Genomic DNA, 54,017 nt, shown 5'->3' with positions numbered 1-54,017 from the left:
GTGTTGTTTTCCCAATTAGTCCTTTGTGGGCATTTAAACGCTGAATTTTCCCTCTGATCTTTGTCACATTTTAGGTAGTGTGTTTCCTGGTTCAGAGTTTACCTGTGTATTCCTAGTTTGCTGAATTATTAGCTCAGTTGAGCTTTCCTAGTTTCCTTGTACCCGATGTGTAACCAACAATAAAGCTGTGTATTTCTGAGTTCACACTTTGCCTCCTGAGTCCTGCATTTGGGTACTTCTCCTGCCAGCCACACTGCTGATCCGTGACATGCAGATTGGAGGGGAAGTTGCTCACCTTATCCTACTCATTATCCACTAAATCCTGAGAATCCTGAACAGGAACTAAATCAGATGGGAAGTTCACTGAGAGCCCAGGCCACCATGAGCATGTTCTGATGTCCCTAGTCAAATGCTGGCCCATATCTGCATGGGCCATTGCATCCCAGCCAATTTCCACTGTAAATATTGGAACCGGGCCATTCGAAGGGCTCCTGAGTTTGATGCCAAATCTTATGCTGACACCTGTGGCAGGTTAAAGCAGCTCTGGAACAACAGCAAAGAACTTGGAAGCAAGTGAAAGTCAAGTTGCTGGACAAGGCGAAGAGTGCTCTGCAGTGGAAAATAGCAAAATACAAGCCTGAATTGCGCCTCCATGAGGTGGAAGCCAAGAACCCAAAGTTTCTCAAGCAATTGGCAGTGTTTCACAGATCTGTCTATGTGCTCAAGGAACAGGCTGACAGATACAAGAGACTGCATCAAAGACATGACACTGCCACACTCATTGTTCCCACAATGCATATATCATTACTCCTCTTACAAATCATTCAGTTATTATTTCACATCATTTATATTTCACACATAACACTCTGACTCATTGTTCTGTATCTTTTCTGATGGATGGTACTATGAAGAACCAGACAACCTGGAATATTTCACGTGTCCACTAAAGAAGAACCTGGGGTATTCTGGGTACCTGGCTGACCGGCTGGACTGGGGGGTTGTAGTGGGGCTTTTCCCAAACCTGATGATGTTTGGGTTTTTCACCCCTACTTGCACAGCATCATATTTTATGATAGTATTTGTTTGGCACAGGCAACTTTATAACCTTGTTGTTGCTTTGTTTTCATCTCTTGTGTTTTTGGGTTGGTACTCTTGGGTACAAGAGTGGGGAAATGTTCAGTAATTCATGAGTATAACTACCTTTACCATTGACATTTTTCAGGTTGAAACATTATGTGCGAAGAGTATTATCATTATTTACTTAATAATCATTAATCAACGTGTTTGTTAAACTATGCTTCCACCTCAGTTATACCAAAGCCTGAGCCTGACCATAAACACAATGTAACATAAAACAGTACTGGACAATGAATAATATCAATGTGCAATCATTACCTCACCTGTCTGACATCTTATATCTTCTTTGTCTTGTTGTATCTTTGCTTATTATTTATCTATTTATTCTTTGCTTGTATATTCCTGACTGTATATTCCTGACTGTATATTTCTGACTGTATATTCTTGCACATTCTTGTAGATTTCTGACTGTATATTTCTGATATACAGGATCTGTATATTTCCGACTGACAATATTTCCAACTATATCTCTGCTTGTGTGACTATAATGTAAAAAGCACTACTGGAACTTTAATTTCCCTGACGGAACCCTCCCAAAGGGATTAATAAAGTTTAATCCAATCTAATCTAACCTATATAAGGATCAGTCTATTTACCACGTCGCAGCGGAAACTGAGACTTATTTCACCCTACAGATGGTTGTACAGGAAACAACCCAGCAGATCAGCAATTTCTGAAAAACACATTTGGCACAAACAACTATGCCATGTTCAAAAGCACCTTTCTTCCTCAATCTGATGTATATGTCTATGTCTATGAATAAGATAATACAAAGTTGATATACTGTTATCATCGGCAATGTTAAAGTGAGTCTTCTAAATGAATGAGATAGTTTTACTGATCAAATAATACATCAAATAAAAATCCTAAAAATGTAAACAATTTAAATACAATCAAGAAAAGGTTTTTCATATTAGCTACAGGTAACTCTTGCAGCTCTTGCTGTTACAGTGCATGTGTTTACAGAGATTTCACACATTTTAACCTGCTTATGAGACGTGTCAACATCCTTTCCTGTCCAAAATGAACATTAAGCGTCTATTGTTTCCCTATATAGATGATAGACAAGGAGCAAGCTTTTTAAAACACTGGCTCTGAACAGAATAATCAATGATAGCTCACTCGCCACAGTAACAGTTGACACATTTGGTGCAGACCAAAGACAGCTTTTCTGAATGTTGGTGCAAATTTCCTGGTTTGGGTTGTTTTGCTTTCAGTCGTTAAATAAATAATGAAGTCTGAATCACATGGAAGATTGCTGATGGGAGGTTTTGTCTAAAAGATGAAGCTGAACCAACAGAATAACGATCCTAACAAATCCACCAAGGAATGGCTTATAGAGAAGAAAGGAATGGTCATAGAATGGCAAAGTCAACACCCAGATTTGAGTCCCAGTTCAAAGCAGCAACAGTTGTGGTATTCTGCAAGTATGGAAACCACCTCATAATTTAAGTGACTTAAGCTAAAAAAGTAACCCAGATTTACGGTTACCTGGCTCTCTTGACAAACATGGTAGCATTCTAAAATACTGTTACACATGCTGTTTACATTCTAATATTTTCAACATATATGGGAGTCAAAGTAAACAAATTTTAATATGGACCATTGAACTGGAAGTGCATTTTTACCTTGGTCCACATACTACCTTTTTTGTGAAGTACAAGTGTTTTTTTTTTTTACACACTGTGTTGTTAGCAGAAGACTGAAATGTTAAAAGCTTTTGAAACAAAGTAGACTTTAGAATGGGTATAATCATGACATTAAATAATCAAAGTTTGTAATGTTTGTTAAACTTTATGTTAATCAATTTATGTCAGGCTTAGATCACTTCTTTTTCTCTGCTGAGTCACTACAAAAACACACAACATCCACTTCAGTACCAGGGAAACAGTGAGGCCAAATGGTAAGCCATCATCTTTATTATGAAACAATATTGGGACCAGGTCAAATAGCTGTTACATGGTGTTTTTTGGCCACTGCAGTCCCTTTCCTTGTCCTGACACATCCCCGGAGAGCAAGCCCTCTCCCAGCTGCCTTCAAGGTGCTTGTTTCTTGGACGATCTCCACAAGGTGATTCAAGCTTCATTCAAGCTTAGTGCATCCTTCTCCAGTGTCTCCTTCCCCCTCCTGATAAGTTAGGTCCCTTTGAGCTGGGTAGCTGACTATCTGCAGTTGGAATATGTCTCAGTGTACTGAAGGGTCTTGTTTCTAATATGATACATGAGTATACTGGGAACCCAGGAATAGGAGAGGGGACATGCATGGAAACTCTAATTTATCAAACACATTCTTGCAAATTTTATGTATCAAGTTCCAATCAAACAATTTAGGAGCAAATAGCTATTAAGGAGGAGGGAGAGAAAAAAAATCACAATAATCATTTGTGATGCAGAAATCTATTATTACAGCATGTGCTTAGACTGCCAGTGACCTGTGCTGCAAAAACATCACAAAATGAGGGGATAGTACATTAATTTGTTGGCTGCGTGTTATGAGTGCTTGAAAAGATAGGGTTTTTCACTTTCACAAAAATCATCTCTAGCATTTTCCACAGTAATTCAATTCATGTCTGGCCTGACATTTTGTTTCTGCTCAATTGGTTACAACTCTGAGGAAGGAGATGTGAGATGTTCCAAAGAGTACAGTGCAATTCTAGAAGCAGTAGTCAGCACACATCCTTAGGTCTTATCTACAGCTTCTCTTTGTTCACTACTGTGTTTGTTTCAGCTTAAAACATTACATAAGATGGGGCAAATGAAAAATAAAAACAAAAAAGCAACTTCTATTCTGCTCTTTAAAATAAAATAATAAAATACTTCTGACAAATCATATCTAAGTGAGATCTATTTAAAACAGGAGTTGTTTATACTGAGGAAAAGCCAAAAGAAAATTAACATATCACCCAACTTCATTAAACATCATGTTCCCTTAACAATTCTTTTTTCATTTTTCACTTTAAGAAAGATTAGAAAGTTAGAAATGGACTGGAGATTTATGGCTGAGGAGGAGGAGGAAAAAGAGGAAGCTGTCTGATCCACAGAGAGTCCTGGCTAGGAGTGAGGCTGAGGTTGAGGCTGCCACTGCCTGGTCTCAGCTGGGTAGCTCCAGGGCTGCAGAAAGGAGCGGTGTGAGGAAACAAGAGAAACAGAGTGAACGAGGAAGGTGATGAGCTGCTGGCGGGGTGAAGATGGAGGAGCAGGGAAGGGAGAAGAAGATCAGTATTTGGTCGGGCACGTGAAACAGAAGGGGGTTGGGGAGGGAGGCAGAGAGAGGGCTACGCGCTTGAGAGGTGATCAGTCCATTGGCCGCTTTTCACCATGTTTCTTTGTAAACTCTTCTGCATTCTTCAAGAATTTTTTACGGTCTTTGAGTATTCTTCTGCTAGGTCAGCCCGCAGGGGATGCTCTGGTTGGGGGTCGTTCACCAGTGCGATAAGTGACTGAATTACTGAAAGACATACAGCCAAAAAAATTTAGTTAGATACAAAAATGGTTTTCCTAACAAAACTATAGCCTCCACTTTCACAATAGTATGTGCTGGTCAGTGTCAGAAGTGACAGAACACACACACACACCTGACAACACATCTGGTAATTGCTGTGTGCCACTGTTATTCAGGGTGTGTTCGTACCAAGCATCCTTTTTACTTATTAATCCAACAGAGTATAACACATTTTATAAAATATTTAAATAAAAATAAAAAGCACACATACTGTTTCTGGTTGTCTGTGGGTTATGGTTAGGGTTACTAGTTAGGACTTAGTAGTGAGACCTGATGTTTTCCAAAATGGCAACCAGAAATGGAGAAGATAATGAAGAAGGCTGATTATAGTGGTTCCTGAGTGAAGGGAACTGTATGACATATTTTGTAACATTCATCATAAAGAGGCTGTTTGGAGTCTAGTGCTACTTTTCCACTAGTACATAGTCAGCTCAACTCAACTTGGCTCGGTTTTTCAGATTTTCCAGTAGGTGCTAGTAACTGGTACTTTTTTTAGTACTTACTCAGCCAGGGTTCCAAGAGCGCCGAGCCAATCCAAAAATGTGACACCAACAGAATGCATGCCACTGATTGGCCAGGCAGTGATGTCACAGGATGAGTCACGAGAGCGACTCACAAGAATCAAACCCACCCTTTTGAAACCCAGCAACAAGGTAAATGGTTACACACTAACCAACACAGACATTTTAGTGCTTGGTGGCTAACGACAGCATCCAGAGGAAGCTAGACAGAGCGGCCATTTGTGTTGCATACAAATGAAAGCATGAGACTTTCCGGCCACATTGCTGAGGCAGCACTTATGCAATTCTTATGTAGCGCTTGTCTACTCTACATGAGCACTCAAAGCACTTTATACAGTATGTCTCATTCACCCATTCACACAAGCAGTTTCTAATTTCAGGGTTATTATTTTGTCCAAGGATACTTTGGCAGCAGACTGGAGTGGTGAGGGATCAAACCAATAACCTTCCAATTAGTAGATGGCCTGCTCTACCTCCTGAGCTACAGCCACCCATGGAGAACAGTCACGCATCAAAATCCTTCAAATAATTTCTCAGATATGAAGATATTGTATTTCATTACTATCAGGTTGTCCTACAAAACTCCCTGAACAGACTTCAGCTGATGCAAAATGCTAGACTAGAAAGAGAGAACATATTTCTCCTGCACTGGCTTTCTTCTCTGCAGCAGGTGACTGCCCCTCCCTGAGCCTGGTTAAAAGGGAGTTTTGCCTCCCCACTGTCGCCAAGCAGTTGCTCATAGGGGGGTGGTTTAATTGTTGGGGTTTTCTCTTTATTATTGTAGAGTCTTAACCTTACAATATAAAGCACCTGGAGGCCGCTGTTTGTTGTAATTTGGCGCTATATAAATAAAACTGAATCAACCTGAATTGAAATGAATTAAGTGGACATGAAAAAACTTAACAAAAAAAGACCTAAACCATATAACCCTGTGATCCCATATACAATCATATACAATCCCCAACCATGCTTTGGTCACAAGCTATCAACCCATAAATTTTGAATGTTACTTTTATAAACTGTGTCCAAATTCAGGGGCTGCATATTCAAAGGACCCGGTCTACGTAGGCTGGGTCCTACGAAGCCCACGAAGACAGCAAAGGCCAGAAGTGACAGCTGTGAAATTGAATGGTCTTGCCTTCATATCTGCATTGCCCCGCCCTCATTTCAGCGTCCCTCATGTTGCCTAAAAAACGTGACAATGCAAAGCACAGCTGTGGAAAAGAAGCTGTTAAAATGGAGCCCGAACTTTTGCTCCTTTTTTTGTGGTTTATTTAATGCTGGCTTTAATTCAAAATAAGCTGTTAAAATAAGTATAACACATTTCAACATCAAGGAATACAGATGAGTGAATGATTAATTTCCAAATATATTGAGAGCTTTCTAATAAAATATTAAAGTTAAATAAAAACTAGTTTTGAAGCTTAACTTTAATCTCAGCCAAACCAATTTGCTCAGGAACAAATGAACACTGAAATAAAACAAACATCAGCCGTTAGAGATCATCTGAGTGAATTATATCTGTGTTTAACTTCCACTCAGCGAAAGCCAGCAAGGCTTTGAAAAGGATGTGCCGGGAGTCAGGCGTTCTCTCCAGTATAGCGAGCTTCGATCGGCCAGTCAGCTGACAGATGGCAAGGCAAGCTGCTGGTAGAGCAGCGGCAACGGACATCTTCGAAAAGGTCAGAGCACTTTTTGCAATTAAACGATATCTTAATAAAACAAGCAGATATTTAAAGTTTACACATCTACATTCTGAAAACATCTTAAAAGTTTATTTTGTGTCACAGAAACAGTCGTATTTAAAACTTTTTGGCTGCTCTCCTCCACCATTGCCACATTTGAGTTTTGAATCGTGGGATATGGTAAGCCACAAAGGATACACCGGACCCATCCTTCAAATTCGAGAAAAGAAGAAAGCATTCAGCAACCGCATTTGGAGGAGTCGTAGAATTTGGACAGCCTCCGTCGCCTCGCTGTGACGTAATCAGTGTACAAATGTGGCCTTTGAAGGATGCAGCCACTGAATTTGGACACAGCTATTGAGTGGACACCATTTTTCTATTTTTAGCAACAATAACCTTTGACCTTGACCCCACTGACCCCATATATAATCCCAACCTTGCTTAGGTCATAAGCCATCTTACCCATGAAGTTTGGGAAGTGAAGGACATATGATTCTCTAGTTATTGAGCAGATACTTCAATGAACGTCGCCCAGACGCCCACCTGCCCACCTGCCCACCCTGCCATGGGTGATCACATAATACACCTTGTCTTTTGACAGATGTATAAGAACTAGGGTTGTTCCTGGCAACTAATTTCTTAGTTGACTGAACAAGGAAAAAACATTAGATTAACTGACTAGTCTAAAACTAAGAAACACTCAGATATCAAATTTTATGCCTGTTTAATGGACAATGTCAAAGCTGTCTAAACAAAGGCATTTGACACCATTAATCGCAATCTTCTATGAATCTTCTATGGATTTGAGTTCAGTTTGTTTTTATCAAACATTCACTGCATTCTGATGTTGTACACCACATGTAGGTGTTGTTAATCTACTGAACTGATGCTGAAGTTTAATGGAAGTTTATTGTAGAGTTTATTGGGTTTTGTATTTTGTTTTTCTTTATGTTTCTCCCTGTTGATGTTCATATGTGTCCTTAATATTACACACATTTTGCACATAATACTGCTCTTTTGTGAACAGTTGGTGAACAGTACAAAGAAGCAAAAAAAAAAAAAAACTAGAGGGACAAATGTGTTTGCACCTTAAAAAAAATAAACTGAACATAGCAAAGAGTAGGACCCAGGAGGGAAAAAAGTCCCAGCATTTTATGTTTCTGTCGGCCGCCTCTGCATGTAAAACAGACATGACTGAAAAGTAATTAACACACACAATGCACCTGCACAGGTAACAACATCGGCCACTTATGTAGGTTATTTTGTAGCTCTACAAAGACCCAGCGCTGAAGTCTGAATCGAGGGTAAGCTGGAGGAGGAGGCTGGGGGAAAGGGAGATCTGGGCTCCACTGCTCAGGATGCCACCCCCGCAATCCGACCCCAGATAAGCATGAGAAAATGGATGGAGGTTTGTATTGTATTGTTTTGATGCGTGTCATGAATTGTAGAGCAACAAGCATCGTTCATAATGCGCGGCACAATGCGCCACACTTTTAAGTAGCAGTTTGTTTTTCGAATGTTATTTTCTCATATTCAATGATGCGTGAACATTGTTTGCAGTAACGTGTTTTCATATATTTAGCATCAATTGATTTTAAGTTTTTTGCCTTCATTGTTTGGAGTCTAACATGCAGTGTTCATAATGCACAATGCACTTTTTCGCACAGTTAAGCAGCATTTAAAGTGCGATTCATTATAGAAGAACATGATTGATGTTTTCAAATGCCTTTGCTTAGACAGTTTTTCACATTGTCTATAATAAGGCATAAAGTTGAATTTGATATCTGAGTTTTTCTAAGTTTTACACTAGTCGATTAGTTTTAATTTTTTCCTTGTTTAGTCGACTATGAAATTAGTCGCCAGGAACATCCCTAAGCACAGCCATGTCTAATGATCTGACACTTTGCTGAATAATACAAAATATAGGCTAACTTGTGGCTTTCCCCAGACTCAACTTAAAAAACACAACTTCAAGTACTGTATTTTTTTTGTGAATTGTAATTACAGATCAATGCAGAAGCATGCTGGATGCATGTTGTTGCAATTCTTTTTCAGTTGGAGTTGCATAAGTTGCATAAGAAACTCTGTCTAGTACTCAGTTACATTTTATTTATATAGCGCCAAATCAACAAACTGTCACCTCAAGTCAAGTGACTGTATATTATAGGTAAAGACAACACAATGATACCACACAAGGTTTAGTAACATGGAGCACTATGTGAAACTCGTCTGAGATTGACACTCAGTCCTCTAATGTGGCATAGTTTTGGAAAAATATAAAAGTTGCCAAAAAAAAAGGACAGTATTTTATTTTGGAGATAAAGTTTTCTAGCACATAAACTTTAAAAAAGAAGAAAAGCTGGGGGAAAATTGGGATCAGCATGTCAAACAAAATAGAAAGAAAACTGCAATGTGTGCAATTCTACACATTACTAGGAACATCAGCTTACTTCGAGCAGCCCTGTATAACACTTAATACCAACCTTGGTCAGTTTTGGTGGCAGGCTTCCAGTTCTCTGCACTGATCACAGGCAAGCACACCTGGCCCTTCTCATCAATGTTGGGTGATAGATCTTTGTCTTGAATGTGATCTTGGGAGGTTTGAAAGGGTACTCGGTGGGGAATATTATTTCAATCCTGAATGCACCTTTGTCATAAGGAGGGTTGTCCTGAAAGTGAACAAATAAGGTCAGTAAAGGTAAAACACAGGCCTACATATCTCAGAGTGGCCAAACAAGGAATCACAGCTTACAGGAACAATGAGCCCTTGCCATGCCAAAGGTTTGATTCCTCAACTTGAATGTTTCTGAAGTTTTTCATTCCAGACTTGCGAATCTCATCAAGTTCCTGAGAGAACAAGCACACAATGGACATTAGAAAGGTTAATAGAATCAAAAGAGTAAATACAAATTATCTGAAGTTTTAATGAATTCACGGTTCTAGCCAGAAAACATTTCAGCCCGGTGTGTGCACATTGTGAATGAAATAGGTCATGCCTGGTGGTAGACTGCCAATTGTGTGAAACACTACTATACAGTGCAGCGATCTAGCCAGAAAAAATCAGAGTCTGGTATTGGCAACAGGGTGGAGTGTGTGCCCGCTTGCTAATTGCAGTGATAGCGAAGAGTACTGATAGCAAACTGATGAAATTCTCAGCCCGGCACAAGACGACCTCAGCATGGCCAAGCACCAGGTAATCAATTGCTGGCTAGAACCCTGAAATTAAAACACCAATTACTTGAAAACTGTACTTTAGTACATATGCTGTAATCTTACTTGGTTGTTTTTATTTTGTATTAAATGTATAACCGGAATCTAAAAAATATATACATATAAATCACTACTTTTCACTTTTGCTCCATAACTGAAGGATATGTACAGTCAACAATATGTAGTGTTTATGGTATAGTACATTAGCATTGGCGCTCAGCTACAGTTAAAAACAGAGCTGATGCTGGAGATGGTTTGGTTCCTGTTAACCACCTCAGAGATCCTCAGTTCAAGTACTAAACAGTACCACCTCCAATATTTTCAGGTCGAGAAAATTAAGGCAGCTGTACAATTAAATATGCCACTTAAACCAAATGACTAACTGAAATAAACAAAGACATTTTTTATTAAAGACTACATCCACTGTATCAGAGTTGTGTTGTATGCAACAGGATTTAGAAATCCTAAAGGTGTGATCTTACCAACAGTGTCAAAATCTCCATGAGTGACAGATTAAATATGCGGTTTTATGACTGTAAATAAAAGGGTGAATTCTAGATCTTTGTTTAAAAAAAAAAAAAAAATTTTAAAAATCATTCTGACTTGAACAAAATAACTAAAAAGTTATACTATCTTGTCATAAAGTGACTGTTACTGTTTAGCATCATTCCAGCCTGACAGCTGAGTTAAATAACTTAGAGTGCTGATGAAAAGCCTAATTAATACCAATAATTAGTACTTCCTAATTTTTTTGTACTAACAAGACACCTCTGTTGCATGAGACTGCTTGAGACTCTTCCCAAGATGTTGAAGCATGGTGGGAGGTGTAAGGGAGGAGGAATTGCACACTAAATGTCTCACATTCTGACATACAACTCTGATCAATTTCCATAAAGCACAGTTATAATGTGTAAACTTGATATTCAGACGCTGCTAGCTAATAAAGGATGTACTTGACTTGGGCCACTTTTTTCATGCTAAAATTGCTGCGTGATGTCAAGTTCAAGATAGCGCCTGTATAACCTCACTGACATCAGCACATCTAGTATTACAATCGCAACTGCAAAAAAAAGGTATATGAAATTTCAGCGAGGCAGTTTGCAAGTTTTATGCTGTGTTTGTGGGCAAAGTCTCAAAGTGTAGAAGCAATACTCTTTTTAATGGGTCTTTAAAATAGTAAGTTTTGACTTGATATTGACTTGGCTTTTACACTGACACATCCGAGCTTACTTGTTCTACAAACGGATGATAAATTTGAAAGCTTATATCATTGTTGATAAGTCAGCTTTTGCACCACATTTAAACGTCAGAGACCAGCTCTGCTTTTCGTCTCTGCGGTTTCGGTTTTGTTAATTCAAGTAAAACCCAGTCTGTTATAACTTGTTAATTTAACAGTATGGTAATTCGGCTGGAGTGGCAGACAGAGTACTGTAAGAGAGATAAACAGTTTAACACTAATCACATGGAAACAAAATGAACAGACACAGACCTTGCGCAATGTGTTACTACCACTTCACAAAACGAAACTACCGTTTACAGTCTGTCCCTTCGAACTATCATTAATGGCAAGTTATAGCTGTGGACACTATAGTTGACCCACACCCATTGCTTAATGGCGAACTTCAAAGTCTGGTGAATTTTATGTTTAACGGACTCACTGGGTAGCTAGCTGAGATCTGGGGATAGCCATTTAGCTGATTAGCAAACGCCTTATGCCGTGGAAATTCACACGGTCTTGGCCGAGCCACTACCAGATTTACTCTCTCGGTCACAGAACTCATGTTTTCGTAACGTACAAATGTCAACTAAGAAACGGAACAGCAGGTTTGTAGCAGTCTTCAGAAAGCTCACTCTGGATTCTCAGGCCTAATTTGCTACTGTTGGCTGCCTAACGTTAATATTGGTCGGCTAGGTGGTCAACAGTGACCTCTTGTTGAAGTCTACAGCTTCAGATGGACACCATTTGTCACTTAATGGAAATATACTTTCTAATATGAAAATGTACCAAGAAACTCACGCGTTCACTAATGGCTAATGCGTTTTTAAACATTACAAATTACCTACAAAATAACGGCATCGAGAGATTTACCTTGGCCAGCCTCCTGCTCGCCGCCATCTTGAAACTACTGTATGTTCCCAGAATACACAGCGCGGCGAATATGGGTCTGGTCCTGCGGCTGAGGCTGATCAGGTCGGACGTCCGCCTGTTTGTTAAATCGAAAGGAAAGAAAATCCAGGAATTATTAAGACACGAAGACCCCAACATAAATCTGTTACAAAAAGGGTTAACTGGCACAAGACCTTCGGGCTTCTTTAAGTTTAGTGCAACCGAAACTAAAACATGGACTGCCTTTAATATTTTAATTAGATTTGAAATTCTACTAATAGGTCTTACTAACTTTCAAGTCTGTATCTGTTTAGAGACACACTTAATAAAAGATGGTAATGCATTTTAGCATAGTTAATAAACTTGTGAGGGACTTGCGAGCTGAAAATAATTCTTTGAGCAAAAAAATAAAAATTCCAAAACTACCCAAACTAATAGCTTTTTCATTTAAAAAATGTCAAAGGTTTAAAATAAATGGTCAACAATTATAGGTTATGATACAATGATACAATACTGGTTTTAAGAAACGTAGAACAAATTCTTGTCTTGAAAACAGTTATTTTCTCAAACTTTTTTATAATGCTGCTAATCTGGACATGTGGACTTGTGAGTATCCACAGCTTCTCTTATTTCTGATCATACCAGAAAAAAAAAAAAAAACTTGCCACCTGGGAATTTAAACAGTAAAATAATAAGTTTGAGTTAAGTCATAAAAGGCAAATTAGAAGGCTGCACAGAAACAAATATGTTCAATCATGGATTTGATGCATGGAGGTAATCTAATTAAACTCAAAGCATTAAACAATTAATATAAGCTGTGGTAAATTATCACAAGTGGTACACACTAAATTTGTTAGGACTTAGTCTTTTCAATCTAAACAACATGCCAAAACCAAAGTTTAAAATTAGTCTGTGGATTTTTTGCACAAAATAAATAAATAAATCTGAGCCATTCTGTCATGAACATATTCTACCCTGGCTTTTCAGGGAGGAAACTGAGCCTTCTTTGCTATAAAACCTAAAAACTGAAATATTAGCCAATACACTATTTAGTTATTAATAACATCATTTCTTAAATTGTCTCATTCCTCTCAACTAAGTGCATTTTAAATCTGTAAATGAAAATTATAATTCAAATGATTTCTTTGGACTTGACATCAGTGCACCATCATTAGTCACAGGAACAGATTTGGACATGTACTAATTTGGCAAAGAGCAGTTTTCCCACAGGATTGTACAATTACTTGGATGTATTTTGGTCAATCACGTCTCTAATGTAAACTGTTTTTTATTCCAGCTTCATATTTTATTTATTTAAAATAATTTTTTGGCCAGTTTTTGAGACAGTTTTTGAATTTTTAATTGCACACAGTGGGATTATTTGCACAAGGAAATCTCTACAATGGGTTACTTCTAGAGCTGACACAGAGTACTAGACAGGACTTCACTGGAAGAGAGGAGAGCGGGATTAGGTAAAACACTTAGGGGAGTGTCCAGAATATTGCTCAGGAGATGAGATAGCTAAATGTGAGAGGTGGCTCACTTTTGTTTGGGGAGAGATAGTTTCTGGGGAGGTACACTGGCTAACTTGCAGCTGCAGCTGGAGGTTGTAGGAGGGAGGGCAGGGAGGTGATGAGGGTTTGAGAGTGTGCTAATGAGAGTATTCCAAAAGGATGAACCAGCTTGGCTTCAGCAGTACACCCATTAATGATATCTTCAGCTTAGCAACATATTTGCCACTTCCCATCCCTTCCCAGTGTGGAATGCACAAAAGAACTGATTTTTTCTATTTAACAGAAGTCTGAAACAAGTGAAAAATGTCAAAAACTCTGTGGACTTGTATCTTAATACAACTGATTTTAGTCTCTTACTTTGTCCCCAAGTACACTATATTTCCAAAAGGTTTCACTCACTGATTCCAAATTATGTATAAAATCAAGCACCTAGGAAAAGCTTAATGGAATGGATTTCAATTCATTTCATTTATACAGTGCCAAATCAGAAACCGTTATGTCAAGGTACTTTATATTGTAAGGTGAAGACCCTACAATAATACAGAGAAAACCCCAACAATCAAAACGACCCCCTATGAGAAAACACTTGGTGACAGTGAGAAGGAAAAACTCCTTTTAAGAAGAAGAAAGCTCTGGTAGAACCAGACTCTGACTCTGCCTTAGTACTTAAACATATTTACAGGGTATTTACAGTCTTAGTCCCAAAATTATGCATGTACAGTATAAGCATGTATTATGTTTTGTGTAAGCGCTTTGAGTGCTCAGTCAGAGTAGAAAAGCGCAATACAAGAACTTACTTACAGGGTATGTTACATCGTGTTTTTTTATTTGTGAAGGAAGACATTTAAATCACTTTAGTTGAAAATTAAAACATTTAATATATTAAAGAATTAGAAGAATTACATGTACACGGGCAATCTTGGTTCAGGAAATCACAGGCCATCCCAGCAGTTGGCTGTGACCCCCCCTCCCAGGAAGAGCAAAGATTCTAGGCTAAACATAACACTTTATGCTACCACTATCTACAAACACTATCAGTTCAGTCACTCGGGGCAGTGACCCCCAAACTCCTCTAACAACAAAACATAGTCCATGTACTTTATTGTGTGCATTAGCATGTACAGATATGGCATTTCTAGCATAATATACAGATACAGAAATTGGTTTTCAATTTCTTTGTGGGTTAGTGCACTTTTTAGCTACCTTATGTAGTTACTATGGATTTCCTTCATACATATTATTATAATTAGGTTTCTGAAGGTTCTATTGATGTATAGTGAGTAGAAATATTCCACACAATGGTACTACAACATGTACAACTGTAAAGATATGGTCTGGCAGACTTGTTCTCTTATATGTCTTAAAGGGCTACGTTTGGCCACAATATCTATCCTCAGATCAGTAGATGCATCATTGCAGGTAGTGTGGTGTATTTTTATTACTTTGACATCAGTATGTACTATCAGTATTTTATATCATGTATTGTTACATATATTAATCACACACACACACACTAGATTAGTGGTCACATTATATATTGTTTGTTACATATATTGTCACTCACACACTGGAACACTGCATGCGTTAGGTGAGTGGAACTGCACTCATTCATATCTAGAGGCTCACCTTTGTACACTGTGCATTTTTGACACTGTATTGCCAGCATGAAGGTCAAGTAGCGGGGAGTGTGTGTCCCGAAGTAGGGGTTGAAGTCCCACCGAAGCTACTGTAATAATGTAAGGGAGTAGATTTGTGTACTGAGATAAGACCGCCCTAAAAGTGTTTCTAGTAATGCGAAAATATGGATAGAAGGGTAGGGGAGTGCTCCTGTGGGAGGTAATTTCACGTGGGAAAGTTGTTTGTTTTGACAGCCCCCAGAGAACTGTGTCAAGAAGCCTCTGCAAAAGGATCAAACTAGTATGGTTCATGGTGGATTGGAAGCATCCTTCTATGCCCAGTGACCCTAATAACAGCAGGGTGAGTTTGGGGAATAAAAGGCAGTGGTAAAGTTGGGAGGGAGCGCACTTTTTTGCTCTTCCTCTATCACCTTTGCAGCGGCTCCAAGGCATTCACTCCCGGGAGGGCTTTTTGCTTTCTTGTACTTTGTTTAACTCTGTGCTTCAATAAATCCTGGCAACGAAACCTGCTCATCTCCAGTGAGTTTTTGTAAAGTGTGGAGTTACTATCAAGGTGCACTTGTTTCCATTGGTCTCACCTCCATCTGGTAAGAGGGGCAGCGAGAGAGAGCCGCACCATGACCCGACAGTAGCTGGGCATCATCCACATGCACTGCTCTCTTCTACCAGGGCTTCCTCATTATTTCCATACTACGCAATACTTTAGCCTTTGAATCTCCAGCTTTGATAGTAGCTGTCTTCTTTTGCTGTTTTGCAGAGTTACTAGGTGCTTCTTTGTTAGTGTGGATTTTGCCTTTCTACTCATGCATTATTCCCACATGCATTGCCTATAACCCCTCTTGTTAAGCCAGGCAACGTCCAAGCTGGTATGGCTTCAGTTATGTATCTCTCGCTCATATTCTGAGGAAGGCTTTGGGTAGCACCAAGTCAACTCAGCATCAGTTAAGTAGCAGAGGGGACTGTTAATCAGTTTCAGCTGCTTTGATGTTTATGAAATTAACAACGGGTGCACTAGAGAGGCAACTATGCTGACCCCCCCAGTTTTGTAGGGTCAATGTGACTACTGGTAGCATGAGGCGATACTTGGACCCTGTAGAGGTTGTACAACTCTTCCAGGATGAGGATCACGATGATCACTGCCAGAGCCCTACAAAATGACCTCCAGCAGGCGACTGGTGTGAATGTTTATGACCAATCAGGAACATACTTCATGAGGGTGGCCTAATGGGCCCTGTGCCCACTGCCCAGCCCTGTGGAGCCTGACTGGCATTTGTTATAGAATACAAAATCAGCATGTCCAACCCTTTGATTTTCAAGGTGTTTTTTAATTCAGCAGTTTTCATTTCCATCAAGCAATGTGGCATATTTTCATTCCTAACACATTACCTAATGCCTATTAGTATTGATTTCCAGCATAATTTGTCACCCTTGAGATCAACGTATCAAAGTATTAATTTGATTTTTTCATTTTTTTGACCAATGTGTGTGTGTGTGTGGTGTGTGTGTGTGTTCTCTCTCTCTCTCTCTCTCTCTCTCTCTCTCTCTCTCTCTCTCTCTCTCTCTCTCTCTCTATATATATATATATATATATATATATATATATATATATATATATATATATATATATATATATATATATATATATATATATATATATTACATTGGTCATTGGTATAATTCTTTTTAACGTCAGTGTGAATAACGTAATAATGTTTCCACTGCTCAGTTGTGGTTTTACCTGGAAGTAGTCACGCTGGGCAGCATGACCGGAACAACAAGATGGCGGAGAATGGGGTGTTTCGGGTAGGAGAAAATAAAAACACTGACTGTCACTTCTGAAAACATTAAAGCATGTAACGATGACTTGCAGCGAATACACTACTTGATGTATGACCTCGTGAGCGATGGGGGAAGAAGACGCTACTAGGCCGTGATTAGCGTTATGAATTTGGATCGAATACGTTTCAATATTTTGCCCTAATGCTAACAGTGACTAGCAAGTCAATGTTGTTAGCTCCCAACAGCTATAGCTTAAAACATACAGTTATTTTTATAACTTAAAGCATCTAAAGTTATTACACCGTTGTCATGACCGTACATGTTTATATGTGGTAGCTAGCCACATATAATGATTAAATACAGTATATAGTACAATAAATATAAATGCTTTCTGTAGGAAATTTATGCTAAACTGCTAATATCAAGAAGATGCACCCAGTTAGCCAAAAGTTAACGCGAGGTTGGGAAATAGAACAAATTCATAAAAAGGTAACCAGTTTTTATTTGCATTTCCTCCGTCAGTTTTAGTAAAGATTACAAAAATTGGTTGGCATTCAGTGTGCTGAATGGTCTCAGTCATCAGCCAATTCACGACTCACCCAGCGTTTCCTTATTTCAAATAAGGGCAGATTGTGATACATTTATCAGCATTCTAGCTAAGCTCATTGTAACACTGTCAAGTCTTTGCTGAAGTCGCCATGTACATGACACTGCATTTAGATGTTCAAATTTGCGTGGTTATTTAGCTCAGAGTAGACAGAAAATCCCCAGAACATGGTTAAGAACATGCAGAAAGAAAATTGCTGCGTGGATGTCACTCACTACATTATAGCAGATACAGAGAACGTTAACTCTCAGCTCAATGCAAGTGGTTGGGACTTTGGATCATGGGAAAAATGTAACGTGTCGCTGTAACTCGTTAACAGCTTGATAATGTAAACTGAAGCTTTCAGTCTTACATTAGCAAAAACATGTTGTGTTGTATTCGTGATGTGTCTGCAGACTCTACTTTCCCACTGCACGTGACAACATGTTAATAGTTTAGTCAGTCAAATTTAATAGTAAAAACCAACTGTTGTTGAATATTTAGGAAAAATATTTAAACCAGAGAAAACTGTAGTCTGTTGGGATCCTATGAATTATATTTATTGTGGACTGTGTTATTGCATATACTCCAAACAAATGAAAAAAAAAACCTGCGTTAAGCAAATGATATTTTACATGTTTTGTATGTCTCAAAAACACTTGCAATTATAAAACTATGATGTACTCATAAAATTGCCCCTTTTCATTTTCTTATGCAGCATTATCACAAGATTATCTATGAACAGAAAAACTTTAACATATGTGAGACAACATTATTTTCACATTCTAAAATAAAAATATATCCGCACACTCAGATCTAAATTGCAAAGTTGTAAAGGTGAGGATGAGTTTTACATTTAATAAGACCACTGAAAATCAGAAGTGAGTGCATCAGAATGTTGGACACATTTTAACATTATTGTAGCAAATTATTTTAAGAATTGTATTCATTGTGGTCTCTATCTATTAAGCGCAAGTTTTACAATATAATCTGTTTGGAAGTTCTGCCCTCACAAACAGATTATATTGTGGTCCAAATTATTAAAGTAGTCCAAATATGAAAATCAGTATGCTGTGCATTGCTGGGGACAAAGAATTCACTACTTGCCTCAGTCAACAAGATCAGCTACCAGTTATAGTTTATCTTCTAAAAAGTATCTTAAAAATATAAATAATTAAGTTCAGTTCAATTTTATTTATATACTGTAAAGACCCTACAGTAATACAGAGAAAACCCCAACAATCAAACGACCCCATATGAGCAAGCACTTGGCTACTGTGGGAAGGAAACTGTTTTTTAATAGGACAGAACCTCTGGCAGAACCAGCTTCAGGGAGAGGCAGCCATCTGCCATGACTGGTTGGGAGTGAAGGGAGGGAGACAGGACAAAAGACACGCTGTGGAAGAAAATGTAGAATAAATGACAATAAATTTCCTTCATTGCTTTGCAAATCAGTGGAGTTCATTTTTGTTTTCAGACAGGTAGTACAGTTCAAAAATGTTTTTTGCAAATGAGAAAACAGATTCTGTAAGTTAAAAGTAGTTTTTCATGTTTATTTAAAGTTTAAATTTAAAGGATGTAGTAGGCTTTTCCTAATTTTCAGTCAAATGCTGTTAAATGTGTTGCTCTATGATGAACATAACAGCATATCTGGAGCTTGAAAAAAGGCGTCTGGACTTATTTAAGATTCTTAGAGGTTTCACCTCTCATCCAAAAGGCTTCTTCATTTCTTTCCCTTTTTTCAAGCTCCAGAGACCAACTTGACTTGGATGACTGAGAACCTACACAGACATATGAGCGTATCACTACTCCAGTATTAAAGAGCTGTATTATCAGTGTTTCTCAGGATCATAGACGTGTCTGAGCAAGGAATTTCAACTATCTCTGCAGATTGATGGGTAACTGGGCTGATGTGATTTATTTTTATACAGGGGTCAGTCCTGTAACACAGACTGGTGAAGCAGCCGTGTGTCCCCACATCAAAACCATGAATCTCCAGCAGCCAGCCCCTCTCATGCCCCCCGTTCACCCTGATGTGCAGATGAAGCCCCTTCCCTTCTATGATGTGTTGGATGTTCTGATCAAACCTTCAAGTCTAGGTCTGTTTTCTTTCTCTTTTGTTTTAAATACTGAAACTGACATTTTTGATGAAGTTCAGGATGAACCTCACTATGCCTCAGGTGGTGGACTTTAGGCAGACTTCAAAGAAGTGTAACAGGAATGATTACTCTACTCGGACACTGGGTCTCCAGGTGTCCATGTTTACAACAGAGTATAATCTAGACCTTATATAGAGGGAGATGTTGCAGCAGTTTGAAAATATGAGACTTTATGGGGGAAAAACTTTTGAAAACAAAATCTGCAATTTCTTTGCTTCCAATTTTGACTTATCTTATACCAGTGCTGATGTGGAGGTTTTGTCTAGAGCATGACCAATGTGACGAGTATAATGGGTCCATAACTGTCACCTGTGCTGACTTCCCAAGACAAACAGCACTCGATAGATAGATAGATAGATAGATAGATAGATAGATGGATACTTCATTCATCCCGAACAGAAATTCACAAATTCCAACAGTATCCACAAACATGGTAGTATAATATATACTAGTAAATAAACAGTATAAAAGTTTAGAAATGAAAAATTGTAAAAGTCAAGCACAGGCCAGCTGTTGATTAAGGTGCAGGATTAACAGTGTACATACCAGTGGAATGGATGATGTCACTCGCAGTCTCTGCATCAGAGTACGGAGGAATGTAAAACAGTGACAACAATGTCATGTGTGTATTATCTGGGCAAGAAGTGGGGATGCAGACTTACAGCCCTTCTGTCCCTGCAGCAGGTGGAGATTTTGATTTTACATGCCCAGGATTACACAAAATGTTCTGGTGGACTGAAAAATGTTATTGTCCTAGTACTGAAAATTTAAATTTGTATTCGTAATTTTTATATAATTTGTGATTGATAAAAGATATCGATATTTAATGTCCCTGTATCAATACAGTATTGAATCTAAACACATGTTCGCATGTGACGTGGATCCCTTTGCCAAGCACGTTACAATCACCAACATTGTTGAAATACAAAAAAAACCCCAAAATGCTTTTATTTTGCTCAGACTTTTGCATGAAGTCACAGAACAACACAGCCCTGGAAGTGGCTCTTAGAAAGTTTAAGAGGTGCTCTGCACTGGCTAGCTAGGTTAGAGAGAGAGATGTCCGGCAAATGTCTTATTCATATGAACACTAGTAATTTTTTTCAGTAAAAATAAAAGAAATGAAAAAATAAAAGGAACAAAAAGTAAAATATGCTTTTTACATTTACTTTGTTCAAAATGAATGACAAAGAAGGTTATGTTAAGGTTTATACTGTGTGTGTGTGTGTGTGTGTGTGTGTGTGTGTGTGTGTGTGTGTGTGTGTGTGTGTGTGTGTGTGTGTGTGTGTGTATAAATTTAAAAAAAAGTTTTATGTATATGGTGACACCCTGTGTGTGTGTGTGTGTGTGTGTGTGTGTGTGTGTGTGTGTGTGTGTGTGTGTGTGTGTGTTTTATGGCACTGTAAAGCAGTATTTTCTAACTAAGATTTCTGCTGACAGGAGCAAGTACTACACAGAGGTACCACCAGGAAAATATTTTATATTTGCATTGACACCGCAACAAGTTAGAGAAGTATGCATATCCCGGTAGGTCTCTTTCTTCATAGGTTGGTTAATCTGCAGTTACTGAGTAAAGTATGGCCAGTAAATGTACTTGAACTTATTTTTATTTTTTCAGGGACTATCTACCAGGTGGCAGAAGAGACTATATGGTTCAAATTCAACTGAGGTGAGAATATTCAGAATTTTTTTGACCTGTAAATGATGAAATTTAGATAAGAACCTGACGATTACACTAAGAAGCATACCTTAACTGCAGAGCCTGACCGCTAATATCAAATGTTTGCTGATATACTGGTATCACTGTTTATAATGGCTGATGAATGAAAATTTAAAAAGTAAAGAAGAGACACCCTTCAACCATGTTATGAGTGTTGACTTTTCATAGTTTATCTACAATTTCCCTGTTGGCAAAATGTGTTTGGAGCCACAAATACAACAACCAGCTGATCTGAACAGACTCAGGCAGAGTGTTATTTTCTACCTTTTTATTGTAAAACAATAGAAAATGTCCATTATTCCTGTCAAACTTTGTTTTTTTGGGTTTTAGATTGTATTTTCTAGAAAGTGCTACAATGTTCTATAATTTTCTTGGAGTATTTGATTGAAAATTGTGCAATATTTGAGAAGATTCTTGAAACTTCAGCAAATTCTTCTGAACTCTTGAAATGTTGTGATCTGAACAGATTTGATCAAATTGAATTTTTGTTATATAATTTTTTTCTTTTAATTGAACATTTGTGCCATTTTCATAGGCAATGTTTGAAGAGAACACAGCTTGAAAAAAGGTTCAAACCTAAATGTAAACCACTTGTAACTTGTGATTTTAAAATATTAATGAACTATTAATATTTGATTGCTTCAGACACACCTTTATGAATGGCTGCAATAGTCAGAGTAATCAAAACTTTTACACAGTGCTCTGTTTCTTTGTGTTATTAGGTTTTGCTTATCAGAGACGAGCTGCCCTCAAGAGGACAATTACCCCAACAGTCTTTGCATAAAGGTCAATGGAAAACTGTTTCCTCTGCCAGTAAGTGCTTGTTTCACTCCAGGATAGTCAAATAAAAAGCCAATTCAACTTAAGCGTTACTATAAATATGCTAAATTTAGGATGTTATTCCTGTAGGGCTATGCACCGCCACCAAAAAACGGTGTGGAACAGAAGAGACCAGGAAGACCGCTAAACATTACCTCCCTCGTCAGACTCTCATCTGCTGTACCCAATCAAATCTCAGTGACATGGGCACCTGAAATTGGAAAGGTAAGGAAAAAAGCCTAACTGGAAGTGTCTTAAACATGCTTTTAGTCTCTTCCTTTTTATCTGCTTAAGGTCTATATCATGTCTGGAAATAATAAAGTAGGCCTCATTCACCAGCATATATGTAGCAATGATCTTAACCTGTGCAAATAATAAGTTCAAAGAGAGAATTACCATCAGAAACATGCGCATCAGCCAATTTTGAGAGTTGTTTTGAGGCTCCCATGTTGCCACTCTTCAGAGAAGATGCAAAGAGGAGAATCACTTGCAATTGGCCACCTTAACCCTTTCTCATAATTGGATTTACCTGTGTATGTAGGTCAAGGGTCAATGAGCTTACAAAAAGAGTTTTGTGTTCCAATAATTATTGCACACTTTCTGTAAATCCTATAAACTTCATCTCACTTCTCTAATATCACTGTGTTCATCTGCTATATGATATATTTAACTGAAATTGCTGATCCAAACAACCAATGATTTATAAAGGAAAATCATGAAAATTGTCAGGGGTGCCCAAACTTTTGCATACCACTGTACTACCTGCAATCCGCATATTGCCACACTCCCATTTCTTTATTTAAAGAAACACAATTACATGGATTATGGAGAAAGCAGGGACGTTGTTCTAGTACAGAAGGGTGCATCTCTAAAGCAAAAAAAGCAGGAGAATTTCCAACTAAAGAAAGAAGAATAGTGTCCAAGGAGGAAGCAGGAAAAGACACCTTTTCCAAGTGTTTCCTCTGGAGGTACGATTGTTTATAAAAAAAAAAGAAGCAAAAACAAGCAAGGCTCAGGCTGCTGTAACTCAGGTGATGAATTTTGTTTCCCCTGAGACTTTTTTTCTTTTTTTCAAACAAACTATGACTCAAGTAAAAAGAAAAAAAGGTTTGACATCAAAGTCAATGTGAAAACAGAATAAACTACCAGAAGAAAAACACAGCTTTAAACACAGCCTAAAGAAACTTACTATAGTTGAGAGATGAGAGTTTAGGTGATGGTATCCAGCAAGGATTTCATAAAACTATACATCTATGATCTACACTGTTGTGTTTGAAATGTCTGGAACTTTGTTTTGTTATTCTTGGTAGAACATTAAAGGGATTAGAGAACGATCAATGAAGAAGCTAAAGTCAAAATCTTTTTCAGTTAGCATTTAGCGCCGTCATTGTTATTCATTCAGTTTTAATTCTGAGCATGAGTTTGGCTTATGTTGATTTACAAAAGTGTAAATAATAATAATGAAAAAGAAATGATAATGCCATCAATATAACTAAATATTATTGTTATTTTTATGGATGGGCAGCACGGTGGCGTGGTGGTTAGCACTGCTGCCTCACAGCAAGAAGGTCCTAGGTTTGATTCCACCTTGGCCTGGACCTCTCTGTATGGAGTTTGAATGTTCTCCCTGTGTCTGTGTGGGTTTTTTCTGGGTAGTAGGGTTTCCTCCCACAGTCCAAACACATGCAGTTACTGGGGTTAGGTTAATTGGTCACTCTAAATTGCCCATAGGTGTGAATGTGAGTGTGAATGATTGTCTGTCTCTCTGTGTTGGCCCTGCAGCAGGCTGGCAACTTGTACAGGGCGTAGCCTGCCCTATGTCAGCTGGGATAGGCTCCAGCCCCCCCGCGACCCTGAACAGGATAAGTGGAAGAGAATGGATGGATGGATGATAGTAGTATTCAGTTTAAAGATAAGCTATGTTCAGCTGCTCTCTTGTCATGAGGGGTCACCACAGTGGGTTGTTCTACATGGCAGTTTTACGCTGGCACAAGATGTATATTTACATTTTGTAATACAGCTGGGCCTTCATCATTTGCTCATACACATGGTCTGAGGAACTGTATTGATGAATCAGGTTAGTGGGTGAAATGTTTGTATGCACGGTTGATGCACAGATTTGTGTGTGCACACTGTTTGTGACTGAGGTGTGTTACCGTCTGTGTTAAAATTGCTTGATCATAATTGTTTTCCATTTTTCAGACCTACTCTATGTCTGTATACCTGGTGAGGCAGCTGACATCACCTCTGCTTCTGCAAAGACTGAGGATGAAGGGGATCAGAAACCCAGACCACTCTAGAGCACTAAGTAACAATTAGTTTTTTACTGTAAGAGTTACACAGCAGCAGTATTTCACTGAGGAAGTCACACTTGATCAGGGGTCGTCACAAATACAACAGTTTTTCCTAATGTTAAGAGAAGCCATCAGTTTGTTTATATCCACAAAAGTAACCAGGTTACTCAGAAAATAAATTTAAGTTACAAGACTAGTCACATTATTAGCTCGGTGATGGTAAATGGACTAGTTCTTATGCAGCGCTTTTCTACTCTAGCACTCAAAGCACTTTATACGACACATTTGCATTTACCCATTCACACAAGCACTTTCATCTGCAGCTAAGTGCTTACTATCTGTCATTCACGTTCCGATGGTTACATTGGAGAGCAATTTGGGGTTCAGTATCTTGCCCAAGTATCCAGCAGTCAGGAATCGAACCACCAACCTTCCAGTTAGTAGATGACCTGCTCTACCTCCTGAGCCACAGCCACCTAGTGATCACCTAGTTTTCACCCAAATTTTGCTTAAAGTCACATTAGTCATTTTATTGGCAATAACCTGTGAATTGTGATAAACTGTGAGCTGGATGAGCTACTACGCCACTGATTTTCAGTTTAACATTCTTACTGCAATCCATATAAACATCCATTTTATTAATCTTTCTCACAGTTATGTTTCTCACACATAGCCAGGCAAATCACATGACAGTGAGATCAGTCAGGGTGGGATGATAGCTATTTTTTTATCTTCGTGACTAATCCTGCACTGCACAGCTTAATCTAAGGCCCTAAACCAGTAGTTAGTTTTCAAGCTGTGATAGACTAATTTCAAGTAATGTATTAAAGCATTGAGTTAACCCCTGCTCATGTGATCTGTCTGTTGGTTTCATAGAAAAATGATGTGTATGTTTATGGTGTAGTTTGTACCTCTGAATTAATCTGTTTCTCTATTTTGCACTTTGCCCCTCGCCTCTGGGTTACAGTTAAAGAGAAGCTGACAGCAGATCCAGACAGTGAGATTGCTACAACAAGCCTCCGTGTGTCACTTATGTGCCCGGTAAATGAAGCATCTGTGTAAAAACTTTGTCATTAAAGCAACTTATGCATTATTTTGAGACATTCAAAGCTCCCTTAAAATTTGAGCACTGTTTTGTCCAAGAGTCAGAATATGGTAGAGTCTCTTTTGAGACTACATTTAGTGTTACCAACACTTTACAAATTCCTACACATACCTGCTTGAATATCGAACTGCACTAACACTGAACTTTTTACATTGGACACGCAAAGCAGTAGTTATTTTTCTCTTTTATAGAATGTTATGTACAATTAGGTGTGAAAATATTTGGACAGGCTGAAAAAAAAAGCCACAACAATAGATATCTAATAAAACAATCAAGATGTAATTGGTGTGCAGGGTCTTGACTTTAATTTAGAGGATGAAAGAAAAATATTACATTAACCAGGGAATTAAAGCTAATTTTTACATAGTTCTCATTTTCTGGGACTCCTATGTAAACAAACAAATTAACATATTTATAAATAGTTAAGTCTGGAACCCATGGACATCACCAAACAGTGGGTTTCCTTGCTCCTACTTAGGCCTTCAGTGCAGCTGTCTTCAGTTGTTTGTTGGCCTCTCTGCTTTTAGTTTTGTCTGCAGTAACTTGATTGGCTTGAGATCAGGTAAATGACATGGTTACTTCTTTATGTTTAAAAAAATCCTACTCAGTAAACAGTTGCAATTGTTAAATTCTTTCTACTTATAGATGTGAATTCCCTTAAATTAAAGTTAAGCGTCCATACTCTAAGTCCCTCTTCATTCATTATAACTACCACTTCAGTATATTTTTGGTATGCAGCTAAAATGACAAAAATTATGTCAGTATGCAAATATGTATGCAGGTAATTCAGCCGCTTCAACTTAAGCTGTGAAGTAGTGTCAGAGGCATAACAGAAACATGAACCTGCTGATGAATTACTCTTAGGTCCATACATTTTTGGACACTGAGGCTTCTTTTGTTATTTTAGCTGCTTACAAAGTTAAAGTTCTATAATGAATGCAGACTGCAAGTTGACATTGACACATTCATCCATATCATATTGTACACACTCATATTTATGATCTAAAACTTCCTTTATTGTTTTGTCCTCCAGCTGGGTAAGATGCGACTGACAGTGCCATGCAGGGCAGTGACGTGCTCTCATCTGCAGTGTTTTGATGCTGCCCTCTATCTGCAGATGAATGAGAAGAAACCTACCTGGATCTGTCCTGTGTGTGACAAGAAGGCTGCATACGAGAGCCTCATCATTGATGGGTTAGTTAAACCAGTTCAGGTCATTGTCCATCATCACAAAAACATGACATAACATGAAATAATCATCATTCATGTGTCTCTTATGTGCCTTATGCATCTTGGGCAATCAGGTGAAACAGAGTGCTGAGCAAATGACTCATCACCATCTGGTGGAGACTTTGATCAGGTGGAGAGACAGGACAAAAGACAGAAAAGAGCCAGAGATAATAATTAATAAGTACAGAGTGAAGTATAAACAAAGTAAATAAGGTGAATGAAAAGAAAGTGCATCATAGGAACCCCCCAGCAGCCTAGGCCTATAGCAGCATAACTAAGGGGTGGTTCAGGGTCACCTGATCCAGCCCTAACTATAAGCTTTATCATAAAGGAAAGTTTTAAGCATAGCCTTAAAAATAGAGAGGGTGTCTGTCTCCCAAATCCAAACTGGGAGCTGGTTCCACAGAAGAGGGGCCTGAAAGCTGAAGGCTCTGCCTCCCTAAGCCTCCCAAAAAGTCCAGCAAAGAGCTGACAGCGTGACAATGATCCCAAATACACTACCAATGCAGTAAAAGTATACCTGGATAGAAAAACACACAATGGAACACTATCAGTCATAGATTGGCTTTCCTAGAGCCCTGGATTACAGTGTGGGATCATCTGGACAGCTGACGACATTTGGAGAACAGAATAAAAGACAGCCAGCATTAAAAGAAGAGCTTTGGAATGTTCCTGTTAGGTTCGGACCACCGTTAAATAAAGAAAGACACAGAAACCCGTAGTTGGTCTTTTTACCTGCAGGGAGAGTCTCAGTCAGCTAACACTCACGTGCCTCTGAAAGAGAGTCTGACTTCCTTCTTTCTGCTGGCGCTTTTATTTTAGCATCACGTGGGTGCGTGGGGGTGTGTGTATGTGTGTGTGACGTCAGGAAACAGGCGTTACCTGCTTTCCTCACCTGGAGGGTCCGGGTGTATGAGAGTATGTTTTGTGCTTACAATCTGATGGTCATGTGCATGTTTATGATGAACACATTGTGATACATAGAAAAACAGTTACATGTTTATCTATTCTAACAGTTCCCCAAGATGATTGGAGATCTGTTCTTGAACACTGCTTAAAGAAATTACAAGAAAGCTGCCAAAGAGAATTCAGGCTGTGCTGAACAGGAAAGGTAGTCATACCAAATATTAACTTTCAAGTATGTTAAAATTGTATAAACTCTGTATATTTACACGTGTCAGTAATTCACTGCACCCATTTTCCAAGCAAAATATAAAGAAATGAGGGGTAGCTTGAGACTTTTGCACAGTACTCTAATTTTGGAATTGATACAGTCAGCTTATCTACTAAAAATCTCAGCTGAGCTTGGTGATCCTGACCTCAAAGTCCAAGGTCAGGTTTATTTAAAATTTTGTGAATGCAATAGCTCGAGAAGGAGGTCACACAGGAGTTTTTAAAACTTTACCATAGGTATTAACTCAGGAAAGATATCATATAGGCTTCTCATACTGATAGTTTAACGCCATCTACTGACAATCTCCAGTACTTTGGAATTTGGCAACCTTGATATAATTCATGGATTTTTTATTTTGCAGGTTTCTCAGTGGTGCAGTATAATATCTATCTATATCAGCACCACTGTTTCAGTCTTTTGACACAATGACATTCAAAGCTTTTTACCAACGACCGTAACACTTCTGCTGTCAGATTGCTGTGATCTCATGTGCTTTCAGGCCAGGGCACATTTTGATAACAGAAGTGTTAAAGATGTTCCATGCTTCCTAACTTTTTTTTTGTCTTTTATGTAAATATGGCCTGGAATGTTCTGTCAGTATTGCTACAGCTTTTAGTCAAAATAACGATGAGGTTCAAAGGACTGACTCAAATGGTGCACAGATTTAAAGTTTTAAATTTTTTGATTATTTGTTACCAGTTACAAGTGAGGAGAGTTGATGTGGTTAAATAGACCTTTGACAAATAACAGGCAATGAAGTATAATCTCTGTTTGGTCATATATTATAATAAATAATGTTTGCTTCTGGTTACATAGGTGTTTCAGAGGTGACCCAACAGGCAGGGAATTATTAGTATTATTATTATTTTACATTCATAAGCATTTGTGGCTGCTGCACCATGTAAAATCTCAGGGCTTTCAAATTATGCCGGCGGCAGGTGCATTTTCGACCTACTCCACCGCTCTGTGCCGTCTACTTTTTAATTTTTCTAAAAATATTTTTTTGCGCTGACCGCTGTCTCCATTTCCAGACGCACGTGGCAATATTTACGTTCTTTCAAGCTGAGCCATTTGATTGTTTCACGACTGCCATGTGACTATTCATATTGTCTGCTGCTGTCATGGCTTCGGTCTCGGTCATAAGGCGCCTGCTACTTCAGCATGCCCCCCTGCTACTCCAAAACAAGTTGAAAGCCCTGAATCTGAGTTTTTCGGTGATTGTGAAGGTTACTTAGTTTTGCCAATAAGACATACCCTGGTGGATATGTCTGATATGTATCCAGCAGGGCCACCGTAAACCGTAAACCAAGCTTACTTTTTAGAAAGCTTTTTCTTTTTAGGCCTAATAAAATAACAGTACTAATTTCCGTATGGGGTTGGAAGGACATATTTTTATGTTCCTGCATATACTAATAAACATGTTAGTTACCAGTCAATAGTGTAGTTAAAATCTGGCAAAATATATTAAAGAAACAGTAACACCACCACTTGGTCATTAAAAGTCCACAAAGCCCTGTGGTGTCAGTTATTGGACATAAACTGATCATATATAGTGGTATGCAAAAGCCTGGGCACCCCTGATAACTTTCATGATTTTCGTTTATAAATCATTGGTTGTTCGCGCCAGCAATTTCAGTTAAATATATCATATAGCAGACAAACACAGTGATATTAGAGAAGTGAGATGAAGTTTATAGGATTTACAGAAAGTGTACAATAATTATTTAAACAAAATTAGGCAGGTGCATAAGGTTGGGCACCCCAACAGAAATTTTACATCAATATTTAGTAGATCCTCCGTTTGCAGAAATAACAGACTCTAAATGCTTCCTATAGCTTCCAATGAGAGCCATTCTGCTTTACAAAACACCTCCTGTTCAGTCAGGTTTGATGGTTTCCAAGCATGGACAGCCCACTTTAAATCACACCACAGATTTCCAATAATATTCAGGTCTGGGGACTGAGATGACCGTTCCAGAACGTTGTACTTGTTCCTCTGCATGAACGCCTTAGTAGATTTTGAGCAGTGTTTAGGGATGTTGTCTTGTTGAAGTATCCAGCCCCTTTGAAACTTCAACTTTGTCACTGATTCTTGAATATTGTTCTCAAGAATCTGCTGATATTGAGTGGAATCCATGCGACCCTCAACTTTAGCAAGATTCCCAGTGCCTGCACTGGCCGCACAGCCAGTGTTTGTCTTGGAATGCTGTGTTCTTTTTCCTCCATGCATACCGCCCCTTGTTATGTCCAAATAACTCAATTTTAGTTTCATCAGTCCACAGCACCTTATTCCAAAATGAAGCTGTCTTGTCCAAATGTGCTTTAGCGTACCTCAAGCGACTCTGTTTGTGGCGTGTGCACAGAAAAGGCTTCTTCTGTATTATTCTCCCATACAGCCTGTCCTTGTGCAAAGTGTGCTGAATAGTTGAACAATGCACAGTGACACCATCTGCAGCAAGATGATGTTGTAGGTCTTTGGAGCTGCTCTGTGGGTTGACTATGATTGTTCTCACCATCCTTTGCCTCTGCCTGTCTGAGATTTTTCTTGGCCTGCCACTTCAGGCCTTAACTAGAACTGTGCCTGTGGTCTTCTCTTTCCTCACTATGCTCCTCACAGTGGAAACTGACAGCTGGAATCTCTGAGACAGCTTTTTGGATCCTTCCCCTAAACCATGAAGTTGAACAATCTTTGTTTTCAGGTCATTTGAGAGTTGTTTTGAGGCTCCCATGTTGCCATTCTTCAGAGAAGATGCAAAGAGGAGAAACACTTGCGATTGGCCACCTTAACCCTTTCTCATAATTGGAGTCACCCGTATATGTAGATCAAAGGGTCAATGAGCTTACAAAACAAATTTTTTGTTCTAATAATTAGTGCTAAAGGTATTCAAATCAATAAAACGATAAGGGTGACCAAACTTGTGCACCTGCCTTATTTTGTTTAAATAATTATTGCACACTTCCTGTAAATCCTATAAACTTCATTACTGTGAATGCTGCGAGCATTCACAGTATTGTTGTTGTATTCTTTATTATTACTGTGAATGCTGCAAGCATTCACAGTATTGTTCTTGTACTCCAAAAACCTTCGGTCACTAAAAACTCAAGCAGCGTTTGGGCTACAGACACCATTTTGGTATCAAAACGTTCAGCCTGTTCTGGAGATTTATGCTATTACTTTTCTTTTTTGTAACCTTAAAACTTTTTAAGATATTGAACTTTTTATAATCTTCATCCTTTTCAAATCAGGTCCTTGTGACGCTCACAGTTCAAAAATGATTTTGATAGGAGCTACGCTGAGGTACGCTGAGGCAAATTTGACAGTGCATGCATCTCAGCAGCTAAGCAGTGCACCTGGCAGGTGTTTTCAGTTAGCGCATTTACAAGCATTCAGCTTGGCAGAGCTCTCAAATATGTATGCTTGCAAACCTCACTGCTTGTGTGAGGCTCCTGTTGGCTCAGTGGTAGAAAAGGGGACCATCAATGCACAAGAAGCAGACAGAGCAGGTTCAAGTCCCACTTTACTCCAAACTTTAAAAATTTTCCATTGAGCATTCATTCACCAGCTTAAACTCTTTCAGCCAGATTTAAGCTCTTTGGAGCATTTCCTGGCATTTCAGCTAAAGACACCATTTAGGCTTTAAAATAAAGCCAAGCCTTTAAGCTGTTCAGCTGTCCAGCAGTCCAGCTGTTCAGCTGTGCTTTGAAATGTGATAACTTCAGCATACCTTCAGCTAGAGACACCATTTAAGCTTTAAAATAAAGCCAAGAGTGCATGCACCTCAGCAGGTAGCCAGTGCACCTGGCAGGTGTTTTCAATTGGTGCATTTACAAGCATTCAGCTTGGGAGAGCTCTCCAATATGTATGCATGAAAACCTCACTGCTTGTGTGAGGCTCCTGTTGGCTCAGTGGTAGAAACAGGAACCATGAATGCACAAGAAGCAGACAGAGCAGGTTCAAGTCCCACTTTATCCTAAACTTAAAAGATTTTCCATTGAGTTTTGAACTTTACTTTTCATATTCAATGATATTCTTTCCACAGTTTTCTGCACCTTCTTTCTCCTTCATGTTTAGGACAAAGTTTCAGTGTGTGTTTATTTCTTCCAGCCATTTTTGACACTTTAAAACTTTTTATATTGACACTTGAGCAAACTCCTGCTGAACAAGAAAAAAAGGCTTGTTGCTTTTTGCTGTGACAACGCTTACTCTAGTGGTTAACCAGAGAAGCAGTAGCATTAATGACACAATGTCATAAGAGCATGCTCAGGAAAAATGGCCAGAGGTCATCAGCTGTCATAGCCACTTCAGTCATGGTGGCCCATTATCAGCCACCCTCAATAACCACACATTGACATCACAAACCAACAATCACAGTAAAACCAACTTCACTGAATAACTGATAAACACCAATAACTAAAACTCGCAAACATCAGCATAAACACTCCCATAAGTCCCTGCTTCTGTGGCTCCTCCCATTGGCTGCCACAACAGCAGATTCATTCTGTCCACAATTTTCTGCACTTTCATTCTCCTTCATGTTTAGGAGAATCATTCATTGTATTTTAACATTTTCAACAACATTCCCAAATATTTCAGGAATGACAGCAATTCAGCTGAAAGCCTTCAGCTGCAAGACATTAAACTACAGTACTAAACTTGGATTTAACTTCTCAATATGTTTTACGGTTTTTCTTCAACTCCAGTTTACATTTCTTCAGGCTGATTCTTGGCATTGAATACTTGTCAAATTCATGAACTACAATTAAAGACCTTGTAGCTTCTGGCAATTCATGTGATCACCTACTGCTTGCACAGAAAAGCTGCATTTAATTTAGACAAAGTGGGAACACCTTAAACATGAAAAATAGACCATGGTCATCTACTGCCATAGCCACTTGAGTCATGGTGGTGCCCTTTCAATATCTTTTCTGGTTTTTCTTCAGCTGCAATTTAAATTTCTTTAGACATTGTTTTTTAATGTTTATACAACCCTTTATATTGAGTGGTAATTAAACAAACCTGAGTCAAAGAAGAAAGAGATCTTTTAACTTTTTTGCAAACCCTGTGCTCACCTACTGGTTGCACATAGGAATTGTACTTAAGCTACACAAACTTGAACAGGAAAAATGGCCCAAGGTCATCAGCTGCCATAGCCATCTCACTCATGGTGGCCCATTTTACCCATTTCAGTGTCTTTTATGGTTTTTCTTCAGCTGCTGTTAAAATTTCTTCAGGCTGTTTTTCTGCCCTTTAAGCAAATCGAGTTTAATTTAGCTACTTTCTTTACAATTTCAGCTGTTTTGCATTTAAAATTCATTTTCAGCATTTTTTTTAGCTGCTTTAACTCTTTCAGCCAATCAAAATTCAGCTCTGAAGCATTTCCTGGCATTTCAGCTCCAATCATTCAGCAAATAAAGTTTCAGCTGTTTGAGGCATTTCTTGGCATTTCAGCTGCATTCTTTCAGCATGCAGCATTCACAGTGCATTTTCTTCAGGAAATGCTTTTTCTGGTTTCATCTGTTATGATACATTTAACTGAAATTGCTGATGCAAACAACCAATGATTTATCATTTTGCAATGAAACATTTCTTCAGTATTCTTTTATGATGAAGATGTTTGAGGTAAAATATCACATAGCTAATATATTAGTAATTTCTCTTCATCTTATGACCATTCAGCATAATTGTATGTTTATTATGATTTTAGCAGTTCTTTATTCCTGGTTCTTACATAGCCATTTGCACTTCATATAGTGAATAAAGTCACTGAGGCTCATATGCACCCCATTAAGATCTATTGAGACCTGGTAATTGGGTTCTAGAACTTGTATTTTCAGGTTATTTGTGCCACCTGAAGATTCTACTGCCAGGAGGCTGAAGGGTAGCACTGCGAGCTGTCAGTATTTCTTTCTTTATTTATTTTTGCTGTGCCAGATGCATATTTAATCAACACTGAATAAAAAAAAAAACAACAACAAAACATTCTTGGACAACCCCAATATTCGAGTAAAAGGATATTGCCAGCCTTTTTTCTGTAGTTGGTGTACAGTTACTGCACATTGGTGTTTGAAGTGTTTGAGTCTTTCTTTTTTTCTTTTTTGTGATAAAAGTTTATTCTTGGAGATCCTGAATGACTGCTCAGATGTGGATGAAATCAAGTTTCAGGAGGATGGAACCTGGTGCCCCATGAGACCAAAAAAAGAAGCTCTGAAGATCCCTTCTCAGTCAGTTCCAAAAATTGAAAGTAAGTACATCATCTTGATGCCTGGGCAGGTGTATTTGTATTAAAGCCTTATATGTTATTCCTATGTGCCACACAGCTCCAAAAACTATAAGGTGGTCAGTAATGGTGCCACAAAAAATGAGAGAGTGTTGTGGTCAGAAATGTTTTAAATCCAAAATCAAGTCTTGTTTTTTCTTCTGTTCTTTTTAAGTCAATAACAATGTATGCTGTTTAATCATTCCACTCTGGAAAACTAACACTTCAAAGAAGTTATTACCCAAATACCCATGCCAATGATGAGTGTATGTAAACCTCCAACCATAACCCTGTTTGTGTTTATTTATATGTGTGTGTGTGTGTGTGTGTGTGTGTGTGTGTGTGTGTGTGTGTGTGTGTGTGTGTGTGTGTGTGTGTGTGTGTGCGCGTATGTTTATAATACCTTGTGGGGACAATTTTCCTGACATATACTACATTGTGGGGACCAATTGCTCCTTGTGGGGACTGGAACCTTGTCCCCACAAGGGGAAACCCTGTTTTTGCGTCAGGGGTCAGAGTTAGGGCTAAGGTATGAATTGAGTTTAGGTTAGGGTTAGGGTTAGGTATGTGATGGTTAGGGTTAGGAAAAGGGTAAAGGTAAGGTTTAGGCTGTAGAAATGAATGGAAGTCAATGGAAATTCCCCGCAAAGATAGCAAAACACACTTGTGTGTGTGTGTGTGTGTGTGTGTGTGTGTGTGTGTGTGTGTGTGTGTGTGTGTGTGTGTGTGTGTATGCGTGTATGCAGCAGGATAGTGTAGTGGCCATGGCATGCATCTAGTAAAGGTCCCCAGGCTAGGCCCCCTATTCTACCTAAGCCTACTTCAGACTATAGAGATGAACAAGAGCTATATGATTGAAGCCATACTGGCTTGGACGTCACCTAGATTAACAAGGGCCATGTCAGGTTTTGAGGAATCAGGACATACTGATGATAAGTTGGAGTGGACACGAGATGAGAATAGGGAACTGTTGGAATGCTGCTACATGAAAAGGATGTGGGACCTATGGATTCTTTGACACCTAACATCTAAACTAACACTGAAACAACTAGTAGCTCAGTCTTCCAACATCCACAAGAAGCAACTGCTATTGCAACTAGAGCTTGATGAGGTACAACACAAATGCTATAAGGGGAGGAAGTCAGGTCAGGAGGGAGATCTTATCAATATGAAGAGTTGGACAGAACCAATTTCAGAATAATGTTCTTCAACATAAAATTGTGAAGACTTTGAACATCTCAGCATCTCATCTACACCACATATCAAGAGAATCAGCAAATCTGGAGAAATCTCTGTTAACAAGAGATAAGAGTGAAACAGGCATGATTCTGTCATGGGCTCAGGAACAATTGCAGAAATCATTGTGGCTCAGGAGGTAGAGCAGGTCACCTACTAATTGGAAGGTTGGTGGTTCAATTCCTGGCTGCACTGGGCTGCATGCCAAAGTATCCTCGGGCAAGATACTGAACCCCAAGTTGCTTTCCGATGCAAGCGTCGGAATATGAATTCATGTGAATGATAGACAGTAAGTGCTTAGCTTGCGGAAGTGCTTGTGTGAATGGGTGAATGTAAAGTGTTGTATAAGCTCTTTGAGTGCTCAGTCAGAGTAGAAAAGCGCTATATAAGAACTAGTCCATTTACCATTGTCTATGAACGTAGTTCACCTTGTCACCCACAAACGTTAAAGCTCCATCATATAAAGAAGAAGCCATATATGAACATGGTCCAGAAAGGCCGCCATTATTTCTGGCCCAAAGCTGATGTGAAATTGATTGTTTTTGGAAAACACGGATGCCGCACTGGGGCAGCAGGGTGGCGCAATGGTTAGGACTGTTCCCTCACAGAAAGAAGGTCCTGGTTTGAATCCACCTTAGCCAGGACCTTTCTGTGTGGAGTTCGCATGTTCTCCCCATGTTTGCGTGGGCTTTCTCCTGCCACAGTTAAAAGACATGCACTTAGTGGGTTGGTTTAATTGGTGATTCTAAATTGTCCATAGGTGTGAATGTGAGTGCAAATGGTTGTCTTCCCCATGAAAAGAAAAATATGCTGCTTCACAGTCGTAAACATGACCCTGTCCCAATTTTTTCTTTCGTCAAGGAGGTTATGTTTTTGGTAGCGTTCTGTCTGTAAACACAGCAACTCAAAAAGTTTTGAATAAATTTTTATGAATCTTTGTAGGGATGTAGCATGGGGTCATGTTAACAATTCATTAAAATTTGGCTTAAATGTACCAAGGTATTTAAGGCCAACTTAATAACTTATTGGTCAAAAATTGACAAAAACTTAGAAACCATGATTCTTACAAGGGCTGTGTTTATTGTCAACATATAGAAAGTACCATACAAACATTTAAAATATGTCACATTTGATCTCTGACCTCTCCTTCAAGGTCAGTAGATTGATCTCGAGGTCAAAGTGATAATGCTACATAGAGCTTTAAAACTGTTTTTTACTGCCATTGTTTGATGACTTATAAGCATATTGGGAATAATATATGGTCGATTTAAATAAAATGTTACTTTGGACCTCAGACTTTTTCTTCAAGGTCAAAACAACGTCAAACTTTCATAAAATGTTAATCTGTACTACATCTATACTACATACTAATCTATACTAAAATTGTACTGCCTTTGTTTGTATTGGTAACATTTAGAAAATGATATTGGTATGTAGGGATTCGAAATCACATTACACACATTAAGCACATTATAGTTTGCATCCAGATATGTTGCATTTGACCTTTGATCTCACTTTTACATTTCACATCTGCCTGTCTTTCAAGTTGACCCCAAAATACATTACAGTGCTGTGTACAGTACAATACAGTGTTTTAGGCTGGAAAAATGCTGCAAACTTCGAATGCTTTCAAAAATATAAATTTTTTTCATTTGACAAAATGCAAATTGAATGAACAAAATAAAAATCTAAAATCTATATTAGGTGTTAGTCCCCTTTGCCTTCAAACCAATGTCAGTTCTTGCACAAAATCAGGGATTTTGATGGATTGTCAACCAGTTATACCAAACAGGAGCTAATTGTCATCAATTTCACATGTACTTGAAACACAGTAATTAACTGAAACCTAAACAGCTGTGTAGGAGGCTTAAAACTGAGTGAGGAACAGCCGAACTGCTACCAAGGTGAGGGTGTATCCAGCAGTGCCTTCAGCTTGGAACTGGCAGAAACCAATAGGACTCAGGTACACCCATCTACTGTCTGGAGAAGCCTGGCCAGAAGTGGTATTCATGGAAGAACTGCAACCATATCTCCAAAATGAAAACAAGGCCAAGCGACGGAACTATGCACAAAAACATAGGAACAGGGTGAAGAAAAATGGCAGCAGGTGCTCTGGACTGATGAGTCAAAATTTGAAATATTTGGCTGTAGCACAAGGCAGTTTGTTTGTGGAAGGGCTGGGGAGCGGGAAAATAATGAGTGTCTGCAGGCAACAGTGAAGCATGGTGGAGGTTCCTTGCAATTTTGGAGCTACGTTTCTGAATATGGAGTTGGAGATTTGGTTAGGATTAATGGTGTCTTCAGTGCTGAGAAATACAGGCAGACGCTTAATACCATCTGGAAGGCATATGATTGGCCCAAAATTTATTCTGCAGCAGGACAGCAACCCAAAAATAAACACACACAATAACACTTCAATTTTTGAAAGCGTTCTTAAATTGCAGCAGTTTTTCCTCACCTGCTTACTGTATATGTTTAAAGAAAGTATTGTCAAAAGAAAGCACAAGCTGCCTAATTAGAAATATACTGTGTTATTATATGTAACAAGCTCATGCTATTCATGTCCACTTATTTGCAAATCAGTACCTATTATGCATTATCTACTTCTACATAATGTTTGTGTAATCAAAGTAAATATCTGTCATGCTGCCCTTATCTGATTTTTACTGGACTACAAACTTCTTAAAGCATGTTTAAAAAGCCCCCCAAAAAACCCCACAATGAATATACAAAATACAATTAAGTTAATAAAATATGGGATTATGAGATTTGTAAATCATTGCATTTTTTTTTACAGTCACTACTAATGGTTGTATTACAGAATTTCCTGATACTTAAGCCATGCCAATTCAAGCACATCTGGCTCAAGAACAGTAAATTTAGTGTTAGCAAAATAACTAATTTGAAACCTATTATTGACTCAAAACTGAATTTTGAGGCAAACTGTGAAGCTGTGAGCATAAAATTATTTCCACATTGACAAAATAATGATGACCCTTTTGGTGAGAAGGGAAGATTGGTTTGGGGGTAGCTTTATGTTGTTTTTTTTGTTGTTTTTTTTTTTTTTAGATTGCACTGAATCAAGAGCACACTTTAATGTAATAATAGTTTTTACCACAAGATGGTGTTGTGGGTCAGTGTAGCATCTAGTCTACTCTTGAGTCCAACAGATGAGGGAGAGGAAATGGCTTTTGAGAGGTGGATGGACAGCTATTCTAGTGAATCAACAAACATTGGCTAAAGCACCTGAAAAGTGACACTTCTCAGAACCAAACAGTCGACTCCCACGTGGAAATTATACTTGGTTTCAATTAAAAGAAACAATACAAACGGAAGCAAAGCAAGAGAAGCCTTCTAGTGCTGGTGACAACTCTTGGAGAGTAAAGGAATAAATTATTATACTCAGTATAATAATGAACTTGCATTGTGTCTTCTAGACTGGGAAGATCAAAGCTTTTAATGTGCTATTTGTCCAATGTTACTGAAAGTGCTAGAAAAGTTGTTAAACCTGACTGTGACAGGGAAAGTGGGGGTGTAAACTGTAAGTCCTGTGCTTCTGGTACCTTGGCACTATATTTTGTTATTGATCAAACACAGTTGATAAGGTAGGCTGCCACTGTTTCTGTATAGTTGCTAGTAGAATTCTCAGAAGGGCTGCAACAATTCAAGTAACTCGATTGATTCGATTATAAGAAATCCAAATTTGTTGCTTTGATGCTTTGTTTAAACTCTGCAGTGCTCAGGTGTCACCGTGCAAGTGGAGCATTTCACCCACATTAGCAGCATCAAAATTCTCTGTCGCCATGACGGATTTCCATTATTTGGAAAAAATGTCCCTTTAACACCGGTTGGATCATCGCTTACATGCTTTTCCATGCCTCCACTGCTCTCTATACCTCACTGTGCTCAGAACTTCAGTTGTTGGCTACCGGAACGGACCGCTATCACCACAGTTTGCTAGTGGGTGCCAGTATTAGCACTAGCGATCATTCAGTAATGATGGGAGCCCCCCATTTTTCTAGTATTCAAAGCAGCAGCAACCACCATTAAAACCTTTACTGGGAAACAGCTGGTAGAGCTTCATCAACTGCCTGATCAGCAAACGTTAATGTGAAGAAAAGAGAACTTTGTAGCTGATCCAACCACAACCGTTTGTTTCACACAGCGAAAAAGCTGCAGTTAAGCTATGGAAATTAAAATATGCAGATGAACTGTTAATAAGACAAAAGTATTTCTTATCTAATTACTCAATTAATAGATGGAATAATCGATAGAATACATAAATAATAATACCTGTTGCCACCGATTTTCAATCCAGTTCTTGTGTCATTTAGCATGACACAAGAACTGGAGTGCACAGTAGAGTAGAAAAGCACCATATAAGAACCAGTCAATTTACCGTACCTCATCTTGTTCTCCCCGTTTGCCTTCTTTGTGAATTGCTTCTTGACAGCCACCTTTCCACTGAGACTATTGTTGCTGAGGCTTTGGCAAATAGTAGATGGATGAACTGAAGAGCATGTTTCCAGTACTGGGTCAGGTCTTTGTTGGATTTTTACTTGTTTCTTAGGGACATGACTTTCAGATACTGTTCAGCTGCTGTAGATAGTTTTTTATGCCTGGCACTGTTTTGGCCTCCAGTTGTACAGTTTCCTCAAATTTTTTAAGGACACACTGCACATCATTTTTGCTGGTGCAAAAATACTATTGCCTGTCAAACTGTTATCTTTGGCATTTTTCATAGATTACACTAAATAAACAGGCTACTTCTAACAGTGCATAAAGATGCTACTATACATGCTTTAGTATAGGCTGCTGCATGTGCGCATTGAAAGTACCCGTATTGTGTGCTAGCATAACTGCCTAAACAACATACCTAAGGCTGGAAATGAGTGAACACACTACGCCAGGGGAAAAAATTCAGACATCGTCAACCTCGCAGTTTACTGCCTTAGATTTAATTCCTAGGTGAAGGTCATCTTCACTCACAGCAAGACGATCTGGGTTCAATTTCCGATCTGGGCCGTTCTCTGTTGAGTTTGCATGTTCTCCATGTGGTTGTGTGGGTTTCTTCCAGGTACTCAGGTTTCCTCCCATAGTCCAAATACATGCATTTTATGCTGATCGGGCACTCACCATAGGTTCGAATGTGTGAGCGTGTGTTGGCCATGTGATGGTGTACCCTGACTTCGCCCAAAGAAGCTGGGATTGACTGTTTTCTCCCCTCTACCTTTTTTTTTCTTCTTTTTACTCTTTTCTTCCTGCCTGTCAGACCTGGCAGTCATATTGTGTGGACAGTAACAGAAGTAAATTAATAAGTAAAAAGACAAACATTAACAAAAGTAGCCTACAGAGAAGACAGTTTAGCTCTGTCTTGCATCCTGCATTTGGGTCCACCCCTTCCTGCCACACATGACAGTGTGAAACAAAAAGAATGATGTTAAGAGAAAGCAAACAGAACATGTAATCACTATTTGACAGGTGAGGTTGAAACAGAGATACATTTCCTCCTAAAGTGTAAATTATTATTAAAGTATGGAACAGTTCATTTAACCAATTCTGTAATTAATTCTGTAATTCCAAATGTCCAAAAAACATGTTGAAATTAAAAATACTTTAATACATTTAATACTTTTTTTAGCTGCCAAATATATATCAACATGCCGCAACGTGGTGGACAGGGACACTGCTTGCTATCTGACATTTGCGAAATGCACAGCCACTCAAAACATGTGCTCATGTGTTACAGAAACAGGAAAATGCAGTAGTTTTTTTAGAAGGTGTGAAACATTGCTAAGTCCACAAATGGACAAAAGAGCTCACATTAACAAGAGTGGACTAACACTGTATATCTTACTGTAGTTTTGTTTTGTTTTAACCATAAATCACCATTAAAAACCTAAGCATGCCCTCACCTGTAGGAAGCCTGAAAATGGGATTAAATTCAACTTGTTGAAAGCTGCAGTAAATCTGATTATTGCCTTTGTTTTTCTTTCTTGGGATATGATAACATGGCAGATCATATATCTAACCGTTCTCTTTTAGCCTCGGCTCCTTTGCGCCAGCCTTCAGTAGTCCCCCATTCTACTGAGCCCAACTATATCAAGAGGGCCGATGTGATTGATTTGACTCTGGAAAGCTCTTCTGATGATGATGAAGAGGACACAGCCCCTCCACTGAAGAAACGCTGTGTTTACATTTCCAAGAATGAGGAGATGCATGCAAAGGGGTGAGCAAGCCTGCCCAAAATATTTTTACAATTGAAAACAAAACTGTGTGTAATGCTGTTGTTCCTAAATTAATTTCTTTTGTTTAGGATTCTTCAGCCTCCATGTTTCTCCATTAGTTTTCAGCATGTTGTCAGCTTAGTATTTCCTGTTACTTTTGCCATTTAGTAATTACATTTGACAACACGAGACACCAGAATTAAATTTAAATGTTTATCAGTTAAGTGTGTGTGGTTGTGTGACTAATCACAGCTCCTAATCCTCCTATTACCACTGGGACCACTTTGGATTTTGCCTTCCACATCTGCTCCATTTGTTTCTTCGGCCCTGGTACTTCTCTGTGTTCCTGTGCTCCTTCTTCCTGATGCTGCTGTCCGCTAAGATTGCCACATCTATCAGAACTGCAGTCTTCTGCTCCTTACCATCCACCGCTGTATCTGGTTGGTTGGCCAGTAGCTACTTATCTGTCTGGAACTCAAAAGTCCTACAGGACCTTCACTCAGTTGTTATCAACCATCTTTGGCGTCGCCCATCAGGACTTGGGCACTTCTAGTTTATTTGCATTGTACAACCACTTGGTTATGCCTTTTCAATGCGTGCAGTACAAGCTTGCATCTTACACCCTGCATGTTGGATAGTCTGCAGGGCACTTTTGCACAGTCTGCAACTTGAGTCCTGTCAGAATCAGAATCAGAATCAGAATCAGAAGGTTTTATTGCCATATGGGTGAACAGGTTCACAGCATTAGGAAATTGCTGCGGTACTTCGTGCTTACAGAAAAAAACAAATAAGTATAAAAACTATAAGACAATATACAAGTATACAAATTGCAAATATACAGAGATATTAGAGCTATAACTATAGCACAATATTACAAAATTACAAAATATACAGTGCAGAGACTAATTAAAAGATAAAAGAATGTAAACTATATTCCACTAATATGTACATCAGTGCAATCAGACAGGTGCATAGACATAGGGTCATCAGCGTTTGTGGAGGGTGGTGGTAACAGTCTTAGGGTAATTGTTCATGAGTCCAACAGCAGAGGGGAAGAAACTGTTCTTATGGCGGGAGGTTCTGGTCCAAATGGACCGTAGCCTCCTGCCTGAGGGGAGAGGGTCAAAAAGTCTGTGCCCAGGGTGAGAGTGGTCGGCTGTGATCCGACCTGCACGCCCCAGTGTCCTGGAGGTGTACAGGTCCTGGAGAGATGGGAGGTTACAGCCAATCACCTTCTCAGCAGAGTGCACAACGCGCTGTAGTCTCTGTTTGTCCCTAGTGGTGGCTCCAGCGTACCACACAGTGATGGAGGAGGTGAGGATGGACTCAATGATGGCAGTATAGAACTGCACCATGGTCCTTGCTGGCAAGTTGAATTTCTTCAACTGCCGCAGGAAGTACATCCTCTGCTGGGCCTTTTTGACAACAGAGGTGATGGTGGGCTCCCACTTGAGGTCCTGGGTGATGGTAGTTCCCAGGAAGCGAAAAGAGTCCACTGTGGTGATGGGGGTGTCAGTCAGGATGATGGAGGGTAGAGGGGCTGTGTGCTTCCTAAAGTCCACTATAATCTCCACTGTCTTCTGGGCGTTCAGTACCAGGTTATTGTGGCTGCACCAGGACACCAGACGTTTGACCTCCATCCTGTAGGCCGACTCGTCCCCATCTGAGATGAGTCCGATGAGAGTCATGTCGTCTGCAAACTTAATAAGCTTGACAGACTGGTGGTCAGAGGTGCAGCAGTTGGTATACAGGGAGAAGAGCAGAGGAGAGAGGACACAGCCCTGAGGAGTGCCAGTGCTGATGGTCCGGGAGTCCGAGACATTCTTCCCCAGCCTCACGTGCTGCTTCCTGTTCATCAGGAAGTCAATGATCCACCTGCAGATGGGATCTGGCACGTTCATCTGGGACAGCTTGTCTTGGAGGAGATCAGGGATGATGGTGTTGAAGCAGAGCTGAAGTCCACAAACAGGATCCTGGCGTAGGTTCCCTGGGAGTCCAGATGCTGTAGGATGAAGTGCAGAGTCAGGTTGATGGCGTCGTCCACAGACCTGTTGGCTCTGTAGGCAAACTGCAGGGGGTCCAGAAGGGGGGCTGTGAGGGACTTGAGGTGGGACAGCACCAGACGCTCAAATGACTTCATGACCACAGAAGTCAGTGAAGTGTCGGCTGTAGTAGACTCTTACCTCTGCAGATCTTGTTGTTAGGGCCTGGTCTTGTGCTGCCATGATCAGAGCCTTGTGCAGGGGCTTGGTCTTCCATAATAGTTCTACTCCTATTCCTCACAACCACTGTCTTCAGCTGCCTGAGGCACTCTTTCTTGGAGCAGCTCATCTTGGTGAGCCATCTTCCTCATGTATCAGTGGTTGCTCTGCTTCCCCTTGTGTATGATTTCTCTTCCCTCTTTTCATTGCTTGTAGAGTCTCAGGGTGCTGGACTCTGGGTGGAGACCTCTGTGTATTGTGAAGGGTTTTTGCATCTTGACATCAGTAGCATCTGTCTCCTCCTGTGGCCACCTTATTATTTCAGCTGGGTATCTGATTACTGCTAGGGCAAATGTGTTGGATTTTATTTCTGCTGTTGAGCTCACTTTGAATGTGACTGACCTTCTTGGGTCTTGATTGTGGTTCCTGTTGACCTGTAGGTTACCCGGGTACTTGTAGCTGTTCTGTATGTCACTGCAATGTCCACCCCGTCAGTCTAGATCACCTTTCCTCTCTCTCTCTAGCACCATTTGGCCACACTTATCCAGTCTGAATGACATCCCGATGCCCTCACTGTAGATTATGGTGAGGTGGATCAGTAAGTTGATGTCTCATTCAGTCTTGGCTTACAAAATGATCATCCATTTACAGGATGCGGCTGATGGTCATTTCACTCCTGAATCTGTATCCGTATCTACTCTTTGGAATGAGCTGGCTTAGGGGGTTGAGGCCTATGCAGAACAGCAGTGAGGACAGTGCATCACCTTGGTATATTCTACATTTGATGGTGACTTGTCCAATTGCCCTGGAGTTGGCCTCTTGTGTTGACTTCCATAGATTCATTCAGTTCCAGATGAATGTTATTAGTGCCCTGTTACAGATACAGCCACTTAAAATGGCCGGCTGGTCCTCAACGGGTTCTTGGTCGATTCTTGACTGTAATGAGATCCCCTGCTTGTAATGTGGACAAAGGAACCATGAGTGGTAAGGTCCTATGTGCACACCAAATAAGCTGCTTTAACTTGATGGTTATTGCTGACAATTATTTAACTGTACTGCTAATGACTAACTGTACAGTCACACACATGAGGTTGTGCTGAAAAGAATGATACCAAATAAGGCAAGGTAAACATTTTTTAAGGTGAAATGGAAAGGTAAAATCAAAAGTAGTCGAAAACAGCCAATAAATACCCCAGACCCAGAGGGGTAAGTAGTTTTTAGGAATAGTTCTCCAGGCTTCTTGAAGGACATTCAAAGCTCATCTTTGGATATTGGCTGCCTTTTGTTCTGTTTTCTGTCAAGTTGATCCCACTGTTTGACCAATGTTGAGATCTGGTTGAAATGCAGCCCCAATCCAAGACAGAGCCTCTACTATGTTTTAAAAAGGGCTGTAGATGCTCACTGTTGTAACTCTCTCCTGACCTCTATACTTATCAAAATTTCCATTTTGTATTCATTACTCATTGTTAAGTGCAGGTTTGGAGTAATTACTAGTTCACTGTTAAGTGGCTTAACCAATAAACAACAAAACAAAAAACAAACAATTCCTCTTCAGGTACAAGGACTGGATTGAAAATGAATTTAAAAGCAACCAATGTCCAAAGAACAACTTTGAAAGACCTTCATAAATGCTGGAGAGCACTTTAAAAATTGTAGTAGGTGAAAGTCTGGCCTCTCCTATGCAAAATATACAGAAATGATTGTTTTCCACAATATGAAAGTTTAAAGAAATTGATATAAATCAAAAATATTACATTGTAAGCTGACAGAAAAAATATAGGACTGAACGAGCATCATACCATCAAACAAATGAAAAATTAGGCTCTCCCAGTATCAGACATGACCTGCACATCTGCTTTTCTATCTTGCAGTGCATAATTCCTGGTCAGACTGGCTAAAGTTTTATCCGTATGCTTTACATTTTCTAGACTGTAAGGTTTTATATTTAAGCAGGAGAAAATAGGGACATGTAAGTGGAAAGTAGATGTGCCCCTGGAGAAGGAGAGTGATGTGTGTGTGTGAGTGCATGCATTTGTGTGTTAATCCAGTGTAAATGCCATCCATGCCATTTTTTTGATGTTTTTACTCAGAGTGTTGACCTACCAGCCCACTGTTCGAGTGCCAAATGTCCAGGCCCTTGACCCATCATATCTGAACTCTACACTTGCCGACTATGCAGTCCCCTTCCATCCTTCTGCCTTGGCCACCATCCCCACAGACATGCAGAGTGAGTTAGCTCACAATCAGCGAGTGTTAATCTATGTGCACTCATTAATGCTGTTAAAAATCAGATTTTTCTGTGTTATATTTTTAGGTCTGGATCTGTTTTCCTTAATTCAAGCCGATTCACAGGTATGTTTGTTTTTCTCCCTCTGTTTAAAGCTACACTATGCAGTCTAAACCTGATATGGCAGCATGGCAAAATAGTCTCATAATGCTTCTGACATGTAGACTTTTCTGTTTGTTCAAATTGCTTTCAGCTAGTGTGGATACTGAAATGATGAGTGGCAAATGTTCCAAAAATAGGTAATATTGTAAGGTAATTTTGCAGCAGGTATTAGGTGCTTTGTACATAGACACTCTCACTTGACTCAAAACTGATACATTTTTGGCAAAATGGGTTATGCATTTCTTCCAGAATACAAATGTTTGGATGCCTTCTACTGAGGCTGCTGAGTAAACGTAACCGTGAGTTGGTAAATAATTAGAATAATGTAGTCTACTAATGGATGAAACACAATGTAACGCAACTTTTATTGGTCTTGGCATTGGCTTGGAAACTGTATGCTCCATAAACACAGCTACTATATAACTGAAGCAAATCTAATGTTTGGAATAGTATATGGCTCAAAATGCAAACATAGTAGCCAACATTTGGAAGTATAGGAAAGTATTCAAATGAAGAGGTTGGCAAAGATAAAGTGGGATAGTCGGGGAGATGAAAAAAGTTGATTGCAGTACTGGAAGGCTATGCGTAAGGTAAAGATAGAGTTAGCAAATACAAAAGAAAAGGCTTGTAGTGAGTTGAATGTGAGGCTGGATACTAAGGAAAATGAAAAGGACTTGTATCGATTAGCTAGACAGAAGGAGCTAAACGAACTGGAAGGGATGTGCAGCAGGTTAGGGTGTTTAAGGATAGAGATGGAAATATACCACTGAGTTAAGACAGTGTGCTGAGATCTGAGACAGTGATGAATGAAGAAAATGAAAGAGATGAGGATGGGTAAATCAAAAAGTACAGAGCATTTGTAGAGGAAGTAAAGGCAGCTATGAAGAGGATGAAGAGTGGAAAGGCACATGGTCCAGATGACTTACTTGTGCAGGTATGGAGATGTCTAGGAACAAGCCAAAGCAACAGACTGAAGAAGATAGGCAGGGTGGAGAGGGTGGATTTAAGTGTCTGGTGTGGCAGGATAGTAGCAACAGTGAAGAGAGAGTTCAAGTTAAAGTAACTTTATTTGTACCCAAGGGTACATTTGTTTTGCAGTGTAGTAAGTCAGCTTATAAAAATACAAAGATTCAATTCAACAACAACAGTCGCCTCAAGACGCTTTATGTTGTAAGTAAAGACCCTACAATAATACAGAGAAAACCCAACAGTCAAAACGACCCCCTATGAGCAGCACTTGGTGACAGTGAGAAGGAAAAACTCCCTTTTAACAGGAAGAAACCTCTGACAGAACCAGGCTCAGGGAGGGGCAGTCATCTGCTGAAATCAGTTGGGGCTGAGGGGAGAGAGAGACAGGACAAAAGACACACTGTGGAAGAGAGACATAATAATTAATAATAACTAGTGATTCAATGCAGAGTGAAGTATAAGCAGAGTATAAAAAAGGGTGAATGAAATGAAACACTCAGTGCATCAAGTGTGCATCAGTGAACCCTCCAGTAGCCTAGGCCTATAGCAGCATAACTAAGGGATGGTTCAGGGTCACCTGATCCAACCCAAACTATAAGCTTGATCAAAGCCTAATCTTAAAAATAGAGAGGGTGTCTGTCTCCCAAATCCAAATTAGAAGCTGGTTCCACAGAAGAGGGGCCTGAAAGCTGAAGGCTCTGCCTCCCATTCTACTCTTAAGTATTCTAGGAACCCCAAGTAAGCCAGCAGTCTGAGAGCGAAGTGCTCTATTGGGGTAATATGGTACTATTGCCGCGTTTCCATTAGTACCTACTCACTGCGGGTCGACTCGACTCGGCACGACTCGCCATGATCTTGTTTTGTTTCTCTGTAATAAAATGTTATGGTCAACAGTATCAAAAGCTGCACTGAGGTCCAACAGGACAAGCACAGAGATGAGTCCACTGTCAGAGGCTGTAAGAAGATCCTTTGTAACCTTCACTAATGCTGTTTCTGTACTGTGATGAATTCTGAAACCTGACTGAAACTCTTCAAATAAACCGTTCCTCTGCAGATGATCAGTTAGCTGTTTTACAGCTACTCTTTCAGGAATCTTTGAGAGAAAAGGAAGGTTGGAGATTGGCCTATAATTAACTAAGACAGCTGGATCAGTGATGGCTTTTTAAGTAATGGTTTAAGCCTGTGGTACATAGCCAACTAATAAAGACAGATTGATCATATGTGAGATTGAAGCAGTCTAGTAGGAATGGGATCTAATAAACGTGTTGCTGGTTTGGAGGAAGTAACTATTGAAGTTAACTCCGAAAGATCAACTGGAGCGAGAGAGTCTGAACAAATACCAGCAGCAACGTGAAGTTATGAATAGTTTTTTCTCATTTGTGAAGAAATTCATGAAGTTATTACTAGTTAAAGTTAAAGGAATACTCAGCTCAACAGAGCTCAACGTTGACTCTTTGTCAGCCTGGTTACAGTGTGGAAAAGAAACCTGGGGTTGTTGCCATTTTTTTCAGTCACTGCTGAATAATAAGATGTCCTGGCTTTATGGAGGGCATTTTTATAGAGCAACAAACTCTTTTTCTAAGCTAAATAAGCATGTTCTAAATGAGATGCCATTTCCTCTCCAGCTTACGGGTTATCTGCTTTAAGCTGTGCGTTTGTGAGATATGCCACCACAAACATGATTTAAAAATTTATGATCTAAGGAAACATGTTAAAAAACATGTGATAAGAACAACATATGACAAAAACAGAGTTTTACAAGATTGTAGTGAGAGATGAGAGACAGCTCAGGTTGAATGCTTTAGAGACAAAGTTAGAGAAGCAAGGAATAGGGTGAGATAGAGGCCGATTATGCACTGTGGTAACCCCTAAAGGAACCAGCAAGAAGAATTTGAAGAAGAGCCCGTATTCTGCCAATGTGCCATATGCATTTTTCTTGTTTTCTTCCTGTTAATCTCATATCTCAGACAGATTGCTGTCCCTGAAGTTTAACTGGCTTTGTATTATACTTAAGTGATTGAGTGTTCGCTCTAATTTTTTGAGCAGTATAGATTCAGTGCACAAGTTTAATGTCAAGAAGTCTGTTACACACTGAACTGGAAAAGTTGTGTTGTGCTAATTCCTACTAAAGAGTTCAGACTTTTCAGTGGGAATGATGTTGACCAATTTGTTTCTCTTCTCAGCATTACCGGCCTCAGATCTTCTTGGACAACCTGACAAGCAACATGCAAACTGCAGCTGCAGCCACCACCAGCTCAGCTTTGGTCTCCTCCTCCAGCAGCCACTATGACACCAGCAGCCATGCTGCCAACTCCATCCACGAGACTAGGGTCATCACAGGAGGAGGGGGGAGCACAGGAGGAGGGACTGACAGTGGCATATCAGATATCATTTCACTAGATTGAGCCACACCATACTGGACCTGTTCAGGCCTGTTTTTGATTCTCTTTTTAATGTGGGATACATGTAAATGAAATGTTGAGTTTTACACAGAAGCACCAAACTGGTATACATGAGCACTTTGATGAACTGCACATTTACTCCATGTTGAGGCCATGATGGTATCCTGGCATATTCTCGGTTTTTAACAGTGCTAATGTTAGGATGATAAATTTCTTGATGCCCATGGACCATATTAACTGAAGACATAAGGGTTTCCTAAACATGCCAGCAAACCTTTTAGTTCTCTAGACTTCTGGTGTGAGAAATGGTCATGTTTGCTATTATACTTAATGAAAACCATTTCAGACTAAGACTAAAAATTTCATTTTTAGTTTTACTTTTTTTTTTTTTTTAACTTTAATTTTTTTAAATCATACCATCATGGTGACGAATAGTCTTGTGGCCATCCATATATAGTTGTATATTAAAAGAACAAAATAAATAAACCTCCCAGCCTCAGCTCTGTAAAGTTTGTCCTGGCAGAAAGATAAATGCCTGTGATACTTTTTCCCCCCAGAGTACTATAACTATTTAGAACAAAAAACTCTTCATTTATACCAATTTGTTTGCTTACCATACATGCAAATCTGACCGCAGTTTATTCTCATTGACCTGAACTGTGTGCCTCATTAGTGTGGGATGGAATCAGCTTGGATGGGAAAAGAACCTGGACTAACCATTCTCCAAGTAAACAGACGGTTGGACGTAAGAAGCCTCTCATCTGTGAAAAAAAACAAACAAAAAACTTGTGGATGGATCACTGAGTGGTTGTTCTACCACATCCACAGTGGATGGAGCTGTTTCTAGTTCTTGGTGTATCTGCTGGCTGTGTATTCTGTGTTGGGCTTTGTTTCAGGTCATCTTTTATGTCATACCAACATAAATTGTTCCTTTGTTTTACTATACAGTCAACGAATCATAGCAATAATAATTTAACAGGTGTTAAATAGACTTGTAAGTGTAGATTCCAGCTGGTCTGTACCACAAGGCTGCTCTGCCTCCCAACTCCAGTTTCTTTTGTGTATGTTCAGTGTAATTTAATTAATTGCAAGGAGTTTTTTTTAATAGAGAAGTATACTTAAAGGAATTGGTCACAATCTGCTCATTTACTTATTTTCAGAGAATGACGTGTTCAGGTGGATGTTAATCTCAGGGCTACGTGTTACATACAGACCTAGACTATGTCCAATGCGACATGTCACGCTTTCACTACTCCCTATATATTCAAGTTTCATAGTTTACCTCACAGACAGTTTATACAGAAGACTTGTTGCCTTGTCTTAGCAGAAAAAGCACAGATGTAATTGAGGCCCACATTTCTTGTGAGTGAATTTGTTCCACTGCACTGCTACTGTGCTCACTGTCATGGCTGCAGTGGAATTGATATTAACATTGGTCAGTGTCATAATCAAAGGCTAGACATGGTCAACAACAATTTTCAGGTTGGCTGTGGCATTTAAACTATTCTCATTTGGGGCCCAAAGTGTGCCACACCATTACACCAGCAGCAGCCTGAACCATCGATACAAGGCAGGATCGCTTTCATGTTGTTTCAGACAAATTCTGAAACCTGCTATCCAAATGTCCAGTAGAAACTGAGACTTATCAGACCAGGCAACATTTTTCCAATCATCTCTTGGCTAATTTTGGTGAGCTAAACAGTAGCCTCATTGTCTTGTTCTTAGGTGAAAGAAGCACCACTTGATGTGCTCTTCTGCTGCTGTAGCCCATTTGCTTCAAGATTTGATATGTACATTCAGAGATGCTCTTCTGCATACATTGGTTGTAACGAGTGGTTATTTGAGGTACTGTTGCCCTTCAGCTTGAAAACGTCTGGCCACTCTCCTCTAACCTTTGGCATCAACAGGGCATTTTCACCCAGAGAACTTTCACTCATCTGATATTTTCTCTTTTTTGGATCATTTTCTGTAAAACCTGGAGATGGTTTGTGTGAGAAAATCCCAGTAGGTCAGCAGTTTTTGAAATATTGAGACCAGCCCATCTGTCTCCATAAACCATGCTACATTCAAAGTTACTTAAATGACCTTTCTTACCCATTCTGAAACTACATTTCAGCAGGTCGCCATGTCTACATGCCTAAACGCTGTGAGTTGCTGTCATGTGATTGGCTGATTCGATATAAAGTGGAGATGATATATCTAATAAGGTGGTGTGTGTGTGTGTGTGCATACACATACACTCACTCATGGTATTCATGGTCAGAAGTGACCATGAATACCCCCATATAATATGGTTTGTTACCTGAAAAAAAGGGACAGTGACACAAACACCTTTTGCAAAAACTCTTACATTTTGTATGCAGGTTGTCTACATAAACAGTGGTTGTTAACCCTCTCAAATAATGACTCATTCATCTTCTCATCTCATGCTCACAAACTAAAGTCAGACATGTTCACATGTTTTCACTGTGTATCAGTTGTAACAAGTATGAATAGTTCAGAGCAATATGGTGTAAATTAATTATTTTCCTTGACATTAATGTAAAACTTTAGTTCATCCTGGAAACGTTTCGTGTCCCTCACTTTCAATTATCATTTAAAGGCCATCTGCTGTTTTTAGTTTTGATGAAGATAGCATCATTCATAATTGTTAAAATCTGCAATTTAGCTCATTATCTCCCACTTGGTGGCCTACAACATAAAGAATTCTAAGCCAGAGCAGCTGCTGTCTCATAATGACATTATCTGGATTGCTTGCTGTTAATTTAGACTAACCAGCCAATCTCAGGGTCTCAGTCAGCTTTCTGGGCTTAAACTGGCTGTAAATTCAGATATAGCCACATGTACCTGAAATTGTTATATAAAAATTAGAGGGATGTATAATATTTTTAGGTCAGTGTATTTTTTTATTCAACTATTGTGCTACTAAATGTTGGTGTTTGAAAGTGGACATGTTAAGGCTGAGTCAAGAGTGAACCCATAAAATTACAAAACAAAGCGGAAAGCCTTACTCGTGGCATCTAGTAACAAAGATGATTTTGTGAACAGAAAACATTGCTGCCTAGTTGCATGAACTGCTATATTGGGTAGAAACAAAAATTTCAAAACCATTTTTTGTAAATTTGGTGAACCAACACTTAAGAATGGCATACTTAAAAGCTATAAACACCATAAAAAAATTACTGCATGTTTACATCTTTATTTACATAGACAAAATTGGAAGACGTTTGCAGAAAGAGAACCTTTTTATGAGATCACTGATTGTTTTACTTCCCCTGTAGGCAAGATGGTAGTGATGTGGATCCACTGATTTCTGTGTCATGTTTCTTTATTTATATATATTTTTATACTCTTGATACTGTACTGTCTATTTCTCTTTAAACACAACATTAACAGAAAAAGTGCTCTCTCTTGTTTGCCTCAAATTCTAGAGGTTTATTGTGTCTTTTCCTGTATTTGTCAATTTCCAGCATTTGGTATCGTGGTACATGTGTAGCTGTTTTTTTTTGTTTGTTTGTTTGTTTTTTTTTAATTATTATTAAATGTTTTGTTTTGTACTCATTTCATTTTTTGATTTTTGAAAGTAATTGGAAAAGCTCAATTCAAGCAAATGATGTGTTAGTATGTCAGTCTGAGTGAGCTGTTGACCCAAAACTCACGCAGAATTACACTTAAGAATGCTCCAAAGAATCAGTTCGGATGCAAAAAAAATTTAAAAGCTTCACCAGGATTGAAAAGTAATACATGCTCATCAAGTATCTTTACTTTTCAGTGAGATGCAAAGAGTTCATCTTGATTTGCCTGCACGCTTTTTTTTTTTCTTTTAAACAAAATAAGCTTCCCCTGTGAGGTGTCATCCTGACAGCTGGCAGTGAGTAGCTTCTCATTTCTTACACAACCATTGTACCACTTGCTTTGAGAAATGTTCCGTTGTTACAATTTTGGTCCTGCCATCCATGTGGATGTTACTTTGAGGGTGGCTGAACTCAGGAGGTAGAGCAGGTCATCTACTAATTGGAAGGTTGGTGGTTTCATTCCTGGCTGCCCCAGTCTGCATGCCAAAATATCTTAAGGCAAGATACTGAACTCCAGGTTGCTTTCCGATGTGTTCATTGGAGTGTGAATGTTAGAAAGCACTTGAGTGTAGAAGAAAGTGCTTGT

At 39.1% G+C, this 54,017-nt stretch overlaps 2 protein-coding genes across 2 annotated transcripts; one reads left to right on the top strand and one right to left on the bottom strand.

Moving 5' to 3' along the window:
* Window positions 1–3,014: 3,014 nt before the first annotated feature.
* Window positions 3,015–12,170, bottom strand: LOC115777651 (ubiquitin-conjugating enzyme E2 L3-like). The gene is given in 7 exon segments (XM_030725583.1): window positions 3,015–4,507; window positions 4,510–4,584; window positions 9,328–9,405; window positions 9,408–9,513; window positions 9,597–9,625; window positions 9,628–9,691; window positions 12,144–12,170. Coding segments are annotated over 7 exon segments (456 nt in total). The 3' UTR covers window positions 3,015–4,430.
* Window positions 12,171–16,978: 4,808 nt separating this feature from the next.
* pias2 (protein inhibitor of activated STAT, 2) lies at window positions 16,979–53,413 on the top strand. The gene is given in 15 exon segments (XM_030725602.1): window positions 16,979–17,115; window positions 19,609–19,776; window positions 21,274–21,300; window positions 21,303–21,360; window positions 21,452–21,502; window positions 22,276–22,366; window positions 22,463–22,597; window positions 24,575–24,680; window positions 25,634–25,707; window positions 26,805–26,965; window positions 34,284–34,417; window positions 41,714–41,897; window positions 46,187–46,323; window positions 46,411–46,448; window positions 49,638–53,413. Coding segments are annotated over 14 exon segments (1,530 nt in total). The 5' UTR covers window positions 16,979–17,115; window positions 19,609–19,664; the 3' UTR covers window positions 49,860–53,413.
* Window positions 53,414–54,017: the final 604 nt, after the last annotated feature.

This window comes from Archocentrus centrarchus, unplaced genomic scaffold (genome assembly GCF_007364275.1).
Source record: "Archocentrus centrarchus isolate MPI-CPG fArcCen1 unplaced genomic scaffold, fArcCen1 scaffold_63_ctg1, whole genome shotgun sequence".
In the NCBI taxonomy this organism is placed as follows: Eukaryota; Metazoa; Chordata; class Actinopteri; order Cichliformes; family Cichlidae; genus Archocentrus; species Archocentrus centrarchus.
This window is presented reverse-complemented; position numbering and strand designations above follow the sequence as displayed.